This window comes from Mugil cephalus, chromosome 15 (genome assembly GCF_022458985.1).
Source record: "Mugil cephalus isolate CIBA_MC_2020 chromosome 15, CIBA_Mcephalus_1.1, whole genome shotgun sequence".
NCBI lineage: Eukaryota > Metazoa > Chordata > Actinopteri > Mugiliformes > Mugilidae > Mugil > Mugil cephalus.
This window is the reverse complement of record NC_061784.1, coordinates 15,996,654-16,057,601: the sequence shown is the minus strand read 5'-3', so window position 1 is coordinate 16,057,601 and position 60,948 is coordinate 15,996,654. Positions and strand designations below refer to the sequence as shown.

The 60,948-nt window shown below is 39.5% G+C and overlaps 4 protein-coding genes and 3 long non-coding RNA genes across 8 annotated transcripts; 5 read left to right on the top strand and 2 right to left on the bottom strand.

The window, feature by feature from the left end:
* The first annotated feature begins 413 nt into the window (after positions 1 to 413).
* Positions 414 to 3,016, top strand: LOC125021354. The gene is made up of 3 exons (XR_007114330.1): positions 414 to 658; positions 1,029 to 1,145; positions 2,067 to 3,016. It is a non-coding gene; the product is annotated as an uncharacterized LOC125021354 (long non-coding RNA).
* Positions 3,017 to 3,849: 833 nt separating this feature from the next.
* Positions 3,850 to 16,711, top strand: slc25a14 (solute carrier family 25 member 14). 2 transcript variants are annotated; one of them, XM_047607048.1, is made up of 9 exons: positions 3,850 to 3,995; positions 4,579 to 4,683; positions 5,309 to 5,447; positions 6,671 to 6,765; positions 10,743 to 10,828; positions 10,923 to 11,018; positions 11,300 to 11,424; positions 11,509 to 11,722; positions 12,531 to 16,711. In XM_047607048.1, exons 2-9 carry the CDS (start codon positions 4,620 to 4,622, stop codon positions 12,570 to 12,572), a joined length of 861 nt encoding a protein of 286 aa, XP_047463004.1. In that variant the 5' UTR covers positions 3,850 to 3,995; positions 4,579 to 4,619; the 3' UTR covers positions 12,573 to 16,711. The 2 variants fall into 2 exon arrangements, with proteins under 2 accessions (XP_047463004.1, XP_047463003.1); XM_047607047.1 differs by having other exon boundaries at positions 4,324 to 4,683.
* Positions 16,712 to 22,587: 5,876 nt separating this feature from the next.
* Positions 22,588 to 24,562, top strand: LOC125021286. The gene is made up of 3 exons (XR_007114319.1): positions 22,588 to 22,847; positions 23,295 to 23,468; positions 24,497 to 24,562. It is a non-coding gene; the product is annotated as an uncharacterized LOC125021286 (long non-coding RNA).
* btg4 (B-cell translocation gene 4) lies at positions 24,272 to 28,494 on the bottom strand. The gene is made up of 4 exons (XM_047607279.1): positions 27,960 to 28,494; positions 26,818 to 26,955; positions 25,719 to 25,992; positions 24,272 to 24,790 (listed from the first exon to the last, which is right to left on the bottom strand). The coding sequence occupies exons 1-4, from the start codon at positions 28,130 to 28,132 to the stop codon at positions 24,587 to 24,589; spliced, it is 789 nt and encodes a 262-aa protein (XP_047463235.1). The 5' UTR covers positions 28,133 to 28,494; the 3' UTR covers positions 24,272 to 24,586.
* A 2,834-nt stretch (positions 28,495 to 31,328) lies between these two features.
* Positions 31,329 to 35,968, top strand: LOC125021585 (heterogeneous nuclear ribonucleoprotein A/B-like). The gene is made up of 9 exons (XM_047607704.1): positions 31,329 to 31,464; positions 32,466 to 32,695; positions 32,825 to 32,993; positions 33,264 to 33,422; positions 33,575 to 33,706; positions 33,875 to 33,980; positions 34,097 to 34,243; positions 34,397 to 34,487; positions 35,237 to 35,968. The coding sequence occupies exons 2-8, from the start codon at positions 32,490 to 32,492 to the stop codon at positions 34,465 to 34,467; spliced, it is 990 nt and encodes a 329-aa protein (XP_047463660.1). The 5' UTR covers positions 31,329 to 31,464; positions 32,466 to 32,489; the 3' UTR covers positions 34,468 to 34,487; positions 35,237 to 35,968.
* An 827-nt stretch (positions 35,969 to 36,795) lies between these two features.
* On the bottom strand, positions 36,796 to 40,177 carry LOC125021587. The gene is made up of 3 exons (XR_007114354.1): positions 40,047 to 40,177; positions 38,358 to 38,492; positions 36,796 to 38,009 (listed from the first exon to the last, which is right to left on the bottom strand). It is a non-coding gene; the product is annotated as an uncharacterized LOC125021587 (long non-coding RNA).
* A 5,218-nt stretch (positions 40,178 to 45,395) lies between these two features.
* ponzr2 (plac8 onzin related protein 2) lies at positions 45,396 to 48,361 on the top strand. Its single transcript, XM_047606229.1, has 4 exons — positions 45,396 to 45,544; positions 46,242 to 46,355; positions 46,765 to 46,922; positions 47,857 to 48,361. The coding sequence occupies exons 2-4, from the start codon at positions 46,250 to 46,252 to the stop codon at positions 47,977 to 47,979; spliced, it is 387 nt and encodes a 128-aa protein (XP_047462185.1). The 5' UTR covers positions 45,396 to 45,544; positions 46,242 to 46,249; the 3' UTR covers positions 47,980 to 48,361.
* The last annotated feature ends 12,587 nt before the right edge of the window (positions 48,362 to 60,948 follow it).

Sequence of the window (60,948 nt, the reverse complement as noted above, 5' to 3'; positions counted from 1 at the left end):
ATTTTCCAGAACTTTGCATGCTGTAATTGTGACTGTACTAAAACCTCCCAGAACTGCAGACGTGGTGATTTGAGCTTTGTTAAAGTCTTAATAAGTCATCTGAGGAACCTAACCCGCCATTAAATAAGTAATTTATTCCTCAGCGTAGCTGGATGTTTGCAGAACGACTGAGGAAAGTCTGAAAGTGTTAGCCCAGACTAAATGTTCACTTCTTAAACATTTTCTCCTCGAGTCGCTCAAAAGCCAAAGGCAGCAGTCGAGCACGTGCTTCCTCTCGACCACGAGAGGAGCCCACAGCAACCTGAGAGGAACGATCCTCTATTTATTACCTCTCACACATGCCGCCCCCCCCTCCCGACTAGCTAACTAAAATAGCCCCAATGGACACACAATGCAGGAATGTTATTCACCCCTGCTAGACCTTTCAGGACCTTTCAAAACAAAGCGTGGGTCAGCACTAATTGTGCCCAGTGCCCAGCAGTACCCAGGACTGTTTACACCTCTGCCAACGGCATCATCCATCTGCTGTGAGGGATCCTTGTGACTCCACCTCCTCCTGGAATTCGATTTGAAGGAGCCGCTGAGAGACGTTTTTTTTTTTCAACTGAAGCGAGAACCACTCTGTCAGGAAACAGTTCTTCTGGACCAGATTGTTAAGGTGATGATGATGTTATGTGTGTTGCTTACACCATCAGAGTCCTCTCAGATGTCTCTGTGGTGTACATATTGATAAAAAATACCAAATTTTTCAGACATTCCCCTCATATTTCTTTAGATCTTTCTTCAACCTCTCTTAAATCTTGATGATCATCCCGTCAACTACTTACGTATGGGTCATTATAACAGGTTTCCCCAGATTTATTTGAACAAGTGTTACAAAATCAATCTGTAAGGTGCAAAAAGTCAGAAATGTTGAATTCTTTCCGTTAAGGCGGATGTCTTGGATGCTTATGCGTATCAGCCAGCCACACCAACTAACAACAGCAGGTATAGATGCGTGTGCAAACATGTTTTTGTGTTTCTGCCAGACGGAAGATGTCTTTAAAGAGACGGCTGCTCTCCATGTTGCTGTGCTGTGTTTACTGCGTGGCCTCGCTCTTTTGCCTCAACCCACAACGCATCAACTGCTTCTCTGCCGGAGCTCGGTGAGTCTGCACACGCGATTCACGCAGGAAAATTGGTAAAATGTTGAAAAATGTGCTCGACTGAGGGAGTGGGATTCACTTTTATTTCCAGGGGGACATTAAGACATTTGCCATAGTTGGGAGCTGAAATAACTGGGGCTTATTTCAGAGGTAAATGACAAGGATTGGAGAGTTGCAAAAAAAAAAAAGAAACAAAAACAAAAAAAGCTTCTAGAGCAGCGTATTAACCATTTACTGATTTTGATCTAATCTTGGTCTGACTCATGCAGCATTTCCTAGAAGCTATCAGGCATCTGTCCTTCATTCAAAAGTCTCTGCAGAAAGACACAAAAGACACAAAAGTCATATATTTTATCAAATGGAAAGATGAAAAGGAGCTTGTAATGAGCATCCTTGTAGGCTTAAAAGCGCACATTAAGACCTACAACACTCGGGGGTATCCAGTGTTCAGATTCTTGTGCATGCTGACTCATTCATAAAGCTTCCTGGAACAGAGGATATTTGGTTTTCCTCTTATTCTTCCTTACTCCCTCAGTGCTATGCTTCCATAATTTTCTCTGGAAATAGGAACACAAATTCTTCTTCTTCTTCTTCTTCTTCTTCTTCTTCTTATTATTATTATTATTATTATTATCATACACTATAAAATGGGACCAGGATAAGCAAAGGTGACAGGATGAGTCATTTAATGCACAGAAATCTGGATTTAATGTTTGCATGAAGACACACCTCTTGTTTCAATACATTAGACTAAATACACAGACTAAGCCCAGAGAAAGTTGAAATAAAATGTGATCCACTAATGTCTAAGCTAATGTCTAAGCTCACTTCAGCGATGTTGACAGATTTGAAAGACATAATGATAGAGTTTCATTCAAATCCAGTGCTTCTGTATTGTTCCTTGCTCTTCTCTTCCTCCAGGAATATGGCGTCGGTCGTCCAACAGCTTTACCAGCGTGTCATCCGGCTGCTTCGCACCACGCTGTGAGTCCTCGTGTTGAACAAATAACACCGGACCTGTCCTGGCCTCCAAGTATGCCCTCTATCAGTGCATTGGTAAATAAAAAGAAGAAGAAGAAGAAGAAGAAGCAGAAGAAGTGGAATGGCGTCGCGCCGCTCTTGAACTGTGCCGTTTTTATCCACTCTAAATTCAACTGCCCATTTGAGTTCATTAGATGTAGAAGAGTAATTAAAAATGTCTATTTTTCTACTGATAATGGTTAACATTGTGGACGTTTGCTGTGTGCGAACTGGAAAGGACGTCTGCAGTCCTGTTTTAAATGCATTTTGATGGGTTCAATGTGAACTTGGCTGCTCCGTAAAAAGCCAGGAGGTTGGCAATTCAAATTCCAGGACACTCTCTGAGTATTATTGCTTCAGAATATTTGAAAATGCAAGGGCCAACTCTTCACTTCAGGCAGGTAAGTTACTCCCTTGACAGGTCTGCTACTATTTTTTTTTTTTTTTTGTGAACCATGTTCAGACTGAAGCTTCAAATATAAAAAACTGTATGCGTTAAAAGTTACCCAAGGAACATAAATGAACTTGTATGCCTCTTAAACACAGTGATAACACATAGCTTGTTCTTTGCAAATATAAGTTATTGTTGTACATCAAACATAATCCTCAAACACTAAAGCCCTACAGCCTTTTACCAGTATTGAATGAGTTGTGTCATTTAAAGAAGAAGAAGGAGAAGAAGAAGAAGACAATGTGTATTAAATTGTCTTGTTTGTCTTGTTTGCCTATGCAAAGTGTACGCTCATGGAATTGAACAGCTGATCCGAGACATTTGTGTGTAGCTAAAACCCCCTCAAAGCATTCCCTTACATTCCCTTACAAACAGTGATTTCACACAAATAAAGTTGTTGTGGATCTAAGATATTTGTTTGTAATGATAAATCAATGGAGGTGAATGGGATTTTATTGCACATGTAACAATAAAGAATTAAACAGAGAATATAGACAAATACTACCCACATTGTGTGTCACCGAGGTCTCGGATCTCTACTCTGAGGGAAAGCTGTTGAAAAGGATGGTCATTCCCGGTTGTTGAAACATTGCCAGTTTGACTGACAGAGAAAGTGAATGTGTGAAATTTGGTTCTGCTGCAGATGTGCACCATTTGGAACCAATCAAATGAAAGCTGGATTTACTAATTTGCTTCTGACAAGCTTTTTAGTCAAAGAGCTGATTATATATATTATTTCAGTTGGAATGGTTGAGTTAAATGAATGGCCTATAATTCTCTGTGCCGCCTGAGAAGATGTTTACTTTTTTGTATGAAGTGAATGTGTAATTTTTGCAATTTCTTCACAATAAAAAGACAATAAAACAGTTTTCATAACAGTTGTGAGTGTCTATATATTTATTTTTTATTATTTATTTATTACAGTGGGTAAGTCATTCATTAATTGTGCAATTTAATTCAGCAGTTAACTCCTGTGATTATTTTGTACCATTAATGATTGATACGGCTCCAAAATTACCCCGGACTAAACATTGTTGACATACCTAAATGACATTATGGAGATGTAATTTTATTTAACTTCAGGTAGTATTTAGATTATATTAATGTATATTATTTTTCAACTAAATGAAATTACCTTCACTTTTTACAAGTTTGACACAATGACCTTGGTTATTCAACAAGCAGTTTTATTTTGAAAGCGGTAACGGAAATCCTGTTTTTTCTCTCTTCCTCCGTACTTGACGTTAGCTACGATAGGAAGCTAGCTAGCAGCAGGCGAGAAGTTTTCTGCTTGTACTTTGTTAAAGTCGAGGAACGGTAGCCGTGAAACATGGGAGACCAAGTGAAATAGCGGGTGGCGGATTTTTTCGGTAATACAGGTACGTGAAACTTTTGTTAAATGTAACGCTGACTGCTTGATAACAGGTAAGGGTCGTTAGCCTAGCGGCAACCGTCTGTTTCAATACGAACGTACCAAACAGTTGGAACGGCCATATCTAGAAAAAAAAAAAAAAAGCGGTCAGTATACTTCGTTTTCACTACATATGGATGAACATGAGTAGTGGAACTTTTTTATTTTGTTATTTATGCAGCTTTTTTTGTTGTCTGTATAAGTAGCGTTAAGAATAATATATAACTTCTTTTTTTTTGTGACACTGTTGCTGTCATCAACTGTCACCGTTGGTACGGCCCCTCCCGGCACACCAGCCAATAGAATACCTGCAATGTTTGATTGACGTAACTCACAGCCAATAGCAGCCCCACAACAAATATGACGACTCCCCTCCCGGTGTTCCCTTCAGCGGGCGTCTCTTTCCGGCGCAGTACGCTGGGATGCTGATGCTGAAGAGCCTCGGTGATTTGTAGCATCATTTTTTTAGATATCAGTGTTTTTCGACATGTATTGTCTGAAGTTGCACCACTGCGTTGACCTCTGTCTGGGCGGCCTGCTCTTGTTTTTAGCGGGGCTGCAGCAGGTGGAGGCAGCCGCCGCCGCCACGGAGATGGTCAACTTGAACTGGAAGCCGTTCATCTACGGAGGGATGGCCTCGATTGTCGCAGAATTCGGTACGTGATGCACCACAACATGCAGACGACACCTATGCCTTTTTGTGTATATATTTTTTTCTGTGATCTCATGATTTATGCAAATAGTTTTGTCATATGTCAGAAATCTGCAGCGATAGGGAAATTCTGCCTCAGTGGTGGCAATACTAGCTTCAGATGGGAAATGCAGCTTGCAGCTGATTAAACATCAGAGCTATTTGGTGCAGATTGTGTGCCTTATTATTGTCACTGCAGATATACTACACTTCATAAAGTTAAAATTCAGTCAGGTTATTGAGAGGAAAATATCCAACATACACCTATAAGTATTAATTTGCTATACAGTAAATATTTTCACTTGTATACTGTATCTCTTGTTTATATATTGATTTGTCTCATAATGCTGTAAAATGACACTAAGAACCTCTTGAAATAATCCGGAAGATATAAAATGAAAATGTTTCATTGATTTATCTTTCTTTTATGATGTTATATTGCACGTGTCAGATAAGATGACAAAATATTTTTGTCTCAGTCGTTAAGCTTTGAAGTTACAGGACGCTATACACCTGCAAAATATACTTTGCTTGTGTCTTTTTAATTTTCTGAACCGGCCATAATTTTTATGGTTCTATTTCATCCTCAGGGACGTTTCCCATTGACCTGACAAAGACCCGGCTACAGGTCCAGGGTCAGTCCCAGTACACTGAGGTGCGCTACCGAGGCATGTTCCACGCCTTCTTCAGGATCGGCAAGGAGGAGGGAATCCGGGCGCTCTACTCTGGGTATGGAACCGGCTATTACAGGTCACATTCTGCATCCAGATCCAATCTTCGGGCAATAGATATCATTCTCCAAGATCGGTCCTAGTATAATCTGTTCTGAGACAATATTCACAAAATAGATACTTCATAATCAAACAACCAAGAACTTTCCCCACTCTAAGTGTAGAGGTAAAGTTCTTTCTGTTGCTATGTATGTATACTTATTTACATTTTATTGATTAACCCAGAGTGCTACTAACAGTTCAGATCTTGTACAATAAACCAAAATACATAACCACAAAAATGTCTTAACGTGTCATGTCTATATCACCTCCATCATTTAAACCCCGAGTGAAAAACCACTGTAATTTAACACATTAAATCCATTAATGATATTTGCTTGCATGAGGGAATGTTGGGAATTAAATAAAGAGAGCCAGGAATATAGCATGAATTACTCCGACAGCTTTTCAGTCGTTGGGATAAGACATTCCTTCATGGTTTAGCTCTAGAGACTCATTTCCAGTGTCAGTGCTGTTCCCAGAGGAGAACTCAGTGTGCCTTTGAGTGGATCTTGTTACTTATTCCTGCTTGCTGGTGATATGCTCCAAGCTGATGGAAACAGCACATGGTCATTACAATATGGCGTAATAAGCTTTGCACACAGAGCTGTTACACTTTGTGGGTGGTACAACTGTGATATCGCGGCAAAAAAAAATAAAAAATGAAAAGAATAAATAAGATAAGAATAAAATGAAGCTTCTCTTTGAGTTTTATATCTGCAGATGTGTTGAGTCACATGAGTGTTTTGCATCTATAGTTTTTAAGATTCAACTCTATAACTGGCAATGCCTGAATTTCACACTCTTGAATAAGGCTCCGTTCAGACCTTGCACTGGGCAATGAAATCAGAGGTGGAAGTATATTAAAGGTGTACAGTTTCAAAATATGTATAATTTCCCCATGAAGCAAACACAACTAGCAGCTTTTGGTGGTTCTGAAACAGCAGGAGAGATCCACGAGAGGGTAGCTTTTACAGTATTCTGTTGCTTACCAAATGGTGATGGCATTTATTTGCATACAGGGCACGAAACTAAGATCGGCTCTCAAGTGCTGGCAAGTTACTTAAAGCTCAGATTGCAAAGGACAGATATTAATGCAAGGTCTGAAGAGGGCCTAAGACTGAAATTTATATTTATTCAGTAGTAAATACCTAACTTACTTCTCTTTTTTTATCCTCACAGCATTTCTCCGGCTCTTTTGAGGCAAGCTTCTTACGGAACAATCAAGATAGGAACTTACAACTCTCTGAAGAGGCTGTTTGTCAGTCATCCAGAAGGTGGGTGTCTCTGTCTCTGCAAATCTTTCTTATAAAGTCTTTCGTTAAAAGGTTTCACACTTTCACCTTGCTCATAACAGATACTAGCTTTTGAATAAGTTGGCTAGTGTCCCAGAACAAGAGAAAAATATTACCAATCCAATCAAAACCCAACTAAACCTTCCTTAGGTTTTACTTTACTTGAAACTCTTGTCTGTTGGGAGGACAGCAGAAGTAATTTTCTTAAATTTACATCTTAGCTGCTGTTGTTCAGAGTGCGACACTCTGTGTAGTGACACATAGTTGGATAAAACTCAAGGGCACCAATGAAATTAAATCCAGCCTGTAATATGTCATGACAATGAAACACTAGTAGGGGTTGGCAGTTTAGGTAATTCTAGACATTTAAGAATAATGCCTCTATTTGGGATTTGAGCTCCACATTAAGATCAGTACAACCCAATCTGCTGTGACATTTTTTACTTTAGTTTAGCATTTAGACAAAGTATCCCCACCATATTTAGAGGTCAAGTATTCAGTTCAACAGAATGTCAGGTTGGTTTTACATAATAATATGCAGTTATTTCCTTATATCCTTTTGTCCAGACTTTTTTTCATGCCTCAAACAACACACACTCTTTCTGGGCTTTCTCTCTTCTTTGATTGTGTTGGGATTCTTTGCATGCAAATCGGGTATTTTGATCTCACAGTTGCATATGACACGGATTGAAAAAGTGTTAATGGTCTCTGGAATGGCGAACAAAGTGGGATTAATGCACAGACAGTTGAATATTGCAGCAGTTTACCCTGGTGATATTGGTGCCGTGACATCTGTTCTCATCAGTACATTTTCACTGCATGTACATAACCTTACAAACTTCACACCTGCCAAGAAAAAAACACACCTCAACCTGTGTCTAGGCACCTGAAAGCAGAGCGCATGTGTTAACCTGCCAGAACTAATTTACAAGCTAAATAAATGGCGAAGGAAGGAAGGCAGGAAGGAAGGGATAGAAAAAGACGAGTGGGACAGACGGAACGGAAGTGTGACAGTGTGAGTCAAGCTGTATTCACCCTGCAGCTGTAGGTGCTCCAGTGTGTTTCTAACCTACATATTTGACACAGATTAGCTAATTTAGTCTGAATTAGAATCATAGTCTGATTCATTTCATCGATACAAGTTAATTGGTTCTAAATCATTTGAGACAGCAACAAGCATTTGTGAATAAGACATAAGATATCCCTCTAAAGGATACAACAATAACTGAAGCATTTGCAGAAATTTTCAGAGAGATGGATTAAAAAGAAAGTAGAACAGATGCTGTTGTCCGCAGTTCAGGTGATGACTTCATCGGTCACTTGAGTTGATAGCCAAATGGCTTTGTGCTACATTTATCAGCGATTGACTGGCGCCAAGACTCGCAGGAAGTTTGTAACCACAGAGTCTCTTTCCTTATCTCCTCCATCTCTATCTGTTTTTTTATGTGACATTTCCTGTCGACTGGATCCTACCTTATCTCTCAATACCTTTCATTGCCTCTGTTCGTAGCCTCCCTGCATCCCTCCTCCGTCCTTTTTTTTTTGTTCCGCTCATTTGCTTGTTTCACTTCCTCCTTCCCCTCCACTTCCCTCAATATTTAATGACCAATTAGTGTATGCGAGATAAATAATCTAAATAATAGAAGAGATCAAGGTAGGAAAACAGAAGTGAGTCATTGGAGAACATGTTTGTTTCTTTTTAATTTGTGAGAACTGATGTTCAGTAGTTGTGAAGCGTGAACATTAAGTGTGGGATTGGGTTTAGCTTTAGGGTAACCTTACCAAAAAGACACAAGGTCGTTTTAATTTTATGATGTGACTTATATATATTGTATATTGTATTTTTAACAACATTTTAGGCAGTTGGGACAACTTTTCAACAAGTTATTCAGCCAAAATGTGAATCTGTTTTTTATTTCTGACCACAGCGTAACACACAACAGGCTCAAATTAATTATTAATGGAAAGTGGAGATATGAAGCAAAAACTTAGACGTCATGAGGCATTACATATAAAAGTCTAGCTGGTTTCAACTTTATTAATCACACCCCTTCACACCCCTGTTCATTTTTTGAGAGGATGACGACTGCAACAAGATCAACAAGTGCTTAAGCAACATTTTAACTTGCCGACAATGTAGCTAGTCCTGCTTGTTTTTTTGTTTGTTTGTTTTTAGCTTTTAATGCTCGTTTGTAAATGCAGCATAACCATAAATGACATACAGAGGATAAATTAGACATGCACACATAAAGTGAGTTTTCTTTGTGGGCACAAATATCGGGATAAATGTTGTGTGCATTCAGTGCGGTCTTTCATATGGATGACGCACGATTATTCTGAATGTAGCTGAGGGTTGATGGGAGGGATTACGTTTTTTGCTAAGCCTCTTTATTGTTTCCGATGATTGTTTGCCTTTCCAACCTATTGCTCTGTGCCGCGATGGTGCGACTGTGTTTTGAATGCTTGTTTTGATGCAGGCTTGGGTTTGCCCTGTGGTTGTGGTGGGATCGAACGCCTGTTCCTCTGCACAAAAAATGAACGGCGCGAGGACCGCCACACTAACTGTCAGATTGATCAAGGATTACTGTAACTATTGTTCGAAACTCAATCCATTATTACTGTGTCTCCTCCTCCTCCTTCTTCTTCTTACTCCATTGTAGATACCACATTGGGTTACAATTACTAATGATGATTAACTAACTGATTCACCATTTACTAATGCTGACAAACACAGGCTAATTACTGACACTAGTTGCTGTTATTTAATGCCAAAGAAAATGGAATAAGCAGTGTCTCTTGCAATAATTTCAGTTAGTTGTCACTGTTTGTTATAATCTGTTTGTAGTGGCATCAGGGCGATTTACAATGTGTTAAGTGAGAAACAGTTTATATACAGGTAAACTCCACACATGTGGTTTTCTGTGTAGGTTTGAGCAAATAACGAAATTAGTCTCAGTGATCGCTTAGATTCTCACCAACCTGTATGTGACTTAAGTAGTAAGTAATAATTTAGATAATAATAAATGTTAGAATCAAACAGGAGTCTTGATGTGTCATTTTCAACACACTCTTTGCATCATGTTTGGGTCAGAAGCACGTGTTTATTTTAAATAATAAGATCTCGGTACAGGCCTAAAGATATGCCTAAATATATAAAGGGTTGGTTCTTACTGGTGCATGTCATAGGGTTGCACAGAATCTTCTCATTACTCGACACAGAGAATGGTAATTGACAAAAAATAATAAATGTGGTCATTTTCAGATTTTGTTCTTGGCAAAATGTTGAAAAGAAAACCTAAAAACTCTTTCAGTTAGTCCTGAATGGTGGTTTTCTGTGACATCAAACATAGGTTTCCTGAAGAGCAATTTTGAAGTTCACAATAGGTTTTACCACCCACTGCCATCCTGGCTGTGCCCCACTCCACTCCCAGCCATTTCAAAAAACTACACAACTAGAAACCTGTGAAGACAGCCAGCTGTCACTCAAAATGACCTCACCCTTAATTATGCATAACTTTAAGCCTTGATATAAATAATAAATAAGTGAGGTAATAAAAATTCTAGCACTGTTATAAACGGAGAAAATAGCCGTACAGATTTGGACTTTTTAACATGACCTCGTTGAACTGCATGTTACAAAAATGACATCCTCTAATAATATCATGATATTTTACCACACTATAAAGTGTCTTATGGCCTTCTGCTGTCTCAGCTCTTGCCATGCGGATATTGTGTCCCAAACAAGATCAATTATTGTAATAAAAATGACACAAAAAATCAAATTTCTTCTAGCAGGGAACGTTAATTTTACAATCTAATAGAAATAACATAGCATAACTATTTCTTGATGAATATAGAAAGTAAATCTTACTACCTTTGTCTGTGTGCGTGCATTTCTGTATTTATTTTTTTTGCTGTTAGCTGTTGCGTAACCAAATGTTTTATCTCTTTTTTGACAGATGAGACCATGGTCATCAACGTCTTCTGCGGTGTTGTGTCTGGAGTCCTGTCCTCATCTCTGGCCAACCCCACAGATGTGCTAAAGGTAATTAATAAATCCAAATAAATCAATAAATCAAAAGATTGCTCTGTGAATTTTTGTGAAAAATAAAATAAAATTGTTTGTGTGTTTGATGCAGATCAGAATGCAGGCACAGGGCAGCCTGCTCCAAGGCAGCATGATGTCCAACTTCATCAACATCTACCAGACGGAGGGAACCAAGGGGCTATGGAGAGTGAGTGTCGGATAACTTTGTACTTCTATAAATTTAGCTGTGAAGTTATTCTGTAGTGTCTATGAGTTTAAAATGCACACACTTATGTTTAGTTTGAGAATATTCACATCTAAATTGGAGGTAAGATGTGGAAAGTGCAACACAACTACCTGTTTTCAGGGGCTCGAATGTGATTGAACAATTGACTCATATATAAGAGTGGGTTGTAATTACTATGATGATCGCTGTGTGTTGGGTTGTACCGTTGTCATACTGGTTTTCTTCGTCCTCTTCTTCCTCAGGGCGTCATCCCCACAGCACAGCGAGCAGCCATAGTCGTCGGGGTTGAACTTCCTGTCTACGACATCACAAAGAAGCACCTGCTTCGCTCTGGCATGATGGGAGACACCATTTTGACACATTTCATGTAGGTTTCTTACACTTTAATTCTTTTTTCAGGTTACAACAATGACTCCATCTTTTGTACGTCTTATATTTCGCGTGTGCGTAGTTCAAGTTTTACGTGTGGCCTGGCGGGGGCGCTGGCTTCCAATCCTGTGGATGTAGTCCGGACTCGTATGATGAACCAGCGGGTTCTGTCTGGGGGCCCCATGTACAAGGGGACACTGGACGGAGTAATGCAGACTTGGAAGAACGAGGGCTTCTTTGCTCTCTATAAGGGATTTTGGCCCAACTGGCTGCGACTGGGACCTTGGAACATTATTGTATCCTTTGAAATCTGTTACTTTAATTGCAGGAAAGTTGGAAACCAAATTTATCATTCGATTTCTTATTCTTTTACAAGATACTACTTGCATACTCCCTTTGTATTGAATTTTCAGGTATTTTCTACATAGTTTATTGGATTTATTTCACCATTTGATCTTATTGAAAATGTACCATTAAAAACTTTATCTTGATAGCAGCAGTATGTGAAGAGAGATTCAGGCCCTAATATGATTCAATTATAGACGAGAATCACATTTATTTCTCATTTCTTCAGTAACTTCAGCCAGTGAATCGAGGATAATGTTCATTTCAAAGGGTCGGCTTTCAAAGTCCTCCAGCTACTAAGCTGCTAAATGAGCATATACACAGATCAGCCACAACATTTTAACAAAAACTGATTAAGTGAATGACACTGACTGTCTCATGTTACTTTGATATATACAACCAGTGACTGGTCTGTCACTCCACAGCCCCGTACAACACAATCTGTGTGTTCTGACTCATATCTATGAAAACCAGCATTATGTTTTCTTTTTAACAATTAGTTGGATTTGACCACAGGAGGCCCCCTTCACAGCCCCCACACGCATAACTTCGTCAGTAGCTCATCATTTTCCTTCCTACGACTACTTTTGATGCAGTTTTTGAGAAGCAGTCATGTTACTTATCACAGTTCAGTCCTTTTAAAAGTTCATCAAACCCTTCTACTTCTTCCTGCTTCTTACAACTTTGAGGACAGGATACTGACTTACTTACTGATCAGCTTCTGTCTGCATACTGTTGTCTCCTTAACAAACATCTCAGTTCTTCATCACCTTCGAGCAGCTGAAGAAGCTCCCGTTTTAACGCCAGCAGGAAGCGAGACTGCACTTGTCTGCTGGACTGTGTCAGAGATAAGTGGAGTGTGAGTTCGGCAGCACCTGGAGTTTTGGCACCAATATATTCACACTCCCCTCAAATCGATACCAGATACAACACCGCATCACTCACCCGTATATATTCAAATCTTATGCTGACTTCTGGTTTGTAAGTGTTCTATTTATTGTCACTGGTTTTATTTTAACACATTTTGAGGACTGTTGACTGATGATAACTCTCACCCTCAACCACCTTCGACACTCCCCGGGCAGCTAAACGTGTTGTCATCTTAAAAAAAAAGAAAAAAAGAAAAAAAAAAAAGGAATGACAGCTTTGGAGAGCTGGTGAGAAAGTCTGAAGAGGGATGACACTTCTCATTACTTGCTCAGGATTTCTACACAAATCTTGAAAATATATTTATTACGTAAGAGTAGGAACTGCAGAATGCCAGTTCAGACGTGTGCATGTCTACTTAGTTTTTGGAGGAAGGGAAATTAAGAAAATGATGTGTAGGAGAAAAAAAAGGGACGGACACTGCATGGTGTGTGGTAGCAACTGATCATTCAAAGGTGCAAATTAAAAGTTGACTGTTACAGACAGTTACTGTACTGAATGAGAAACATTTCAGACAGACGGAGAGGAAGGAGTCATCCTCAGTGACTTGATACGTTGTGATGGCTCTGATGTGTCTATGATTCAAGTGGATCAGGTAGATGAACTAAAAAAAAAATCAGTTGATTATTTATATTTGTTTGGAAAAGGCAGTTTCTAGAGACATAAATTATGAACATCTTGAAGAATCACTGAAGTTTCACAATCAGAAATCTGAACCAAAGCATCTAGTGAGAAAAAGGAGACGCGTTTTCTCTTTGTTTCTTAAGAAACACTTCAAAGCAGCCACTCCTAAATATTTTTTGTGTCTTTTTTGTCGCCATAGAGTTGTGTTCTTTGTTTCATTCAACTCCACCTTGAATCAGTATTAGGACGTTGCAGGTACTGCTGCCATAATGTCATTAATCACAAAGAAAGTCATGCAGCACATAACGTAAATGGCTGTACAACATTCATTCATAGAGGTGGATGTATTTTATCTTAGGCATGTCCATGTCAGATGTCTTTTTGTGCTACATTCCCTATTGTGTCCTTCCTTAAATGCCGAAATATGTTTGTTTTGCTCCTCTTCATCCTGGTAAAAAAGTTGCATTTGTTGACGGTGCACGTGTGTGTGTGTAAATCACATTCTCTAAACCCATGGCAAAAATGCAATGATTCGAAACGATTGTATTTTACCCAACAAAAGCTGCGAAACACCTTTCCTCTCCACAGCCGTGCAGCGAGGCGACCTCATCATCCTTTCACAAATGTCACATTTTATATTTTTGAATGATTTTTGATTTAAAAGTAGCTGTGTTTTTGTTAGGTGTTTACGTCCTGTAAGAAATCTCTGGGTTTGTAACTAGTCATCATGTGGTTTTACAAATGTTCTCTTTTATTTATTTATGAATCAAGTTTTCCGTCTTGACTCCATCAGCCTGCTCTGTGTGCTCTTAGTTGGGGGAGAGAAAAAAAAAAAAAAACACTGCCATGCTGCTGCCATTTTACCCTGGAATAAATCAGCTAGATCTCACAAACTGCCTTTTTAGAAATAAATAAATTCCGATGGCGAAATTCAGTTTACAAACTGACAACGTCTTCCAGTCTAAACGCCATCTGACTCACCAGTGCAGAGCAAACTTTCTGTGTCCATTTCGGTGACGGCTAAAGTCTCCTCAGAAACATCATTTGCATCTTTTCATTTTTAAGTGTACTTGATTTTTTTTTATTTTTTTTTTGGTGGGTCTCCAGTGTAACTGACGAGTTCACAGGTCACTGGTGGAGTGCGTTCATCTCAGAGCTTTGGACAGAGTTGGAGGTTTTTCCTTCTTTGAATTATGTGCAATTTTGTTATAGTCCTGGATGAGCTGCACTGTCACAGCCTCACACTGTACATCCATAACCTGCTGTGACCCTGTGTCTCCTCCGTCCATTTCAAATGCCTCGTAACCAAACCGTGTACTCTTCTTCTGTTTGCACATCTGTTCTGTTCCACAAATTGTGGTTGCAGTTTATCAAAACTTGACGTTTGTTAATTGTTTCACTACATTTTAGTGCAGTAGTGAGGACGTGTGGTACCTCAGCAGTCGTGCTTTCTGAGCCATTTAACCACCTGTGTTTCATCGTCGTGGAACCGTATCGAGCTAAAACCCCGTCTCCATCCCTGAAACGTTTGTCGTCTTGAAGTGTGATGGTTTGAAGTCGTTACCAGCTGATAAATGAGCAGTTGGTGAGTTTTTGCCCCCCCCCTCCCAAAAATTTCAGGATTTTATTCATGAACAAAAAGATAATAATGCTCATTCACGGATCAAATCACGTTGGATACATAAATAATAGGACGATGCAGACAAACGCACTCCAAGACTTCCTCTTCACTTGGTACAATACATTGTAAGATTTGTTTGTATTTATTCAAATACTGAAAGTTTGTCCACATTCACCTTTTTCCTAAAGAATGTACGATCAGGCCTGAACGCACCACCGGGCTAAACCTACTGCCTGTAACCGTCCAGCCTTTAAAGCATCATTGTTTCTCCTTTCTCTGATTGTCCAGAAGTTAAACTGTGACTGTTGTTAAAAATGATTTTGGAACCATTTTGCGTGTGATTTATTTTCAGCATTTAAAGACTTTCATGGGATTATTTGAAAGTGTTCTGCTGTTTGTTTTGCTCTCATTTAATCCAACTATTTATTTTACTCTTGTGTTCAGTGAACCTGAAGGCACCGTGGCTCGTGCTGCTTTCTCATTCCTGCTTTGGCTTCTTTAAAAAGCATGCACTGCTCACACTGGCATGATTATCTCAATATTGGTGTTTTTACTTGACTGTTCTTCACAGTTTTTTGCCTGATTATTCATTCCCTTCACGGGCCCCTTCCTAAAACAGGCACTTGTGTGAAAGCATATTTTTTGTGAGGAAATACAAAATTCCTTATTTTTATTTTATTATTATATTATTATTATATATATTATTATTCCTTTTTTCTCTCATTTTTTTATGTCTAAGCACGACACCCCAACTGCAGATTTAAAATTCACAGTCGTTGAGTCACACCTGATAAATTCATGAGCGAAACCATTTATTTTTGTGGTTTTTTTTGAAAAAAAAAAAAAAAAAACACAACAGAATGTTATTTTCTGGGGAGGAACCTTTTCTGTGGCCTGGCTTTATCAGAAACCTTAGTGAAAGTAAACGGATTGGTCCCCACGTTGAACAAGACGACCTTTTGCTACGCGCAGCTGTGTCAGCAGCTAATAAACAATACTCTCTCCCAACATTAAAATTCTTTGTTCGACGTCGTTTTCCGTGTTTGACTTGTTGCCGAGGGTCCTTCCTCTTCCTCTGATGGTCGCTGCTTTCAGGTGGAGCTCATGAGGTTTGGCGTTCAATGGGGTAATATCAGCGGTGAAAATTCGCTGCTCGGCAACTGCTGGGGTCTAGAATGCGACGTGGCGAAGCATTAGCTTATGACGAAGAGAAAGTTCAAGAAAAAGTTTTCACAGGTTTGTAAAATGTTTGCTTCTCCCCACCTATGTGTGCAACGAAAGGACTTCTTATAGTGTATCATGTTCTTTTGTTCTGTCAGTGTCCACTTTACCAGCCAGTGCACAATTTCCACGTCTCATATTGAACAAACTGATTGAATTTGACAGCGTCATTCCTTCTGAACCCAGCATGCAGACCTACGGTGAATTAGTGTTCGGCGAGAATTCCTAAACGCTCCAGTCAGTCAGAAAAATAGACTTTCTTCTTCTGTTAAAACATTTTTTATTGCATCACAATCTCATCTGACAAATCCTCAAATTTTTAGGATATTTTTGTAATTTTTATTTATTTTTTTTTTTTTAACCAGCCCGCTGATCGTTTGCGCTGCAGTGTCTGCCCGGCTTGTATCACTGCTGTCTATAAGCTTGCTTGTTGATTTGATGAATTTCAATGGAAGGTGGAGGTTTTAAGTGGCTTTCTGTTTTCATTGACACTATGAGTTTGGCTTTATAAATTCAGTGTCCACTCACAATAAATTATAAACTGTGATTGTTCCTGTATGTTTATTTCAAATACAAACCCAGGGTTAATGTGTAAAGTGCAGGACATTTAGTGACTAGTTTGACATTGCAGAACCCAGACGGGTCAGTAGAAAAGAAATCAACTGGGAACATTGTGGGTTTTTGAATACGAATCAGAAAACAAGCAAAAATAATTAGAGCTCTCTACAACAAAGCGAGATGACATTTTGATAACGGTAACTTCCTATGTGGCCTTTTCTTCCAGCTAAATGCGGTGATATAATGTGACGTGGGCCATAAAAGGGTCTATTAGTGTCCGTTTGCTTCCCTCTAGTGGTTTGATCCACTGTAACGTTCATTCAAACCCTGCTGTAACTCTTAAGACTTTTTTTTTTAAATTCTAGAGACGATCCAGAGGAGTCCACAATATGTGAAATAGAATAACTAACTAAATGTGCACTTTTTAAGATTATATATTATATATTTGCAATTTAAAGAGAAAATGTGGGAAGAACAGGTGACCAAACTAGATAGATAGACGCTTTATTCATTCCAGCAATGTACACATGCTCAACACTGTACAGGAAAACACAATATCCTATCAATAATTACAAGAATTATAAAAGTAAGTGATTACAAAAGGAAAAAGAAGCAGTGTACAGAGTGTTATATTCTGTCTCATACAGATGAGGAATGGCAAAATGTTACTGGGACAGCTGTGGCGAGGTGAGATGTTACAGCAGTTTTGCAAGAAAATCTGAGAATGAATTCTGCCAAACAATGACATATTCAACTGTAAACAAACAGACGCTGAAATGCTAGAATGATAACGTTACTGGTAGTTGGTCAATTGACTGTTTTGGCAAGAATGGATGAGGAAAACGCGTATTTTAGAGAATATAGTAATACACTCACTCCCCAAGACGGTGAGTGTTATTTTAAAAAACTGACTCTGACTGATGAGACTATATTCATCAACCCCTACACTCTCACTCCTTGGGATGGACGATTTGACCAATCAGTAAGAAATTTAACCCATTTCTAGATGTTTTTCAAGCAATACATTGTGAATATGAGTGATATTTGTCATTTTGTCAGCTTTATGACCTTATAATTGTTGTTTTATGTGTTATTGCATGTGTTTAATTATTGCCATCTGTCTGCTCGCCTGCTTCATGTCAAGAAGAGGAAGACTGCTCTTGTACCAGCCCACCCTGCCATTAGTAACGATGATGATGTGTAAAACCCAGAGCAGAAGAAATTCCTTTCCTGTACTTCATGAGGTACACCAATTTGTACACCACATGGAAGGGCAGAAATGGTCGTCCTCATTTATATGGGAATTGCTGAGCTTCCGGCTGTTTGAAGACTACTCTCCATGGAGACCAGTTGTCAACCCGATGTCATCTGAGAGGTTCAGGCAACATCAGGTCAAATGTGATCTGCAGGGTCCACCTCTAGATGAACGCTGAGCGTAACTGCTTCGTTTGGTACCACAGGCAGTGGTCTGTCTATATGTGTAAGCAATGTTTTTATAATGTGTATGATTATGAATGATTATGAAGTATCAGGCCTTATGTTCTAATGTTCAAAAAGTTATGTTTTAATGTTTTAATACATGTTACTTTCACCCTCTTTGCGTTATTCTTGAATTTCTTCCACATTAACTTCTTGGACTTTTACGACAGCACCTGTATAATACAATATACAATACAATATACAACATAAAATAGTAATTGACAAACTCGTGTCCCCATGACATCCCCACGACATCAGTGCCCCCCCCCCCCCCCCCCCCCCACTATCTGGAACTTCAGTCTCACCATTGGTAATTCATCCCTGACTCCCTAGATTAATTTTTGACAGCACATAAAACGGCCCCATCAAACAGGCCCCCACTCCCCTCCACAGCTGAAACCCTCATCCATGGTTTCATCACCGTCAGACTGGACTACTGCAATAGCCCCCCTCAGTGCCCCCACAGTGAGAACTGATGGGATGCTGGGCAAACTAGTTGTGTCCACATGATGAGATCTGAAGTTTAACTGTGTCATCAGCTCTTACAACAAGCAAAGAGGCAGCTCTTCCTTATAGCTTTACCCACAGATGAGAAGAACCTGGCGAAAATGTTCTTCTTTGGAGTCGGACTTGTCTGACTCAGGTGCGTCTTCAGGACATTGATAACTAGGTCATCAGCAGCGTGTGATTTCACTGCTTCCAGGAGGGCGTTTGCGGAGCCAATCTGCTGGAGAAGATCTTTGAGCACGGCTTTGGAGATCTTTTTAATTGCACCGTTCAGATTAACAACAACGTGTGCGGGATTGATTTCTAACAGTGCCTGCTCTCTAAGATTTATGATGATTTGACCAAAATCTCTGAGGAGCATCAATCCCCCGGCTTTCTTTGTGATACGCACCAGCAGCTCTGTGAGTATCTGGGTGATCGCCATAAAATGTTCGCTGTCCCCCGAGACTGCTGATGACTCACTGGGTGTGGCTGGAAGATCCAGCTGAGGATCCGCAGCGGCATCATCATTGCTCAGCTCGCCAGATTCTTCTACTACATCTACAGACACCAGCACCAACTCCTCAGATGATGGGTTGTCCCCCTCGCTATCTATGACCTGATTAAACGGAGGGTTATCAGTGTCTTCACTGTAAATCCAGCCTATGAAGTCACTCTCTTCGTCTGTATATAGACAGTTATAATCAGATCTCTTTCTCAGTGTGTTTTCTATGTCTCTGTTCAGTGTGTGATAGATGATGCTAAATTCCTCCATCTCTATAATTACTCTTAGTGGCTCTTCATCTGAAGGTTTGAGCCTTAGAGGTGCAGCACTGCTGATGTCGTCTGTGGGCAGAGTGCAATCACAGCTGTTTTTGTATCCACACTGTACTAACTTTCCAAAAAGGTGAATCATTGTATTATGAGTTATAAAATTAATGCATTTACATTCACAAGGTGTTTTTGTTGTTGGCAGAAAGCGGGAACCCATCCTCTCGGCTATTTCATAGTTGACCTTTGTCGCCACTTCGCTTGCGGCCAACCGGAGGAATCTATCAAAGTAGGGACAGTGAAAAGGTGTCCTCTGTAAAGGCAAACACCATAAAATGACATTCCTCAGGTTCATAATGACATTGTCCTCACTGATTCCAAAAAAACACTCTTCGGGGTCTAAATGCATGTAAATCTGCTGGGCTTTCTTCTTCCAAACGGGAATAACGGATGTTATGTGGTCCATAATGTTTTCAAAACACTTGCTGACTATTAGCTGGCATGCAATTCCTAGCTCAATCAATCCGTGGGCTTGCTCTACATCCGCCGGAGAAAGACGAAATAGACGACGGACATACGAGCTTAGCCCCAATTCATATACCGTAAGATATGGGAATCCTGTATACGCAATTAACATTAACATTGTGGAACTGATGTCATCTGAAGGAACTTCTTCAGAAAAGTCAGTAGCTCCAGGTGAAGTGACGTCACCTGCAGAGCTGTCACTAGATGTCCCGCTATCTGAGTTCTCAAACCAGTAATTTACCGGTTCGTCTGGTGTTCTTGGACAAACAACATCGTCCTCCATCAGTATTTGTAAAATATTTTCATCCCAAGTAGTGATAGTGATGGTACATGGTCCCCGTCTTACTATCCCACTTAGTGGATTTTGTTCCGGCATCCCGAACTCAAATATTGAAGGGGGTGTCGGTTCGTTTATGTTGCACTCGCACCTGTTTTGGCTTAGGCATCTTATCACTTGAGTAACCACGTCAATCATTCCGCGAAGAGCTGTAAAAGAGACACATTTACACCTGAATTGTGTCTGAGATAAATAATTGTCCTTTAGCGCAACACTTAACCGTTTTTCAACTCTCAACGTCACCTCTTCTTCGACTAAGGAGACGAATTTCTGTAAGCTCCGACAGTTTATGCTGTTGTTGGTTTCTAAAGTGCGAGCAAAACACTGTGGGAGGACAGATTTCAGGTTACTGAAGACAAGACGCCTATCTATGCCAAAGAGGCATTGTGTACGGTATGCATGCCTATAAACATGAGGGACTTTCCTGTGCCATTCGGAAGCAACAGGCTTTATAGCTTCCTGTATATACGATGAAGCCAAATTAATGATTTCCTTACAAAAATCAGCCATTAAAGTCAAGCTCAAATCATTGTGTGTCCCTGTCACAACCACTCTCGAGTACTTTTTAACAAAACACCTAAGGTACGATTCATTCCATATGTCGCCCTCTGTCATTGGAGGGAACCTCACAACAGCACATAACTTCATTCTGTTAGCCTGCATGGTGATTGAAGATTGATATCTATCTATCTATCTATCTATCTATCTATCTATCTATCTATCTATCTATCTATCTATCTATCTATCTATCTATCTATCTATCTATCTATCTATCTATCTTCATTCTGTTAGCCTGCTTGGTGATTGAAGATTGATTTCTAAAAATTTTAAAATGGTTTTAAGTATTTGTTGTCTATCTATCTATCTATCTATCTATCTATCTATCTATCTATCTATCTATCTATCTATCTATCTATCTATCTATCTATCTATCTATCTATCTATCTATCTATCTATCTATCTATCTATGTTGCCTAGCAACCGGCCCAAGTTTGCCTTTGAAGATGTTGTCTAGCAACCTCCACATGTTTGCCTTTGGACATGTTGCCTAGCAACAGGCTCGCCCCAGCCACACTCGCTCTCTAACTCTGCAATCTTGAATTAGCCCCGCGTTGCAAAGATGGCGATGGCATGAGTGACCAAAATGTGCAATGTGTGTGATGTCACATACAAAAAATGGTGCGTGCACATCTAATTGACTGTTTGTAAGTGTGATGACCCTGATGGCCGTAAGCCGAAAGTCATCTCTCCGACAAAGTCTATATAGAACAAGGGCTGTGGAGTCTTGGCCTTTCTTCAATTTCTTTTACTCGTCCATGAGCTTTAGTAGAAAGTGATGTGGCGCCAGAAATACTTTATTTTTTTTTCCAGGTGAACACAACCTTCAACCTTACGCTTTCAGCAGAAGTTGTACAACTAAATTTGACCACTATTTGAAGTGTCACTATTCAGCAGTTTGAGACAGAATTATAGACCCCTTCACGGTTTGTGAACAATTTGACGTTTTTTTGAGAGGCAGGGCTTAACTGGAGGCAGAAGATCTCTAACACTATGGCCTGTAAACGTGGGTTACCATATTTCAATGGCCTGTTTTGGCTGGAGTGGACCAGGAAAATGCATATTTTAGAGGATATACTAATACACTCACTTTCTGAGACAGTGAGTGTTATTTTAAAAAGTTGACTCTGAGTGATGGGACTACATTCATCGAACCCTAAGCTTTCAGTCACTGGATGGACGAATTGACTATAGGAAAACGCAGAGGGTGCAAAGTCTGGTCTGTCGTAAATACAACCTCTGCTTGGACACCCCTGAAACACGCAAGTAATGTTGTGTTAGCAACATGTAATTTAGCAAGTAATGTAATTTGTCTTGGACTGCCCACCGTGCAATGGCCAGACATTTACACGCACCTAATTGAGTAACCCAGAGTCTCCGTGAAAGAAAAGTTGAATGCATACAAATTGCTCGAATGGACATATGCAAGATTTGCAATAGAAGAATTTCAACAATGACTTTTGTCCATACGAACAGAGGGGCTGTCTTTATCAAGTTAAGCCTCCCCTACAAAGATATTACCAGACGTAAGCGGAACCACTACGGAGGGTAAAGTAGCAAAGCAACTTAAGCTTGGATACCCCTGAAACACGCGTTATCTAGCAGTTAGCATTAGCATTTACATGTAACAAGAATTCCCCAAATAATGATTAACGTAAAGTGAATTCAGTCACAGTTTAGTCTAACCCATAATGTTATCCATGCTGAAATTGATGATGATGATGATATATTAAAATAATGCAAATACTCCAGTTACATGAATCATAGCAAAAGTGGTCAATGTTGGAGCTAGGGAGGAATGTTTAATGCTGATTTTCTTGGCAACTTCAACTGCACCTGCCAGCCAAGGGCAAGTCAAGGCACGACCTGAGAAATGGGCACACTCATACAAAGGGTAGCTGTGGAAACGGTTGTGTTACTCCAGCAGTGGTCACTTGCAACCAGGGCAGAGAAACTGCAGGGACCACAGGTAAGAACACATTTTCCACATTACTTTGGAGAGTGCATTGTTTTCAAAATCTGTCCAACTTGCACACTTGCTTGAAATGTGATGAATTTAAAAAACATGCAACAAATATTTATAATTTTATACTAAATTGTGACAGAAAATAAATTTCAATGGGTGGAAGTTATTTTGCTGCTTTAGGTCAGAGCTCAACACTTTATTAAAACTATGAAGGTAGGAAAAGGAAAGGAAAAGTTCCTGTATACTTCCTGGACATTCTTCTGGTTTCCTTGCAGCAGCTCAGAACCATGAAACAGTGTGGAACACATAATTATGAAATGATTAACTGTTTAATATGCAACTCTCAAAGAAGTGTGATGTGTTGACTTTAAGATGTACTGTTAAACACTTCCAACGGTCTATTTTCCTGTTTCCAGTGTTCATGCTTGGCTAACTGTGTGCTAACTGTAGCTTTAAGGTATTCATTTATGGGAGGAAGTACCGAGTACCGGAACAAACACGGAGAGAAAATGCAAACTTCTAACAGAAAGGCCCCAGTCAGCTGGTGGATTCAAGCCCAGAACCTTTTTGCAGTGTGGCATCAGTGCCAACCTCCAGCTTTAAGATACCAACCTTAGCTTTAAGGTATGAACACAGTAATTGACAAAGTACTACCAACAATGAAGGCCAATACTAACGTTGCCTTATGCTGCCCGTACCAAAAAGTTGTACTTAAACACACCTGAGACACTACAGCCAGTGGCCAACTAGCATGTAAAGGAAATAATTCTGCATACCAGCAGGTTGGAGTAGTCCACATTCCTCATTAAAAACTGGAAACTGGAACATCTAGAAGCTAAAAAGACCTAGGATGTATGTCAGTATCAAGTGAACTTTGAACTTGTGTACGACGTACACTTGAGGACTCAGGACAGTCATTCTGCAATTAGAACAGCTACATACTTGGTGCCTTCAAAATGTATTCTGAGATACCCAGTGGTGCCAAGTCCACGACTTTCCTCAATTGCCCACTATAAAATGGGCGAGGCAATACACATGCAGGCATTTGTACTGTAGGTCATCAAATGAGTACTTTGGGAAGCCATTATCTAGTAGGTTTGTTTGTTTACCATGGGACATGATTTATTAGATGCTTAGTAAGAAGTGACCAATAAAGCCCTCATATAGCAGATTACCAATGGCTAAAATGACTGGGGTTGCTGTATAGGCAGTGTTGTTAGCGATTGTTCTCGCACAACCAATCACTAACTCCACTACCAGTACAACGACCACCCACAAACGCACACCTGCTCAGCCCCAACAGCATCCAGGTTGAGGTGCGTTTTGTGCAGGTTTCTCTGGAGAATTTAGCAAAAGGCCCACTTGTTAGTGTAACCAGAGCATCCTGATGTTTTAAAAGTGGAACAAACACATTAAATGAGACAGACTTTTTAGAACACCCAGCAGAGCTGACACGGACGCATTTATTTCTTTTCAATGACAGTTCAATGTTACTTTATTCACACCTACTTTAATTTAAAAACCTATTGAGAGAAATATTTAAAATACTTGAATGTATCGTAAAAACATGCTTAAACAGCATTACTTTAAATCAGTATCACTTTAAACCATTTACAAATAATAAACAAATCCTTTCAACATATTCCCGATAGGCACCCCCTCACCATCCCCAAGTCTAACTTCAGCCTCTGGTTCCCAGCAGTAACCAGATTCTGGTCTGCAGGTTGAAGGCCCGGCTTGTTCTAGGATCGGGATTTGCTGATCCAGTGGTACTTGTCGACGCGAGGCCCTGTGAAGGTAAATGAGGCTCGATGGGATTTGAAACCTTTTTGACCGGAGAGCTGGGAAGCAGAACCTCCAACTGGAGGTGGGAATGAGTCTGCAGCAAAAGCCTTCCGCTTTTCCCTCAGCCAGGTCTGAGGGGCGCCTGGAGAAAACTCGCTGAACTGAGGATGACAGAAACATTTTTAGTGCCTTCTTTTAAAAGCATTGTTATACACACAACAACACACACACACACACCAAACACACACACACACAACACACACACACACACACACACACACACACACACACACACACACACACACACACCACACACACACACACACACACACACACACACACACACACACACACACACACACACACACACACACACACACACACACACACACACACACACACACACACACCACACACACACACACACACACACACACACACACACACACACACACACACACACACCACACACACACACAAAAACACACACACACACACACACACACACACACACACACACACACACACACACACACACACACACACACACACACACACACACACACACACACACACACACACACACACACACCACACACACACACACAAACATCACACACACACACACAACACACAACAACAACACCACAAAACACAACAACCACAACCCCTTGCATGCAAAACATATCTTACATAAAGTGTTTAACATAAAAACAATGTTAAATTCGATTATTTGTTGGACAATAGGTTTTCACTGTTCTCAACTTGGAAAAAACAAAACAAAAAAAACACACCAAATGTTAAAATTAAACCACAATAAATGCCGTTTCAATAACGAACCTGCAGTAATTTCTAACAAAATGGTTTTCTACTCGTAACACTGTGTGTTAGTGGGGATAGTGAATGATTCATTCAAATACAATGTTCTGTAACCAAAGATCAGATGGTGTTCCCATTTTTTCATTAAAAGTCTCAAGACTAGCCCTTCGCTTAACCCACCCTCACTTTTCCAGTTCTCACTAATGTTACAAGTTTACAGAGAGTTAGGAATAAAAGTTATTTTATAGCATACTCAGGTATTCAACCTACCCTGTAAACGCTGTTGGGGTTGCTGACGGTCGGGATGGTTTTGGGTTCCAGGTTGGTTGGTGGGACTGTAGCAGGCCAGGGAGCTGATTGGTTGCTGCTGCTGCTGCTCATGCTGTTGTCTCCGGCACCATCCTCCTCGTCTGAAGAGCTTCCCGACTGAACCTCAAGGCTTGCCCGCTCTACTGCATCGTGGATGCGGCGGGAAAATTCCCTGTCACCACGCCGACAACCGTCCACCACTGAGACGCTGAACGGAGCGCTGTGCTCACCGTACCTGCAGAGGAGGAACCAACCCGTCAGTGAAAACCATGAACGTATTTGTGAAAAATCTAAAAACCATTATGAAACAAACACCAGATCAACAGTGGTGACATGATAGGTGACAAACTAATTTCAGCCAAGTAAATAAGTTCTGTTAGCAGAGTCAGTACTAACTGGTACACAACTAGCCTCTGCTGGATCCTGCTGATCAACTGGTTGCCAGTTCATTCTAGATGATGTCATTAATATCTCAGTATTTCAATGAACAATTTAGAACAAATTCTCATTTCTCTTTTGTCACTTTTGCTTGGGACCTTATGCATGGATTCAGCGAACTCAACAGTCCATCACAGTAATCACCAAACCAAGATTGGTTTTGCTGCAGATTCAGTGTACCAAGTTGTCCAGCTAGTACCAACCACAGAGTCTCACCGACTCGAACAAAAGCCAAGATCATTGGCCTGTTGTGTCTTGGCCCTAAAGTGGAAGGACCCAACGAGCCTGGATCTTTAGCAAGCTTTTAAAATGATATATGATATAAACTTTTTTGGTTTGACTGGTTTTATGGTCCAAAACGAATGCCACATCTGACTAATCACATGTTGGATGTTGCATGAAACAGAAGTTTCCCTAAACTTCGGTTTTTAAAATTTACTTCAGTCCATATAATATGGTCCATACCATCATATTTAACCAATATGATGGTATGAAAGAGGTAGTGAGGGGTGTGTCAAAATAACTGGGAAAGTTTGAGATTGTGCACAATCAGCAGTTCTGTTATGTCCAGGACAGGTTTTCAGGTGCACACTCGTGGCTCTACCGAGTTCAGCTGCCTGACCTGCAGGACACCTCTCCAGGGTCGACCCACACCGTCAGTTCCTGGGGCAGGCTCAAATCCTCGTACCGCACCAGACTCCGCTCGCAGGCCTGCTGCAGCACCGGGTCCTGAAGCCGTACACGGTTCATACGTAGACACCTGGGAAAGCACAGAAAATAATATTAAAAGTAATAAGGAATTTGGTTTAGCAACATGTCAGGAAATACCCCTTTTAACATTGCATTCATGGAAAACCTTTCATACTGCTTAAATTCCAATCAGCTGCAACATTAAAACCACCATGGATAAAGTTTACAACATCAATAATCTCATTACAATCCAATGTTCTTCTGCGAGACCTGCCTCCTGGCACCAACCGATAACCCAATGGCATGTGGCCGTTCCTTGCATCTTTATGACATGTGATCTCCAGAAATAGCCAGAAGTGTGTGATGTTCAAGAATAAAAAAAAACACATTGATGAGACCAGGCCATTTTGTTCCACTGGTCCAGTTCTAATGGTCACGGGTCAGCATAGACACCCTGATGTTCCTCAGCTACACAGTCACATACAAAAAGGAGGTCCCAGGTGTTCCGAGACCCCTCCATCACAACCAGCATGAACTTTACAGTAAACACACTTTACAGATACAGTAAGTCGTCCCTGATCAAACCACATGGGCCAGCCTTCCATCCACATGTATCAATGAGCCTCGGCCATTCATTGAACCTCACTCAAATCCGTCCACTTACCCATTTTCCTGCTTTGATCATCAAAACAAATGGTTCACTTGCTGCCTTATATCTATATCTCACACCCACGGATGAAGACAGTCAGCAGTATACACATACCAGTAGATCATAATGTTATGGCTGACTGGTGTAATTTAACATCAAAAATTTAACTCCCATGTCATCTGTGTGTACTCTGGTAACTTGATTGCTACAACAAAAACAGCCACAAGTTCTTTGCGTCAATAAAATCCCTCAAAAAATATGACCATTTGCTTACGTTTTCAAAATGAATCATTTTAAACCAATGACTTAACCCGAGTTCACTTAATTCACTTTCTCGAGGCAGCTTGGGAGAAAAAGGGAATCAATTCATGTAATCCAATAACAATTTGGATCAAATGCCAGTTTTCAAAATACAGAGTACCGACCTATAGGCCTGTCCCTTGGTGGGCGCGCTTGGGTGCCAGTGGTTCTTGTATTTCTCAAACAGAACGGAGGTGAGGGCAGTGGCAAAGCGCTCCCTGCCATCATTTTCCAGACAGCCGTATCTCTTCACCAGCCGAGCAAAAAAGAACACAGCAGCAGCAATCTCCTCCTTCATGGCTGCAGTCTCTAACGTTCAGCTTCAATCTCCACCAACAAATCAAATGCAAACCTGTACGGCTAAAAACCTCTTCAGAGATTAAAACATGTGTAGGGTGATCCTACTATTATAGAAAAACAAAAAACAAACAAAAAAAACAATAAAACTAACAAGACAAACTGGAAGCCGGACAACTCAAGCAAACATATTTGCTGCTGAAGCTCCACAGAGGACTCAGCTTTGATTTGTAATGCTCCTTCAATAAAGATAACACATATACATACATATATTTTTCAACATGAAACTAAATCAGGGCATGAAGCTGCAGCTTGTTTACTGATGCAACCTTGCTCACGTCAAATACAAAGAGTCTCTGCAGTCTGAGTTCCCCATGGTTTAATAAAAGCACAGTTCAGCTGTGAGACAAGCTGTCACACCTGAATCTGTTTGACTTAATGAGTCAGCGAGTGTGAAAACGTGTGAAAACGTGTGGAAATGTCCGCAGAATGTGAGGGAATCTCTGATAGTGAAACTGAACTGTAAGAGAAATGAAATTGGTCTCTGACGATATATATTCAGAGTCAAATTTGGCAAATTTATAATAGAGAGAATATTTTTTAACTCTGTGTAATTACATTTTTTGCCAAAAAATTTGCAGTGTAAAACTATAGAATGAAAACGGAGATGGACACTGGTCTCTTCAGACCCCACTGAGTGAAGATATCTTATATCTAAGAGACATTCATCTTTGGTTAACCCTCTGGAGTTGGTCTCTTCTTTGATGAACACAGCTGACCTGTGTTTTTTTAGCTTCCACACATTGAATTGTCCCGAAATAATTTAAAGTGTCTTAAACAATTAATAAATGAATCTGTATTTCTCTGTCTATGTGTTTTAAAATGTCGAATTTGAATTAAAGTATTGAGAACTGGAATAAAGTGTATTGGTTGGACAGGGATGTGTGTGGTGGAAAGTTTAATTAGCTCAAGCCACAAGGGGGAGACAAATACACACGAATTAGATCAGTGTTAATGAATTGTCTGCAAAAACTATATTCAATCGACCTGAAACCTGAAATACTATTTTTTTTTTTTTTTTTTTTTTTTTTTTTTTTTACCATTGAACGCAGGTATATTAAAAACGTTATTGGGGTGTTATGTATAGTCATCATCAAATTTAGTCATTCATTTTATTCAGCTTATTAAAACTGAGAAAAACAGTAGTCATGCTACATACGTTTTTTTTAAAAAAAATTTTATGACATCATTTTTTGTATGTACTTCCATATAGAGTCTACGCATTGACGTCACTGCCGCCTCGGGACATGCCCCCTGAGTGGCAAAAACAGTGAAATGTATCAGTAAACACAGCGAGATCGTGAAAAATGTGGATTGTCCTATCAAATTAAGGGCAACTGGACTCAACAATGAACCATACGAACTAGTATGGATTTGGAAAATTCGATTAACCTCGGTTTCAGTTGGTTCAAGTTACTTTTAGGTCATTTCAGTTAACTTATATTAAATGTAGCTAAATAAAAGATGCTAACGCGAAGAGCTTTACTGAGAAGTAATAATACTCGGCGTCCGAGCGAGCGTTAAAATGATGACGAGGAGTGATCATAAATATTCCGTTTATTGTTTTGTTATTTATTGTTGGTATTTAAATATTTACTGTCGACCGTAACTACGCCCAAACAACAACATTGACAAACTTATCTGACAGCCCTCCAGGACTTCACTTAAGAAGTGACTTAAGGTATGACTTCATTAAAAAATACAGCACTAAATATGAACCATAATACCAGGTTTCGGTGTCTGGATTCCCGCGATCCATTTACTTGTCTTTTTTTTTGGCAGTGGAGCTATCTGTAAAAATATATATCTCTGACTGCTTTTCAAATATGTTGGTCCAGTCAATCGCACAACAGCTCTTCCCATGTTTTATTTATTTATTTATTTATTTATTTATTAAGAATTTTACAATTTAGACGCTATTACAACCTGTTTCAAACTAATGCGGCTAATCTCCAAGCTAAACTGCCATTTTTTTTTTACCACTCAGTGGCCGTAACCATGGAGACTTCGCTTGCGGTGACGTCACGTGCATACCCTATTGTGCGGAACACAATTTAAATGAAAACGAAACAATGGACACTGCCATTCATAAGTAAACAAACATTATGTCTCATTTGTTTATATTTCCATTACTGCTTGTCCAAAACGAGTTGTTTGTTACTAAGGTTTCTCTGCAGATGCTGTTTTCTCTCTCTAATGTCTTTCTAAAGTGTCTCCATCTCTTTCATAATCAGAAAACAGACTCCAGGCACAATACCTAATCACAGGCCTTTAAAATAACTAACTAAATAAATCAATAAAAATCTGTCATTCTAATGCAGATAGATATGTCTAATGAATGTAGTCACCTTCCTTCTCTGGCCTCTTTGTGTTTTGCCTAAGTATAATCTCGTCTTTCTGTGTTTGGTTGCCCAAAACAACAAAGCTCAAAGAAGTGCATATGGGCATGAAGACGCTTTACCACTCATGTGAGCGCTCTCCAGTTCTGTTTGGACTTGTTTTAGTTTTCGCAGACTAAGATCGACCTGTTAGGTGCTTTGAACACTTTCTGAGTTCATGGGAACAGTTTCTCAATGTAAACACTACTCATGGAATCAACTTAGAGTTTTTAACTGCTTCAACTGATGAAGAGGCAATGTATGAATTTCATCTTAAACCTGTATTTAAGTTAATTGTCGTTCAAATTAAAGCTGCAAGTCAAAGTCTGTTATGTCATTTGCATTTTTGTTTTAGAAAACTGTTAAAATAACGAAACAATATCTAAGAATATATGGAATTGCGTATTTGAGCACCCTCCCTTGTTTATAGCAGTGTTTTTAATGAATCAGACAAAAGTCTCCGTTTGCTCCTCTATTGTTACCGAAATAGAAACTACAGAGACAGATGTAATCTCATAGTTCTCATCCTTTTGAAGCTGCTTCAGAAATGTGAAAACAAACACGCGTAACAAATAACACATAACATTATCGACAAGTCCCACATGTTTCTTATTTAACTTTGAAACGGCGATCCAAGATGTTGTTAACGTTTTTAGCGGACAGGAAGCAGGAAGGACGTTGGAGCCCTTTTGTCACAGCGAACTCGCTCCCAACCAATGACGTGACGCCTTCAATTGCATAACGGCGCGCCTTGTCCAATCACAGGGTCTGTCATTGCGAGGCTCCCCGTCGCTTGGTCACATCCGGTCGTATATATGTTGCCACGAGTTAGCGGCGAATTTGGAGAGTGTCCATTTTGAGCAGCGACTCGGCGTCTCCTGCATATTCCCTTGAAGTAAGCACATGTTCTTGTTGTTATCTTGGTACCGCAGTGCATTTGAGCAAATTTCGCTCTAGTTAGTGTACGTTTCCATTGAATTTTACCTCAGTGTCCCGCTGCCAGCTATGTGTCGTCTTCTATTTAGCTGAACCTGTGGCTAACTGCTAGTTAGCAGCCAGGATGCTAATGTGCGTAACCGCGGCTATCACTTTGAATGACTTATTTGTTCTTTTATTGAGGTGGTGAGTAAGCATTTCGGTTTTACGTCGGACTACTTATGAGTACGTTAACTGCACACAGTGAAAGTTCACTATGTTTTTTCATTTAATTCAAATTTAGCTGTGTAGCTGCTAGCCGGGCCTGCTTTATGCACCGAGCGGTAACGCAGCAAAGCGCGGTCCGCTTGAACAGTTTAACATGGACACTCACGCTTTTTGTTGTCTAACAGCGTTTCTGTGTGGCTTTAAGTAACGTAACCAGCGTGCAGCGGCATTGCTTGTAAACGTTGCAACACAAACAACCGGCTTGGTGTACGGGCTCTTAAATGTGAAACACTTTATAATGAAAAAATATATATATTAGACAGACTTATCTTTGTCCTCTAATTGTATCGTGGCACCCAAACACCCGCAGCGATAGCAACTTATTAGCATTCAGCATTATACTAATGATTCGGCAAAAAAAATTAAAAATACATATGGCTCAATTTGACGTTTGGACAAAAATGTAGCACAAGGTACATTGTGTATCTTTGTCATTTTAAGTAAGTAATTTAAATGTTCTTCTATATAGGAGTCACTATCACCACAAACAACGCCATGCATTGTGAGATTTTCGCAGCAAAGCATTATTTAACGTCTCTTTTCATTTTTGTACTTCAAAGAGATTGGATGATTTCTTTGTGCACATCATGTGATTTAATCGACCTTTTAGGCTTTGTCTTTTTATTTGCATGGTTTTATTGCTACTGCATCAGCTGTCCAGGATCACCCAATGCTTGTCTTTTCCTGCTGCAGTCTCTTATAGAGTCCAACATCAGAATGGCAGACGCTGAGACTGAGAATTTGCTCATGGAGACATCGGAGCAGAACGGCAATGAGGGAGAGGAGGACGACCAGAACGGAGCTGAGCAGGAGCAAGAACAGGAGCAGGAGCAGGAACAAGAACAAGAACAGGAGCTCATGATCGGAGAGGATGGCACAGATGGAGGCAAGATTGACGCCAGCAAAGGAGAGGAGGATGCTGGGTGAGTGTTACATTTAGCCCCTGACAACGTGTACGTACCTGTGGCTTCATTGATGAAAGCTGGACCAGGACACTGGTAGAATGTCATAAAATGAGAAGTTTAGAGTATGCTGTCCCTCTTGGTTTTCAGTAAAATGTTCGTGGGTGGCCTCAGCTGGGACACAAGTAAAAAGGACCTGAAGGACTACTTCAGTAAGTTCGGTGAGGTGTCGGACTGCACCATAAAAATGGACTCGAGCACTGGACGATCCCGAGGCTTTGGCTTTGTTCTTTTTAAAGACTCATCCAGTGTGAACAAGGTGAGATGTCTGGAAAAACACCATTTCATTCATTCTCTCACTCAAGCTGTACAGATGACTCAAAGTTATTCATGTTAATGTACATTATTGCGCTCATTAATCCCTACATGTATAAAATGTATATTCTATGGTTGTTCATATATCTGTTTTGTACCATTTTACTTGTATTGATTTTTATTTTAAGCTTTTTAGGTGATGAAGCAACTTCTTTTGTGGATGAATTTTTTTTCCCCCCAACATAAGTTTTATAACTATTGTCTCCGCCTGCAGGTGCTGGAGCAGAAGGAACACAGACTGGATGGACGTCAAATCGACCCAAAAAGGGCGATGGCTATGAAGAAGGAGCCTGCCAAGAAAATCTTTGTTGGGGGTTTGACTCCAGAGGCGACTGAGGAGGCCATCAGGGAATACTTTGGCACCTTTGGAGAGGTTAGTCTTAAAGGTCACTAAGCTCACACTACATACTCCAGATAGTTGCTTGTCTATGAAATATTTGGTCAGACATTCTGGCGCTAAATGTATAAGATGTGGTCCAAAATACGAATCAGACCTTACAGAATGCACCTCCTTTCACTTTCCAGATTGAAACCATCGAGCTGCCCATCGACCCAAAATCAAAGAAAAGGAGGGGATTCATCTTCATCACATACAAAGAGGAGGCCTGTGTGAAGAAGTGCCTGGAGAAGAAATACCACACCATCCAGGGTGGAACGGTATGTTTTCACATGCTTGGACATTTGGGTAACTAGAATTATCAGGATCTTGGATTGTAGTTTTGTAGACACTGTTTGAGATGAGTCATTATTTCCACAGCAGCATTTTACATCTGTACTTGTTATGAATGGCTGTGAAGTAAAGATATGTTTGCTTTTCCTCCTTAGTGTGAGTTAAAGATCGCCCAGCCAAAGGAGGTATACCAGCAGCAGCAGTACGGAGCAGGGCGTGGAGGCGGCTATGGAGGAGGTCGGGGAGGCAGGGGCCGTGGAGGTAAGACAGAAGCCTGCCTCTTTTGTTTTTGCACAGCTTTATGTGTGTAATCCAATGAACGTTGATTATATGCGGTGTATTTCATATATCTGTTTACAATTTTCATGGTGTCTCAGGCCAGAGTCAGGGCTGGAACCAGGGCTATGGCAACTACTGGAACCAGGGATATGGAAATCAAGGCTATGGCTACGGTGGATACAGCGGCTATGGCAACTATGACTACTCTTCTCCGTATTATGGATATAGTGGTGGATATGATTACAGTAAGTATAGATATACGCTATTTTACTGTTTCAGATAGAAAGCGTGGTCTGTTTTGTTGGTGAGGATATGGACATTGTAGATTTTAGGGCTGACTAAAAGGAAGTATGCCCACATCTGAATCGCCCTATATCGTCTTTCATCTGCTCTTGCAGGCCAGGGCAATGCCAGCTATGGGAAAACCCCAAGACGGGGGGCACACCAGGCCGGCTACAAGCCATACTGATGATCACTTGGATGTTCAAGGTATGCCGTTGGCTAGCGTACCCCCTCAAATGTGGTATACAAAGACAGTTGCTAGCATTCATTTTGCATAGCTGAAGGCCTGGCAGCCATTTCTAGAGCTTATATTTCTATAATGCTCAATGGTGTCTGAAGCTGGGCTTCCATTTCAGCTTTTTGCAAAATAAAAATATGTCTGAAATTTTGATGAAGTACAATTTATGTGTGTCCATTGAACGGTGTGTCTTGATATCTGATCTAATGATGTCTAATCATCTTAAATTCTGGTCGTGAGACTTCACTTTGCGCTACACTGAAAAAACAAACCTCATGAGAGCATAAAACAGTTTCAGTGGTGCCCTTTACTTGAGAGGTTTTTTGAAATATAGGCGTTTAATTGCATTTATTTTTAAATTTTACTGCGATATTTAGGTTTTGCACCTCTACGGGTAATGGAAACCTGGCAATTGTTCTGTTGGTTTGTTTTTTTTCCGAGTTGTGTCTGACCATCCTGCATTTAAGTATTTTTGGTTACAAGCCCTTAAAGTTAACTTTTGGGGGGTGCATTTTAAGCAGTAATTGCTGAGAAAACAATGCTGAAAACCTAAGACTGAAATTTGTGATTTGTTTAGCCTGAGTTGGGCCAGTTTCTTGTGCACGTGGTGTTTTTGTTGCCACCCAAAAAGTATTTGTAAAATGTCGTAATCTTGAAGAAAACTTGACGAGCGAATAAGTCAGATTTATCATTCATTAATGACTGTGTTTTTCCTCAGGACTCCGGTGATCTGAGACCTGACAGCTGGACGGACACACTGGGCCTGGCTCGACCTCTTTTATGACAGAAGACCATTTGTACAGAAAACATCTGAAATGTAACTTTTCCATGTTTTTTTTTTTTTTTTTTTTTTTTTTTTTTTAAATCCTTTCATTTTTAGATTTTACTTTTCCCTTTGGTGTTTTTTGTTTTCTTTTTTTTTCCCCCTCTCCACATTTCCACAGGAAGTGTAATTTTTACTGTACTTTTTGGTACCCGTTTTGATTCTAATGTATTGTAAGGGTTGTATTTTACGTGTTTGCTGGCTTTACAGGTTGAAAATCTTGGCCCTGTAAATGAGCTTTTTTGACAAATAAAAACCGTTTTCAGTAATTTTCTTCCCTGTTCTGATGCTTCCAGGTTCTGGGAAAGAATATTACAAATTAGATGTCAGATGGGTTTAGTAGTAGTTTACACGTGTTTGAGCCTTTCTTTTTTCTTTTTTTTTTTTTGCCCTTTATGTAAAGTCTAGTGTACCAAGAGGGAATTTTAACTCACCAGAATTTAATTCTTCATCGAAGTCATTCGGATGTTTATTGCTGAAATCCATCTGTGTAAGCAAAATTGTAGGATATAATGAGGGTAAATGCTTTTCTGAAGTAAAATGCGTGCTTTTGTAGTCTTCAGGCCAAGGTAGTGTACTCGGCCAGTCTCTGACATTTACTAATAAACATTTTGTTTAATCTTTGTATTTTTAATGTTACTGTTAATTGTAAACTGTTGAGAACTGGCTTTTTTCTTTTAATTAAACTCGTTCCAATGTTCCAGAAAACAATTGAACAAAACTTTTTTTTTTTAAGTCCATTGTGTCAGACTGGCAGACATTTTGAAAATTGCTCACAAGTAAGTCATCCCCCTTCCTAAAGCCTAGTATACTAATAAAACCTGCTATTCCCCTTCTGTTTGCTGAGAAACTACCGCTGGACCAGAGAAAGCATCAATGTAAGTATGCAAGGGTGTAATGCTCTTTTTCACCACACTACGTTTGACAATGGTGGTGTGGCGCTGTAGGCTATTTGCTCGTTTAATGTCTATGTAATAAGATTAGAAGTAGAAACTGAAAGCCTGTCGCATTTATCAAAACTACTTCATTCAAATTATACCTGTTTTATCAGTGAACAGTAAGTCTGATTAGATTATTGTCCAGTGTTCTGCTTTAACAGCCAATTAATATTGGGGGAAATTAAATACAGCTGTGAACAATGCCTAATAGCTGGATAAATTAATATATTTCACCGACATTCAAAAGCTATAAATGTTAGCTGCCTAGCTTTGTCGTCTTCTTGGTTAATTTGTCACCAAGTCAAAAAGTAATTTATTAATTTGGAGGTTTTATCACCTTGGGGACTTCCATTTGAGTTTAGTGCTAAGATAACTGTCAATTCGTGTTTCTATGTACTCGGCTGCTATATCTGCTCAAAGCCCCTGGCTCATGGGTGTCATTTTAGCCCACATCATTAATCTCAAGGGGGCTGGGCCAGTAACACAACAGCATATTAACCTTCAAATAACAACTCCCAGTGTTTATCTTCGTTTTACTGCAAAGAAGGACGCTTACAAAACATGTAATGAACAACTGGACATTCATTCAATAAAACAAATGTAATTTCTATTTAGCTCTCACTAAAACTTGCAGAAGGTTGCAGTTATTTGTAGTTTTCAATATCAGTTTTACACTTTGCAGATTCATCCTGCAGGTCAGATTAGACCCTCTGGTGGGCCACCTTTGGCTCACGGACAAGTGTTTATCAAGTATTTTACTTTTGAAAATATTCATTTAAATAGTTAATCGTGTTCACTGTCAGAACCATGCTCCTAGGTTTCATTTTCATTTCTCAGAACAATGAAGTAACAGTTTAAATCTGAGTAATTATCAGCTTGCAAAGGTCAAATTGAGTACTTACTTTAACCTAAAGAAATATAGATAGACAGGTATCTACTGGGAATTTTAGCACAAATGAGTTTTTGCATCAAAGCCGAGTAACCGTTTTAGCCTGCGAATTATCAAATTCCTAATAAATTTTTAGTCTGTTAAAATAAAACATAACCTGCTAACAGACCTTAAAGTTCACACTCTTCATTATTCTGAACTGCAAGTTCACGGTAACAGTTAGATTTGCAAATGTTTTCAATTTAAAGAGAAAATATAGGTTCATTACATTCTATACACCTGTACATTTAATCACAAAATCACACAAGACTTAAAACTGGAGTCTAAATCTCAGTGATTGCTGGTAGTATCGGCGCTTTAAAACATCTGGATTTTCTGCTGATGATGCGACAGTGAGATGTCCAGACACGCACAGCACCCGTCTGTCTTCCTGCTTGTTTGTTGGCTGAGAATGCACCTTCACGCCTTTGCTTTGCCTTGTCTGTTTCTTTTTCTGTGCCCATCTCTTTGTCATCAGCCATCTGCCCTCTGTTCATAACGGGAACTGATCTGATCCTGGCGTCGTGGAGGTAAGTCTTGGCATGATTATTTTCTTCTGAATTTGCTTTATGTACTGACAAGTCAACATGAGAAAATTGCCATGTTTTCTTTTCTCCTTCCAGCCATCCTCCGCGGAGAAGCCGCGCTGCAGTGAGGAAAGAGTCTGTCTGGCTGTGCATCTTCTCCAGGTGAACGGGTAGCCGAGGCCCCGGCATGGGCGACATCATTCCCTGACCAGGAGGCATGAACTTTGGGGTACTGCTGCCCTCCATCACACTGTTCTCCAAAGTCACTAACTTTGCTGCAGAGATACAAGAGGTATAGAAGTATCAAAGCACTGAATCACATTTTTAAAACCTTAGATTAAACTATATTCAATTAAATTACTCAGTTTTTTTTTTCTATTGGACTCTCTACAAGGTATGAAAGAGTGTTTATAAAAGTATTAAGAAGTCTCCACGTATATGGGGGCAAGAGAAGAAAGGAAAGAAAAAAAATGACGTAAGATATCCAGTAGGGGGAGACAGAGCTCTTGTGTATAATCACTGCACGTCCGTCCTGTTCAAACAATGTGAATGTGAAAGCAGATATTCCTTAAGTGTGGAAAGTTTACTGCATTGTTCAAACAAAGCAGCTAAGCTAAACCAACCGGTATCTGCTGAAGCTGTCATCGCAGTAAAATCTGTATTTCTCTGGGTGTGGAGTCTGTCAGATGTCTCACGGCTCAGGCTGAAGAGGTTAAAGATGTGCCAGCTGAAAGACGGAAACTCACGTCTCCTGGTTGCTGCAAGAAAATGTAGGAAAAATTAGCAATGAAAGCGTAACAAGGAACTGTCATTCAATAACAGTGCAACTTTTGACGTAATTGTGGTTCCATGCTGCTCTTTTGTTGTATTAGATATTCTTTACAAAACAGGTTTAGTCTGCCTGCACTGTTTAAATTATCTAAATATTAGTGAAGTTGTATCACTAAGTATCACCTAACCTGAATTGAAATGAGTGGTACTTTGTATCCCATTAACATACCAAGCCTTGTGCTGGTGGGGTCGCTTATCGCAACCTTGTCAAAAACACACAGAACATTATCATAAAGTGTAAACTGAAGATCCCAGCGTTGGTCAATTATAGTCAATATGTAACAGGATGTCAACTGTTTGACTGAATTATGGAAAACACATGGAAAGCACATTAAAACGCTTCCATTTGACAGAATAATGGAGAACAAAAGGCATGGAATCTTTGAGTTTTCTACTCTGAGTATCATGTGGTATACGATCATCACACTAGGGGCAGAGCTGAACCCGAAATGGCCTTTGGAAAGGCACAAACAACGTGTTGTTTTTTACAATTACTTATTTCAAACAAATTATTTGTATTTGAGAACAAGACAAACATCCTATCAAAAAACTACCTTTCCTCATGTGACCCTGCTGAGTATTCGTGCGCCTCCCCAGACTGAGTAATGTTCAGGAGTCAAGCTGAAAAGTCTCGACTCCACAACAGAGGAGGCCCTGACTAGACTAAACACGACTTAACTGCATCACTAGTTTTGTCGAATAGATTTTTTTTTAACCTTAATTGGGGTGCATATAACTATTGGGAAGCGAGTTTGACCAGGAGATTATTCCGTTACGTTACATTAGTATTGAGACGTCTGCAGTCAGGTTCTCACATCTTAACATTTGTTTGTTAGCTCGGTAATTCACAAACATATTCACGCTGCTCTAGGACTCTTCAGCACGTGGCACATGCCAGGGACTGAACCACTGACCTACTGAGCCACAGTCTCCCACAATCATCACAGTCATGTTCTGCCCCTTCAAGTCAGCCTAAATCACCTATATCAGATACATTTAATGCAAAACATCAACCATTACTAAAGAGACACACATAATTGTTATTGAGGCTGATTAAAAAATACTTATTTTTACACGTACATATCTTAAATTAGAAGAAACTAAAAAATGGGTTTTTTCACCGGTTTTGAATTTTTTTCAAATATAAATACCTTTTTTCCCCTCAACAAATACAAATACTGGATGTTTTGCACACCCCTAACAGACTCATTTATAAAATTCAAATTCTCTGGTTTTAAAGCTACTAAAAGGTCAATACAACAGTTTTGGTTCTCTGCTGCTCTTCACTTTTAACCAGGTTGAAAAGTAATCGCAACAAACAACCAGGAGCACTGAAACTCTACTTCTTCTTCTCTAGATCATCGTGGCTCACCTGCAGACACATGCAGCCATAAGCATGGGTGAAATCCATGCAAACAGCTCCTGCGTTCTTAGCAGGTTGTCCCCATTAAACACACAATAAACCAACATATAGAAATTACCTTATTTCAGTTTCTCTCTCTGCTTGTTCTCCTCCACTCCACTCAACTCCAGTCAGGACTGACTGCTTCGTTTCACTGTTCCTTCCACTCAGCCCTCACTTTTTCATCTCGCTCACCGACCCTCCCTCCCTCCCTATCTGTATTCCTACGTGTCCCTCTTACGTGTCCAATCTGCGTAAACTCTGCAGGAGCAAAGACAAAACACGTGCTAAATAAACAGTTATTAAAACTGTAATTGCAACAACGTACAAGGGAAATACTTAATCTGTGTTAGTTATTACGTTGTGGTTTTTGTAATATGTATTGTTGATGGACAAAATTAGATGAGTCAGTGTCAAGTGCTGGTTATAAATTGTGTGTTTTATGTTTTAAATAACTAATTAATAGAATAAAGTTATAGGTAAAGTTTGTACTTTATTTGTTACTTAAATCTGCGCTTTATTTTTTTTTATTACTACATTAATATAGTATAATAGTGTAATATAATTATTATCTAATAATAATAGATCCTATTACTGTGTGCAACTACTGTGTTGAGATTATTCAGTGACTAATCCAGAGCAAATTATCTGCATTTTCTTTTGAGCTCTCTGGGGAATTTTAGTGTCTTCCAGCTCACTGTTTTGGTTTTACCCTCTGCAGCTTTAATGTTGCTCCATTTCAACTGATGGAACTTATTTACCAGTCAGCAACTTTAAAACACTTTCCAATTTTAACCAAATGCTTCATGTTGCTTAAACAGAAGGATAAAACATCAATGATGTCGCTGCAGTGAAGACATGATATTATATTTGTTTCAGTACATATAATAAATAATTAGAAATAAGCAGAATAATTGGGAGATTATTATTGTTCATATGGCTGTTTTGTTCATCATTTAAATTTACCTTGTTGATGAACTCAGATTTGGATTTGAGACAAAAGAACAAAATGATATTGACAGTGGATGGACTTGTAAACTCAGAGGGCAGGGCCTTCGTAATCTGCTGACTGTTTGTTCTGATCTGATATTGGAGTTCATCCGGTTTATCAACTGTGCGCCAAACAGGAGGTCCGCACGTTTATTGAGTGACCACATCACTTAACGATTCTTGCATCACAATGCAACAAAATATTCAGCTGATTCACCTTAAGAGTTGTCTTGGTTTTTTAGATATTGCTTTGATTTCTTATGTCTGTGAAGGTTCTCAGTCATCCAGGTCATGGTAATCCAAAAAAGTGTTGAATAAGGTCAGCTGGACTTGTAGAATTTCTTGAAGACGTTTCGCCACTCATCCAAATAGCTTCTTCAGTTCTGATAAACTAGTGGGAAATTGAGGTTTTAAATAGGAAAAAACTCTGTGGGTACCACCCACCCGAAACTTGCTTGACCAGAAACTGGGGTCACTAATTTCCGTAATGGCTGGTACATACCTGTCCTTGAATGAAACTTCTTGGGGACAGAAGTCAAGACTGAATTATGAAAAGATGGTAAATTAAATCTCACTCCACCTCCTCTGTTTAGAGAAGGTTTTTCCACTTTGACATAGATGGCTTCCTTTACTCCTCTCTCAAACCATCTGTCCTCTCTGGCCAGGACTTGGACATTGGTATCCTCAAAGGAGTGTCCTTTGTCCTTCAGGTGGAGGTGGACTGCTGAGTCGTTTCCTGATGAGCTGGCTCTCCTGTGTTGGGCCATGCGTTTGTGGATTGGTTGCTTTATTTCCCCAATGTACAAGTCTGTACATTCCTCACTACCCTGAACAGCATACACTACATTACTCTGTTTCTGTCTAGGTGTTTTGTCTTTGGGGTGGACCAGTTTCTGTCTTAGTGTGTTGCCAGGTTTGAAATAAACTGGGATGCGGTGTTTACCAAAAATTCTCCTCAGTTTCTCTGATACATCAGCTATGTAGGGAATGGTGATGTTCTTCCTTCTGCTGTGCTCCTCTTCCCCGTCTTTCCTGGGATATCTTTTTTAAACCTTTGACAAAGGCCCAGTTGGGATATCCTTTGATTTCTAAGTTACGTTTTGGCAGAGATGTATAATAATGAAATAGAACTACTTCACTATTGTACTTAAGTACTAAAATACTGTATTTGTAGTATTATTTTTTTCTCCTATATCCACTTTTGCTTCACTGCATATTTTCAATGAGTTTAATATTTTTTCTCCGATACATTTTTTATGTGCTGCATCGTTACTCGTTACTATTATAATAATAGCTTACTTAGAGTCCATGTTTTTATTTGTAGAAGTGAAAGACGGTTCACATCTATGAACTGCCTACTCTGCCTCCCGAACGACTGTGAAATAATGGCCTTAAAAAAAATTCACCTGCAGTTCATGACGTGCTGCAGTGTTCACTTAACGTTAACTAGCTGGCTATCATAAATGAAATGCGTTTTTGAGCCATCGCTAATGTTATCTTTATGTTATTTTATGACATATAGCCTAGTGTTGGAAAAGATAAATCGTAGACCATGTCTCTTTTTGTGCTGCCTGCCTTTTTTATATTGTTTTTATAGGGTGATGGTAGCCTATTGATTGACACTGCAGTACCTCAAACGGCCACGTGAGGGTCCAAAATCGAATAAATCCCCCGAGATCAGCAGAAATAAATAATTACAACCCGTTTTTTAATATTCTCTTTTGTGACAGCTGCCCTGGGGGTAAAATTTTGTAGAACTCACCTGTGTAAATTCTATCAAGGCATAAGGTTATACATGATTAATGGCGTGGGTACTTTGGGTGGCTGGTCGCTCGGCGTGAACTGGCTCCACTCTTATGAGTTGGAGTCATTGGCAATGGCCAGAGTAAACATGCTGAGTTTCAAAATTTCACTCACTGACTCACACCGTCAGAGGTTTTATCTCGACTTTTTAAAGGTCAGAGAATTTGTCAGGAAACTCTGGGCCTGCCTTACATGAGTTAAGAAGTTACTGATGTTCTGAGTGTTGGCAACATTCAAGGAAAAGCTCATCTGAAATGTTTGTCAATGGATTTTGGTTTCATAAATTAAGATAAGCTCACTTTGGTGAATATTGCGCGAGTTCAAAGTTTTTACTCTGGGTTCTGTTTGCTCGGGTAAGTTCAAGTGCATTGATAAGTTCAATTGCACGTGACTGTTGTAACACTGCTATTTCAAATATTTAAGGATTTCATTAAATCCTGTGATTTTTGCCCCGTCAAAGCTGCTTCACATGTTCCACATAAACTCTTTGGGTCAAAGTTCACAGTGGGAGAGCGAGAGCATGATTGTAGCGTTTCTGGGTCATTTTTCTCGGTTTGTGCTGGTTCATAGCAGTCATCAGACTCGGTCAAAGGTAATGGGAAAGCTGCAGATCACGGGCTTTATCAGTAAAAGGCTCCAATAGCACAGACCTTACAGCTGTTTCTATGTCAGCTGTCAACCTGTAGCATGAAACTGGCCTTAGGCGATAAAATATCATCAGTTTTTAATGGATAGATAGTAAAAGATGATAAAGGTTAATAGGTAAAATACTTTTTACAGCATCATGCTAAAGAATGTACTCAGAGTAGCACCAGATGTATAGTATTGCAATTATAAATGCATAAAAATACTTACATTTTGGTAAGTGCAAGCTGTGGTTTAAATTTAAATAACCCAAGAAGAACAAAACAGCCTCATCCTTGAAGGAACAAATAAATTTTGAGTTTCCCTAAAATGTATTTCTTTATTTTTCAGAACATATCCTGAACAAAGTTTGCGTGGATGTAAGATGTGCTCCCATTCCCATCTTATAAACACTTGGCTGTCAGTTTAAGACACTAACAATATCAAGCAGTAGCTTCTTGCGCCAACAAAAGTCCTCTAATGACCGCTTGACACTTTCTCCAAAAGCGAGTTAATCTGTATAAATTCAACACTAAAATGCAGCAGAAATACCTTGTAAACAACAACATAGACCATTTATGTACATTTATGTATATTTATTGAAAAGGCTAAATTCATTCATGAATACTGCAGTAAAAATGCTTCACTAGTGAACCTGAGTGCAAACTGCGGTCACACATCTGGATTTCTTTTCTACTGATGCTTCTCTTTGTCAAAGAGCGGGAAACAAAAAGCTACTTAAAACCACAAAAACAAGCAACACTACAGACAACAATGAAGAGCAATAAAGTGAAAATGATCAGCGGGAATGAATAAAAAAAAATACTAAAATATCTGTAGATTTTCTTCTCATGCAGACATAAACTTGTCAGTTCATTTAGTATTTCTAAAAAAAAAACTCTGACTGAATTATGTTAATTGTATTTAGGATGATTGTGTGAAGCAGGTAAGCTTCATTCATGAGCAACGGGAATGCAAATAATGCACTTCTATTGTGTAGATCAGTTTCTGTTTTCTTTGTTTGTAGTTGCTGTTGTGTCTCATCGAGAGATTACCCAATGGGACGTCATGGGACGGGAGAGGTTTATTTGTTATCTTGATCAGGAGTTTCCAGGAAAGAAATGCAGCAGCAAGCAAGAGACCATCAAAGGTCCATTAAGCAAGGTCTACCAAAGATAGGAGAAAAGAAAAAGAAATGGTACCAAATTGGACTCATCTCATCTTTGTGGCAACAACCAGTGAGTTCAAAACATACACTAGAGCCGACATGTTGCAAGGAGACATCGCTTATCGCACTATTTAAACCTTGATGCCAATTTATTTGTACATTTAGTAGTTGAAAGGTAACCAAATTTTTAAAAGAAAATATTGTTCGTACAATTCATTAGCTTGTAAAAATAGGCATGAAACCTGGTGTCTGAGGTTTCTGTTACTAGACAGAGTGGTTTGGATCTGGATCTGAGTCATTTTGACTGTTCATTCCCTCCCAGACCTCACCTGAAAGTAATCACGAGATGGATAGAGAGCTTTATTTAAAAAAACAAAACAAAAAAGAAACGTGATGACTGGAGTTGGTCAGACCAGCCAAACCGCCTTTGTCAGCAAGTTACAATGTATTTCATGTAGTAAACGTACACCCTTTGTTGGCCCATACTTGATATACCAAATAAATCCACTTGGTCGAAGGTTGAAAAGTCATATGACAAAAACTATATGTTATAGAAGCTAACGAAATATAAATTAATAAGAAAAACCCAAAGATGTAATGGTTCCTTGCCATTTATTCCCTCCTCTATCCGTGCCTGTTAACATCCAATCAGTGTAAAGCAAATCACGAATCTCATCAGGAATTAAACGTAACTCAGATTGAATGACACAGATTACCTTTACATTGCATGCCAGGAAAAAACACATTAGGTGACTGTCTCCACATTGAGCCGTGGCCTCTCGTACAGGCCTCGCCTTTCTCTTTTAACCTCTGCTGGTGACAATAAATAATAGAGATGTGTTAAAAAAAAAAAAAGGCGGCAAGACGAACCAGTGTGTCCGGTTTCTTCCCTTGGTACTCGCAGCTATTTCTGCACAGAACTGACTTGAAGAATGAAAGCTACTCATTGTAGACACCAGCCGTGACAGGAACTCGGAGCTTCCTTATCGACGGTGAGACAAATTTCTTATCTCTTTGTAATTATTGTTTGTATCTTCTTAACTTTAGTCTAATGGGGGCATTTCTCACCTTGAATTATTGCACAACAACCCAAAAACTGTATTTACTTAAAGTGTTTTGACTTAAAAGTGGGATATGTAATAAGCATTTTTATTCCTTGGCGTTCATCCCAGCATGAGAATAAGCACTTGTCTGGTGCGTTAAGTGTTTTTTTTATTCTGTTGCTTTTTTCTTTTTATTGTTTTATTGCTTTTTAATTGTACGTTTTATGTCTTATGCAGTTATTTTAACCATGTCCAGCACTTTGTTTGGCTGTAGCTGTTTTTTAAAGTCCTATGTGAGTTGAGTTGAGTTGAGTAACTGATGGCAGTAATTTGACCTTGTTCATGGTTATATTTAGTGCCTCATTCTCAGCTCTGTATATTTTACAGTTTATACTCACATACATAGAATTAAATTTATACCTGTAAATATGCTATATGTTCAAAATGCCCGAATGTAGCTGCACAGATCATACTTGGTTAACATTTTAGGTAGTTCTAGTAGTTCTTATTAAAAATCCAGGCATTATTAAGACCAACATTGACATGTTTTTTAGAAACTTGTTCTTACGTGCAGTTTATTTTTCCTTTTTTATAGCTTATTTATTAAACGTTCAAAATGACAAATGCATCCCTGTTTTCTCTTCAGATTCTACCATGGCTACCAAAATGGTCATCACTCAGCCGCAGCCAGTCATGGTTATCCGAGACTCTGAAGAGTGGGGCTCGGGGATATGTGATTGCTTGGAAAATGTGCCAGAATGTAAATATATCTCCCTTTAATACGATGATCCACATAAAGTTATTTTATCTTGTAACTAAAAATTGAAACCATAATTCACAACAAGTCCTTCTGACATGTTGAATTAAATAGTTTCATAATTTACAGAAATTATTTATCTATAATTAAAATTAAATGAAAATAGATCAAGGATACTTTGACCTTGAGTCTTGGATTCGGTTAAATGAACTGTAAAGATGTGAAAGGACAGAGGTTACAATTCACCACAAATATTTCTAGAATGGTGTCATAGGAAAAACATTACACGTGGATTAAAAGTGTTTTTCCATTCACTTCCTCATATCTTCATCTGTTGTGTAATTGTTGGTAGTCATGTCTCTTGTCATGCGTCGGTATGCTTATCAGTTTATGGGTATGTATTTCTGCTAAGGCTGCTTTGCTTACTGGTGCTGCCCGTGCTTTGCCTGCAAAACCTCCAAGGACTACGGCGAGCCTCTCTGTCTCCCCCTGCTGGAAATCTTCGGCGGTTTCGTCCCACCCATCACCATGTCCATGAGGGTCTCCATGCGCCACCGCTATGGCATCAAAGTAAGAGTACTGTTTTCTGACCATATATTTCATGGGTAGACATCGAGGACCAGTATGAATTTGTTGTTGGTTTGGCCTTTAGAAAAAAAAAGTCTTCTTTCTTAGTTTCAACCACATGCGCTTTAAGTTTTTGTAGCAAACCACTGTTAGCATTAGCTCTAGATAGCTTGATAAGACAGATGCAAACCTGTGATCTTATAGTCCCAAAGTTGCCTCCCTAACCACTGCTCTATGATTTACAATTTGCATGACAAGCATACAGCTGTCTGCAAAACAAATCTATAAATCTGTCTCCATAAACAGTAAGAGGCTCCACCTACTGGAACAATCTGGTACTACTCTTCCTTGTTCTTTTGCACAGCTAGCAGGATTGTAGTATCTGTAGTGTGTTGTTTTGGTTGTGGCTCAAGGTTACCTCAGGCACAACCATAGACAGAAAACACCTGTTTCATGCTGGCTGCTGTGCAGATAAAGGCACATTTACACTGTTAGCAATAGGCCTGCTCCATTTTCTTCCTCTACAACTTGATACTGCAGGATTCTTCAGCATGACATCCACAGTCAGACACCTCTTTTCCCCCTTACTTAGACAGCAGGTAGGCACTGATTTTGCAAAAATCCCTGTGACACCATCTCAATAAACAGTAAGAGGCTCCATCTACTGGAACAACCTGATACTTCAGTTGTAAATAAACAATTTTTTTTGAGAGAGAGACCTTGTCAATGTTTTCCCCGACAGCAGCAACTAATATTATTTGTTTTAAACCATTCACTTCTATCGTGACACATCAGTGACTTATTTTCTTACTAAACTTTACGTTCTGTTTTATTTTCACCAATGGGAGCCTAAGCCGTGATTAAATGATAATGCAGGAATAAATTGAAACTCAGATCGTCTATGTGCTGACTTCGCGTCCCTGTGTTTTGTCGTCAGGGCACTCTGGCTGAGGACTGCCTGTACTCGGCCTGCTGCACATCCTGCGTCTGGTGTCAGATGTCCAGAGAGATGAAGAGGAGAAACATCCCAATCGTTCTGGTCAACGCCAAAAACACATAATCTCAGTTCTAGCTCATCATCACCACCAGCACTCTCGCATTATATTTTCTGTTTATCTCAGTAAACCACAATCTGCAGTTAATTTTAATAACCCTAACCCCTTTGGGAAATAGTTTATAGCCCTGGGTTATGTGGGATGGCCGTCCAAAGCTCTTATTTTTCTTTCAAAGTACTGTACATATGATAGCCTAATTTTTCCTCCTCAGCTTGTATTTAGTATATAAAACATCATATATATATATATTTTATACAAGCAACATATAGTTTATATATATTATATATCGCTGTCTATATCTGTAGAATCTATGGTATATTTCCTAATATATTGAGATCATTTTTAACAAGATTTGTTGTTAATAAAAAAAAATTAATTCACACTGAATGCTGTTATTTTTTTTAAAGAGAAGAGAAACATGCTGAATCACATACTGTACTATAATTTATAAAATACATAGGTCTATGCAAAAGCTTTAGGCAGGTGTGGGAAAAAAAATGCTGTAAACTAAAAATGCTTTCAAAAATATAAGCGTTAATAGAAGAAATGTGAAATGTGTGAGAAATGTGACCACCCTTTCCAGGTACAACCTACAAATAGTTTGTCCCAAACATCTTGGAGGTCTAACCTGCAGAATAAATTTTGCGCTAATCGTTTGCCTCCCTGATGGTATTTCATGATGGATAAGTATGTACCTGTGTTTCTCAGTATTGGTGACACCATTAATCCGGACCAAATCCAAATCTTTTAGAAATGCAGCTCAAAATTTACAAGGAGCCTCCACCATGCTTTACTGTTGCCTGCAGAGACTCCTTATTGTACCAGATTCCAGCCCTTGGGTGAACAAACTGCCTTCTGCTACAGCCAAATATTTCAAATTCTGACTCATTAGTCCAGAGCACCTGCAGGTATTTTTCTTTTTCTTTGTTTTCGGACATAGTTGAGTCGCTTGCCCTTGTTTCCTTGTCAGAGGATTTTTCTGACCACAATTTTTTTAAATGTTTTTGAAAGCATTTTTAGTTTACAGCACTTTTTCCACACCTGCCTAAAATGTTTGCACAGTACTGTGTATACATAAAAGACGACAAATCAAGTGTGTTGAGACATTTCTAATATTTTAATTCAGTGCTCAAATGCTGTTGTAACACCACTAGAGGGAGCCAAAGTCTTCACAAGAGCCAACAGCTTGTTACAGTTGAGGTCATTGAGGGTTACTCGGGAGGAGACCGGTCTGTGGTGTCCCCTGCCATGTCTCACCTCAATATCTGTGTCTCTGTATGGGGTTCTTGCAGCGTCATTAAAAAATTCAGATTTAATGGAAACTTTTAGTTATTTTTCAAATAATTTCCCAGAAAGGTAAACTTGACACCACTCGTTCACTATTAAGCAACTAGACTAGAAACAGCAGATATGTGTCTGCAGCCAAACATGCAATTCACCATATGAGGAGAGTGAAATTGCAACAATAAATGGATGGGAACATGATTATTTATTTAGGTTTCAGTTGAACTTTTCATTCAATTAAACACAAATTTCTTGTAGACAGAAAATTAAAAGGTTATTTCCCATAAAGACTCGCACTAAAAATGTATCCTTTTTTCCCCGTTCGCGTTTGTGTTATTATGTGCAATCCTTGCAACATGGTGAGCAACTATTTAGTCTTAAAAAAGACTGAAAAATACTGTTTCTCCTCTTATTTTGTCCACCTATGACCAGGAAAACCCACAATATGTAAACATTAAATAAATGAGTGAAAGAAAAACAGTCAATCTTAGTCACAATTATGAGACATTAATTTAATATTTAATTATTTAATAATTCATTATTTTTTGTCTAAAATTTTAATTTTAGATAAAAATAATTAAAATATCTCAAATATTCTGCATACAACTAATAAATAAATATTCACTTTAACTTATACCTTATACCTGCAGCGTAGACATTTAGCAAATAAGTAGTAAAAATATTATTAAATAAGAGTAATCTTTATTTCTGTAGCACTTCTTTAAATCAACATTACAAAGAAACGGGTACATTAAACAAAGATAACAACAGTGAAAATACAGTTGAAACCCAATTTACAGCAGGAAAAGGCTGTCTGTTAAAACCATGGAGAGGTTTAAAGGAGACAGATGACCTGAGTATAGTAATTAACAGATAAACAGACATAAATATATTCCAAATATTTCCCCAGCTAAAGCATTGACTTCCATGTACTGGGTTGGCGTCAGAAGTGAATTGAATCAGTTTCGAAATGACAGCACATGTAATGTGAGGTCAGATAAATTCAAATTTCCCTTCACTTTGAACTCTTCAAACTTACGGGGTCACTATTATGTCATCTTTTGTCAAATTACCCCCGATAAACTTTCCCACTTGTTCTGTCCCGTTCGGGTCCCGGCCGAGGGCTCGGCAAACTCGGCCCCGGTGTTCACTGTAAATGGCTCAGTGGGTTGTTTTTAATGGGATTATAATGACAGTTATGGTTTGCAAGAATTGATGTTTGTGACTTTTATGAGGTGTGAGTGAAGGGGCGGGACCAGGCGGCTCATAAAGGCCGCAGGAATGTTAATTGGTCGAGGCCACTCCTGCCCTCTTTGTTCTGCTCGCTCATACTGGGCTTCTGTTGCGCCCGTTAAAGGCCACAGAACTGATTTAAAATCTGTGACTTTAACCCCGCACACCCTCCACCTCCGCCTGCACACACATATGTACACGACTTATCCCACCTACGACCCCCCCCACCCCGGTTCATCCCCTCCCATTCTTTCTTCTTAGCTTTTCCTTCCCACTCTTGAAGAAAATGGACCCCTTTGCTGCTCTCATTTCCTCCATGTTGCTTAATCAGGTGGTTGGCGCTCCCCTCCCCGCTGGGTTTGATCCAGTGTTGGGGGGGAGTAATTTTATCACTTTTTTTCTTTACTCCTTTTTCTCCTGTGGCCACACGGGCGGCTGCGCTTCCAGCCAAGACGAGCCAGATGGAGGACTCTTGGCTAAAGGGAGGGAGGTTCCCCAAAACTGAAAAAAGGGGGATTTGTGTCAGAGAGACATTTTTTATCGTTTGGAAATATTGAATAAATGAGCCCCATTTTGACATAACTGTAGAAAAATATTTTCATTGTTTCAGCGTGCACTAGTTCTGGGTCCAACCTCAATGCTTAATCCTTGGGATTTCCTTTTTACTTTGAGATGGTCTTTTATTTTTTATTACCATCTTTTTTTGTGTGTTTTTTTTTTCTACCACAGCTCTTTTTGTTTTTACGTCATTTATGGAAATAAAATTTAAAAAGAAAATAAAGACTTGGTCATAGGTTTAAATATTACACATTTAGTAGTAATAAAACAAGTCAGAAAAGAAAAAAAGTACAAAAAAATAAGGCTCTATGACCAATCAATGCAAAAAAATAAAGTTATTACAGAGTTTGGGGGCCTTGACTGAGCTGAAGTTTATGGAAATGTTAATAGACTTGCAAGTAACTGGTTTTTGACAGTAAAGAGATTCCCCAAATTATTACTATTCATACCACAGCAGGTGTGAATGTGTGAAGGCAATTGCATGATATTCCATACAGCTTCACTTAACAACAAAAGTGTCAACATTAGCTCGATATAAAGATGGACGAACAGTCCATGGTGGTACTCACCACCAAAACAGTTTTGAATCTGAAGTTTAGATGGTTGAGTTATATAAATGTTCTCCGTACAGTTGTCATGAAGAGGGTAAATCATCTATAGAGATTAAAACAAGGCTGTAAACATGTTTATTTCTGCTGTAAAGTCGGACATTTTTACGTGGAAGTCAGTGGTTGACTCACTGTTGCAGCCAGCCTCTAGTGGACATTAGAGAAACTGCGTTGTTTTTCAGACGTGACTGTCGCTGGGTTTACCCCAATAGCATAAAAAAAAAAGTAACACAATCACTCAAGAGCTTATTTTTTTATGAATTTAAATCTTAAATTAAATCTGCAGGAACTGCATGCCAACATATTAATTTTTTGATATTTTAGTCTGGATGAGATCTGTCATAATAATGCCTTAATGCGAATTCCTTCTTGAGCTCAGCCCAGACCATAGTTTGGTAAATACATACGCCCTCACTGCAGCAGTAACACTGTGGAAAGCAAGCAAAGTCTGAAGTGCAGTTACAGGTAATCTTTTTATCCCGCAGACGATAATTCTCTTTAGTGTAAAAACTGCCAAAAATACATAAACGAGTAGAAGAAGAAAGCAAGGACAAACAAATGAGCAGAAGTGGATATAGATATATCTGATGAGCTTTATAGTCCTGAACAAATTCATCTTTATCTTGTGACTGATATGAACTAAGTTATGAAATGAGCAGGGAGTTAAGGTGTTGATAAGGGGAAATAAAAACTTGAAAAATATCCCATCCAGAAATATTTAAAAAAAAAAGATATGATACATTTTTTTTTTTTTTTCATGGAAATCATGCGATGAATTGCAATTAATATTTTAAACTACTGACAGACAGTCCAAGTCTGGACATAACTAAAGTGCTAGTGCTATAGCAGATTTCCTAAATGTGTTTTCTGCATCGTAGTTTGAACTTTAATCGTTAGGGAATAAATTCCCCGATCAGCAGCTTATTTGGCTTCCTGTTACCAGCATATTTCAGAGCTGTCGTCGCCGTAAGTGGAACTTTTTTTGTGAGGATATTTGGTTTAAAGAGAGATTGTTGTGGTAAAGGAAACTTTGGCCACTGGTTTGATTGTACTATGTTGTCATACGGTGCAGGTCATCTTTTGTGCTGCTTCACTGTGGCCACACCTGCTCGTCAAAGCAAACCCATGTTGTGGACAGTCTTATATTCTTATCTTGTGCTTAATTTCAAAAAGATCTATTTATCCTGCAAAAATAAATATTGTAAAACTGAAAAGACCAATCCTCAACGAGGGAGTCCTTCATGGACGTGGCCCGAGACGGACATCAGAAGGTCACGAGATGAATTTGAACCTTAAAAGCCTGGAATCTCGCTTGAAGCGTCTTAGTGTCATCCTGCCTGTCCAGGGGTTTCCGCCACGACAGATAGAGACGCAGTCTATCTGTCCGAGTCCCTCCATAATTTCCTGGGGAAGTGTTCCTTTTAAAAGACAAGGTTGGAGTTGCCGGGGAGTCGGCTGATAACGGCGCAGGTTAAGATGAGGCAGGCGGGGGAGGCGTAGTCCGACGCGCTATCAGACGATGGGCCTCCGAGCAAACAAACAGCCCTGACCTCTCAAAACAACGGCAGCAGGGAGCAGCTGATAGGGAGAGACGGATAGGTAGAGGTTGGTGATGGTGCAGCATGTGTGTGTAGGGGAGGCAGGGAACAGGGGGCAAAGGTGCCTGCGGGCCAAGAATTATCTAGATGTCTCCATTAAAATCAGAACGCCGGGTGTGAAAGGTAGTTTTCTTTACGTTTGTCGCTTCACTGTGCCTCCAAGACCCCAAAATTAGTTAAACTCTGGTTTGAGTAAAGACTTCTAGTAGCCTCAGCTTTTATATCTTCACAATTGTGCATCTGGGCTCCCTTTGTTCTGCCTGCGGCACGGTTTGCGCAGTTCTGAAGATGTAGTTAAAATATTTGAGACCAGTTCATGTAATAAATAAAAAGAAATCATAAAAATATATATAAGAATAATAAAAACTGAAGATTAGTTGAGCTTCTGCTATTAATCTGAAAAAAAAGTCAAACGTCACTGGATCGATCAGAAGGAATTCAAAATATTGACTATATTAGCTATATAATAGAAAAAAATGTTAGCTCCTAATAAGCATGTAAACATTTTCTCTTAGAGTGAAGTATTATTTTTCAGTAAAAATGAGCCAATGATGAATAAAATCAGTGCAACTAACTACTAATTGCTATCAGATATTGCTGAATCATTAATTTGAAAATGATCTTGGATTATCAAAATCTTCATACTTCCAACAACAAAACAGGTCGTCTCTGCCTTCCCAAATGCCGCATATCACATTTAGGTGATTTGGGTTAAGTTTCAGTTACTAAACCCACTAGATTAAGTTCAAAATGTTCACGCACAAGAATAGAAAGTCTTGTGTATCGTAAAGTGAAAGAAGTCTTTACACTTACGAGAGTCACGTTTTTCCACGTGACGAGCCTCCCCGACCGTCCACGCTCAGATGTGTACATGCCAACATTTGTCTGTGACACATGCAGACAAATGAGAGGAGAGGGGTGGGAGTGTGGGCAGCAGTAGATAGTCAGTGGAAGGGGAGGGAAGGTCAGCCAAATCTTTGATTACTGAACCTTGTCATTCAGATAGCGGAGGGCTCGAACACTTTGGCGAAAAGACCGAAGACCCCTGAAGACCAGAATCCAATTACTTTATGGCGCTGTTCGGCCAGACTTGTACACCAGATTTATTGTTATTATTGTAACCTTTGCCGGCTGCAGAATCTGACATGCAAACAGTCTGTTTTGCATTGTTTGAAATAGTTTTGGACAGTTATCAGGCAAACAGAGCAATTTGAAGGCATCACTTTTGGAAGTTGTAATGGGTTTATTTCACCCTTTTCTGGTTTGTTATAAATATCCTCCCTTTACATTTTTTTGGTCCATTTTTTTGTTAACAGTGTAACACTGATATTAACAGGAGCTTAGGTGGAGTTTAACAGAGCGTCAGTATATGTGGTCGTATTAAAGCCTTCCTCCACTAGTGGGCAGTAGTGGGAGCTAAACCAGACTAAAGCCAGACTCCTTTGCAGAGGATTCCCCCACGGTTGTTAGCCTTGATATATGGCTGCTGCAAACAACCTCTAAGTGCATCTCAAGGTTCATTGAAAGAGTGAATAAGATCTATAACTCTTGTGTGGATGCCACCTCTCGCCTCCGTTGAGGCGGAGCGATCCGAAAGGCTCATTTAGCGTCGGGGTTCAGAAAAGTTACTTTATTTGGCCCCGCTGCTAACAATTTAACGCGTTTTAATGAAGATGCACATGCCTCAATATGCTGTGTTTTTCATGTTCTTGTATTAGAGTGGATGTCCGTTGTGTTTAAAATCTATTAATAGTTAAAATGGTAATACTTTGCTATATTTTTGATAATTTAATTTACAAAAAAATGTATATAAATGCTTCCTGGGTCTAATTTTGTGCATTGACAAGGTGAGATCAGTCTCGGAGATGATCATATTGATGCGCCATATTACAGATCAACAGTGGACAGGGTTTAATAACAGTTTGATTGGATTTTATTTATGTGAACATGAAATGCAAAGCCGGTCAAAACCTGAATTCGAGACCTTTTCAATCCCAAGGCGTTCTGATATGTTCCCCTGCACCATGTTATATATCTGCAGACATCTGATAATGTGAGTGTAGCCTCACGAGAGTGTCTAGGTCAGCTGCAGTGATGCAGGATGTCTGTGTGGATTGGATTGTTGGCGCTGCAGAGTCACTGCACAGTCAGTGTCTGTTATCCACTTAAGTCTGCTTAAAAAAATAGCACTTTATTGTTTAATTATTGTCAACATCACGAACATATTCACATATACTGCATATTTGGAAGTTTCAAACATATCAAGGGTGAACTCTTTAAGCCTGGAGTAATGAAGTAATAAGTGAAGACAGTGAAAGCTCCTTTCTCTAAACGAGTCTTCACCAAATTTATGCTTAAGAAGGAAACATTTTATAAAATGCAAAATATAGCTACGACCTTTTTTAATTTCAGAGCCAAGTCTTTTACAGTTTGTTCACTGTAAAGTTCAATATCTGATTGTGTTAATCCTGAGTAACTGTCTGACCGACAAAACACACCTTTTTCCATTTTTTGGCATAAATTGGGAGACTGGCTGCTGTTGATATGTCAAAGACAGTTTTTTTTTGTTTTGTTATTTTTTAGATTAAGTTGCAAGTCTATCAGCTAAAGCATGCAACTGTAAATTCCCCAGTTCACAAATATAAAACACAAATTCAGTGTAATCCCAGTTCAGGTTCTTAAGATCCTGAGAACCTAAGCAAATATACAATTCCAAGGATTAATGATGTCTTTTGTGAACCTCACCTGTTTTATATCTGAAAGTGTTAATGTGAAGCAACGTCTGTTGTCAGTCACACCTTTTCTTCTTGTTTGCATGATTGGCTGCTGTTGCTTTTTCAGGAACTTAATTTCTTTAGTCTTTGCATTGTCAGAGGATGTCATGCTATTTCAAGTCAAACATTAAGTCTAAGATGAGTTAGAAAGGTTCGCTGTTAGTGTTGAGGTTGGGTTGCACATCTCTGAGTTACAGCTAGACATAGGGTGAACTGGCTGTTGTCGATCTTTCAGGGAAATGACGAAGTGGTTTGGTCTTTGCATTTGTGAAGGAAATCAGATTATATCAAATCAAACGTCTTAGTCTAAAGATTGAGTTGCAAGCCTGTTAGCTGTCTCACAAGTATCTGTGACAAGGGTCAAGACTCAAGTCAATTCCATAATTTTATTGTCCAGATTGAAGTTATATGATAAGCTCAACAAAGTATTTTTTATGGTTTTGCTAGAATTTTGGATGTACATTTTCATAGAGCCATGACATACGGTGTTATGTGACATGCGTTTCAACTGCACATAAGATGCTCCTTTGCAGCCATGTCACTGTAAAACATCACTCCATCGATGTTGTTCAAATGAATAGTTTGTTTTCGTTTCCCTCTTAATTTAAAATGTGTCACTTCCTGTTGTTGGTGTTGTCTAAAACCAAACTTACAAACTTAGCTAGCGGCGTAATCCTCCCTGACCCACATCGCCAATTACTGCCCTCACCCACTGGTCCCCCCTCCCACCTTCACCCTCACCTCCACCTCCAACCCCCAAACCTAGACTCTTTGTCACCGTGGTGATTGGTAGACTAAACAGCGTGCAATATTCACCAGATCCACGTCCCGCTGGATCATTACAAACATTAAGACGATACAAAAGGAAACAAAACCCGCGACCCCACCCCGCCCATGTGTTCCCTCCACCCACCCACCCCTGGCCTCCTCACACTCTCTATTTTAAGTGCACGGTCACATGGAAGTGCAATTACACACACACACACACACAGAGGCTGAAGCCTATATTCTTAACATTCTTCGGCCAGTAAACAAACGGGCCGGACAGATGCATCACCCCCGGCAGACAGACAGATTCTGAGAGCTGGGAATGTTTACATGGTCCTGTCACCCTCTGAGGCCTCATCCAGAGGACTAAACAGAGAGAAGAGGCAATGTTCATCAAGTCATAGACTGGAATGGATACATTGTCTGATTACAAATTATGCTTTGTGCATAATATAGATTGAATGAACCAGAGAAAAAAAGTCCCTAAAAGTTGGCCTGATACAGCAGTACTCATTTTTACTTGCACTATCACAAGAAACATCCCAAAATGCTGACTCTATTGCAGATGATTTCATTTAACCACATAGTTTTGTGGTTTTGTGGGAAAACTGAAGCTGATTTCAAATCCGATCCTCTCTTTTTCATCCGAGTCAGAGACTATCTCATACTAAAAAGTAATATTTCTCCAGAAATATAATGCCTGAATCAGTCTAGACTGTTCTCATCATATTTGCCCTCTGTTGATGCTGTCGCAGCAGGTGGATGTGAAGTTGGTGGAGTTTTCAGACTTCATAATGTAGATTGTTTAGGTGCAGTATTTCCACGGTTACTTTTTTCTTTTCTTTTGCAGTAATGGGCACTGTATAACCTGTAAGTTAGTTATTTTTAGTGTGTGTACTTTAGTTGCTGTTCACTGTTGACTGTATTTTGCTCTTTATGCATCCTCTGGCACAAGTATCGTACCATATCATACCATACCTTATGGTATGGTATGATACCTTATGGTATGGTATGATATCGTATCGTATCGTATCGTATCGTATCGTATTGTATCGTATCATATCGTATCGTATCGTATCACATATCATATCATATCATATCATATATTGTATTATATCACATTGTATCGTATCGTATCGTATCATACCTTACCGTATCGTATTATACCTCACCTTACCTCACCTTATCGTATTGTATTGTATTGTATTGTTTACAATTACCGTATATTACCTTACTGTATCATAACCATATTGTAACGTGTCTCAACTGTCTGGAGACTATCACAAAAAACGTTTGAGGAAAGGGCTGCGAATCACTGCGATTTGGTTCCAGTTCAGTATTGATTAGTTTACAGGTATTTGAGTTTCTAAATCATTTTGTTTAGTTATGAAAGAGATTTTCACAAAACTATTGTTGTTGGTTTCAGAGATTCGCAGTACACAAAATTTACCTCTGGTTTCTGGTTTGTGTTTCGTCATTTTAAATCCGATCAGCTTTCAGGTCTTTTGCTGAGTTGGAGCTCCTGTCATGTTTTGGATCTCCCTCAAAGGTGGAATAATCTCATTGGGCGTTCTTGTGAGATTTGTCGTTTAAAACCATTCTTGTGAGCCAGCAGCGAGATGTGTACTGACAGGATGCAGGAAGTAGCATGTATTTTAAAAATGGATCCCAAGATTAGATACCAGGTCTTTCAAAGGAAATCAAATCTCTGTCCCAATCACAAATTAATTTAAAGGGATACATTCTGGTAACCAACAAAAAATAAATAAAAGACAGTCATGAGACATTAGGTGTTAAAAATCGAGTGAATTTGATCATATTCAAAACTTCCAGCTGAAATAAACAACCATTAAACACTCAATGAATCATCTACTTTGTAGTCGAGTGGAGAATCCTCCAGGTGTGAAGGGTGTGTCTGCTGTCTTAAATTTATCCGTCAATATTGCCCAGTTAATTACACAAACTTGATGGGAAAAAGGGCTATAAACACTTGGAATGACAGTCACATCCCGTTTCTAAAACGAACTAAAACAAAGGTAATCCAAAAAATAGATACTTGCATCAGCATTATATTAACTACCTTAAAAGACAGAAACTATCCTTGAAAACAAATGATATGACGCTTATTTTGATGTTTTAGTTTGGTCCCATCCACCATCACGGAGGAGGCGGAGCTTATGACCTATACTGCAGCCATTCACCAGGGGGAGCTCTACTTGCTTTGGCTTCACTTAAGCGGGGGTGTTCTGCCCTCCATCTTTACACTGTTTATGATTTAAACATTTGAAACCAAGGACCTCCGAAGCAGTGTGGAACACTTACAGCATCACTTACTGTTTTAGGGAGGATGTTGGGGTTGATCACTGACGGACAAAGTGTCTGCTTTTGACACTAAAGACCGTGGTCTTTCCACCAACCCGACCAAACATTAGATAAAATATTTGTAGTAACAGGAAATTAGACTTTGCTAAGTCACTGCTTTTGTTGTGGCCTCTTGCTTTAAGATGGATAGTTTTTCTGTCTCATTCTGAATAACATTTCTGATTGCCACCCAGAAATTCAATGATTTGCCTCTTGTATCCAGAAGTATAGATAGAGAAGTTAGAGTTCAATCCCTCCCAGTAAAGATTTTGGAAGCTGAGCTGACCAAGGAGCAAGAAAAGAAAACTTTTTTTTTCTCTGTGTACGGCATTCAGATGACTCACGTGACTGAATGAGAACCAGCCAGTAGACATTTTGGAGTCCCTGCGGCCCCGGGTACGAATGAGCTGACCACATTCTGCCATAGGCTCCACATCAGTCAAAAAGATATACGCCACTTCCTCCACGCACACAACACATGCTCGGAAAAAAAAGGCCTCCATCCCCGTCTCCATCAGTCACGTCCTGTGGCCGATGAACTTCCATCGTCTCCAAGGTTGATAACAAGCCTCTTAAGCTCGGCGGCTAATCAAGCTCAAAGGAGGGAGAGAAGGAGAGATAGTGGAGGAGAACAAGAGGTCTGCCTGTGGATACAGAGATGTGTCTCTTTCTCTCCCTCTTTCCTCTTCGTTTTCAATTTTCCCTTATCTTCCTCTCTCCACAGGGGGAGGCCTAATAGCTCTTGAGGGGGGCTCCCCGACTCTCCAGAGTCTTTCTACATACCAGTCATTCACTTTAGCTGTAGAGAGAGAGGGAAAAAAAGAGAAATGTCTAGATAAATCATCCAGGGTCACACAGCTTCCATGTTCCCCCAAGTTACAGAGATAGAGAAGAAGAAAAAAAATGAAAGAAAGAAAGAATAATGAAAGAAAAACCAACAACGGTCCGTCTCAGAAGTCGGCCTCTTCTCTGATGTCTGTCCCATCAGACAAACAACCTGAAGCTGAAATAAACAGAAACAAGTGGCGGCTGCCGCTCTCTGGGGTTTGCACTCAAGTTCAACTCTTTCTACGAACGGACTTCCTCAACTTCTAATCAGAGACGCTCGGCAGATGAAATGTGAGCCCAGATTTAATTTGGCTACTGTGCTTCATGGGCGAACTGGGGGTTATTTAGAGTCAGTTTTGCAGAAATTACAGTCGCCCAGTTTATCTCAGCTCCCCGAGAACACGAACAAAATTGTTGGACGACCGTCTTCTAAAATGGCTCGGTGCCCTGATTGTGTTGTTTTTGACAGGGGACTTATCTCCCTTGACATTTCCTGTTCTTTCACAATTCTGTATTTATGGACATTTTCTTTCTTCATTTCTGAACAATTCCTCTAGAGAATGAAGAGGCTGATCATGGATGCGCGTCAGTAAATCTGGAGAACTTTAATTTAAATAAAGCTTTTAGGCTGCGCTCAGACAAGGGCCAGTTGTCCTGTACCGTGCTGTGGCGTCTGTTGTTTATACGCGGTTACAGCAGTGTGATGGAGTACAAACCCAACAACGTGGCTGCAATTACTTTCTTGTTCTTTATAAACTATCTTCAGAATAGTCAGCCCTATTCCTCTGACCAACGTGAACCCTTTGCCGCTGCCATTGTTGCTGTGATGAAAAGATGGACGTTTGCTTTATATATCATGGACACGTCATGGTTACAATTCACGTGTCATGTATGCTTCTGCGCATGTGTGACCAACCGTTCTGTGCCAAAGTCCATCTCTTCTAACGGTATTGTGCTACGGA

Excerpts from the sequence above, each read along its gene's own strand:
- ponzr2 (XM_047606229.1), top strand. The coding sequence starts at position 46,250 with ATGGCTACCAAAATGGTCATCACTCAGCCGCAGCCAGTCATGGTTATC. Across the intron at positions 46,356-46,764 it reads CTTGGAAAATGTGCCAGAAT|GCTGCTTTGCTTACTGGTGC; the intron begins GTAAATATATCT and ends ATTTCTGCTAAG. Across the intron at positions 46,923-47,856 it reads GCCACCGCTATGGCATCAAA|GGCACTCTGGCTGAGGACTG; the intron begins GTAAGAGTACTG and ends TTTTGTCGTCAG.
- slc25a14 (XM_047607047.1), top strand. The coding sequence starts at position 4,515 with ATGTATTGTCTGAAGTTGCACCACTGCGTTGACCTCTGTCTGGGCGGC. Across the intron at positions 10,829-10,922 it reads ACCCCACAGATGTGCTAAAG|ATCAGAATGCAGGCACAGGG; the intron begins GTAATTAATAAA and ends TGTTTGATGCAG. Across the intron at positions 11,425-11,508 it reads ACCATTTTGACACATTTCAT|TTCAAGTTTTACGTGTGGCC; the intron begins GTAGGTTTCTTA and ends GCGTGTGCGTAG.
- btg4 (XM_047607279.1), bottom strand. The coding sequence starts at position 28,132 with ATGAAGGAGGAGATTGCTGCTGCTGTGTTCTTTTTTGCTCGGCTGGTG. Across the intron at positions 25,993-26,817 it reads CCTGGAGAGGTGTCCTGCAG|GTACGGTGAGCACAGCGCTC; the intron begins GTCAGGCAGCTG and ends CCTCCTCTGCAG. Across the intron at positions 24,791-25,718 it reads ACCCCAACAGCGTTTACAGG|TTCAGCGAGTTTTCTCCAGG; the intron begins GTAGGTTGAATA and ends TGTCATCCTCAG.
- LOC125021585 (XM_047607704.1), top strand. The coding sequence starts at position 32,490 with ATGGCAGACGCTGAGACTGAGAATTTGCTCATGGAGACATCGGAGCAG. Across the intron at positions 32,696-32,824 it reads AAAGGAGAGGAGGATGCTGG|TAAAATGTTCGTGGGTGGCC; the intron begins GTGAGTGTTACA and ends CTTGGTTTTCAG. Across the intron at positions 33,707-33,874 it reads ACACCATCCAGGGTGGAACG|TGTGAGTTAAAGATCGCCCA; the intron begins GTATGTTTTCAC and ends TTTCCTCCTTAG.